The 72,089-nt window shown below is 33.0% G+C and overlaps 2 protein-coding genes across 3 annotated transcripts; both read right to left on the bottom strand.

Annotated features, from left to right (window-relative positions):
* Positions 1–9,375: 9,375 nt before the first annotated feature.
* Positions 9,376–18,680, bottom strand: LOC148311310 (USP6 N-terminal-like protein). Of its 2 annotated transcripts, none has more exons than XM_088256868.1 (6): positions 18,153–18,680; positions 11,985–12,822; positions 11,576–11,811; positions 11,179–11,234; positions 10,471–10,660; positions 9,376–9,919 (listed from the first exon to the last, which is right to left on the bottom strand). In XM_088256868.1, the coding sequence occupies exons 1-6, from the start codon at positions 18,287–18,289 to the stop codon at positions 9,736–9,738; spliced, it is 1,641 nt and encodes a 546-aa protein (XP_088112994.1). In that variant the 5' UTR covers positions 18,290–18,680; the 3' UTR covers positions 9,376–9,735. The 2 variants fall into 2 exon arrangements, with proteins under 2 accessions (XP_088112994.1, XP_088112995.1); XM_088256869.1 differs by having other exon boundaries at positions 10,480–10,660; positions 18,153–18,667.
* A 15,280-nt stretch (positions 18,681–33,960) lies between these two features.
* LOC148311309 (uncharacterized) lies at positions 33,961–55,590 on the bottom strand. Its single transcript, XM_088256830.1, has 3 exons — positions 55,339–55,590; positions 40,489–40,854; positions 33,961–38,406 (listed from the first exon to the last, which is right to left on the bottom strand). The coding sequence occupies exons 2-3, from the start codon at positions 40,850–40,852 to the stop codon at positions 38,156–38,158; spliced, it is 615 nt and encodes a 204-aa protein (XP_088112956.1). The 5' UTR covers positions 40,853–40,854; positions 55,339–55,590; the 3' UTR covers positions 33,961–38,155.
* Positions 55,591–72,089: the final 16,499 nt, after the last annotated feature.

Below are 72,089 nucleotides of genomic sequence, written 5' to 3'. Positions count from 1 at the left end.
GACTCACATGCTCCTGTGCGGCCGAAACACTCTGGAACTGGCTGAAATTCAGACAGCGCGTAGTTATACATTGTCTTTGAGAAAAATGCATTTTTTGCGCTCTAATCGGCGGTTGTTGACAGGCGCTTTATCAGTTCACCTCATACGTACGTTAATAATTAAATCAAATGTATGTAGGTACTATAAATAACAAACCTTATCGCTCTGCTTTACCAATATCATAATGTAAAAGTTACTTTCTTAGTTTATTATTATTAAATATCACATAAAACAATATTTGTTTACGTCAATGGATTTTTTTTTCTCGTGGTAACAATAACAAGAAACGTGGATAACAATAAACAGTGAAACTCGGTTATAACGTCATCGAAGGGATCAATAAAATTATAAAGTTACATCAGTGACTTAAAAGAGACCCTTTGAAAATGCTCATCTTATGGGAAATTATAGCATAGCAGAGAGACCATAAATCTATATGATTTTACTATCTTTTATACATTTTTGTCCGCCTCCGTGGTGTAATGGTTAGCGTGTTTAGCTACCGTGCTGGAGGTCACGGGTTCGATTCCTAGGGGGGGTGAAAATAAATATTAGTGATTTTACACTGTAATATTTATTTAATATTACTCTGGACTGGTTCCTGAAGCGCAAGAGTGATCACCTTGCCTTCATGTAAGTAGTGATCAATATAACACTGTGTCAATTTGATACAGTGCCCTATGCACCATTGGGTGCGGATAGGGGTTATAAGTAAGTAATAAGTAATACAATTTTAATATAGAGAAGGTATAGAATAAGGACCTAGGATGTACCTTGTGGTACACCAATAGAGACTAAATTATTACGTGAAATTAAATGTTGAAATATGGCAAAATTTTTACATTCTCAAAGTTATGAGCAAAACCAGGAATATGTTGTAAGTCTTCCTCAAGCATTCCTGCAGAAAATTGTGGTCAATCGCGTCGAAAGCAGCACCCATATCTAAAAAGGAAATCACAACAAGGTCACCAGAATCCAGATCAGTTATTAGACAGTACTCTCTCTACGCCTGTCTCTGAAGAGTGGTATCGTCTGTATGCTAATAGCCTCTCTAAAAATAATTTGTCTGTCGACATACATCAGGCAAAAATTTTAAGCAATACAGGTAGAATGAAGATGGGGTGGTAGCTAGAAAGGTCCTCGGAGTCCAGCTAGGAGTTCTTCGTAAGAGGTGTAATGTTAGTATTTTAACCTGTTAACCAGGAAAATCCTTTTTTTACTATACAACATGCAATGGGAGCGCACTTTTTCATAAAGACGTGTTATTACGTCACACAGACGTGACATATATTATCATCATGAATGTTTAATGATAATAAAAATGTTATAAAAATAATCACAAATGAATAAACAAAAGTAGTCTTCTTTTTCTACCAGCCGGTATATTGACTTTGCGCTGATGTCAATTCAATAGCTTCATTTATTTGGATAGATACTAAATAAAACATATTTTAAAATAAAAACCTTATAAATGTAAAAAGTATAAACAATAAAATAAATATATGTTATGAAAGTAAGTCACAATAGACCTAATATGGTCGCAGCGACATAAGTGATGCCAGATCTCTTGACCTCTTATAAAAAATAAATGAAAGTAGGAAGCATAAGTATGTACATGTTACCACCAACCAAGTATATACACGTGTACCCCACACAATAGCGAAAGGCAACTAATAAGCTCCGTGTCTTAAATTCATGTCAATACACGAACCGATGATTAACACAAGAAAACAAATCCCACCTGTTTAAGGATACGTCTTACCTATACTCAATATTGTTTACATTGGACGTATATATAAGTCATGCTCAGTTAACAGGTAATGGGTTTCGGACAATGCTTTTCCCAGAGACATGTTGATCGCTTAAAAAAGGAGCAATTTTGTTAACGCATTTTTTCAAAAGCCATGTTAGTGATAGGGAATTATGCAAAAAAAGGGTGAATAAATAATTTTTTATCTCACTTATTTTTGTAAATTGGAACACTTCCAGATACTGCAAGGCATTATCAGAGATTGTGATTTTTTACTGGTGAAGTTGCGTTCCGAATCTTCTTGTTCTTATTTTTGAAAAAATGAGTATATTCAGAAGTGGTAGCCTGTGTTGTTAATTTTAGCAAGCAATCTCTGTGGACAGATTGCACACTTTTCCATAGCAGTTTTGGAGATAATCCTTTATTTTTGAATACCAATATATTGATTGCTTTAATTAAATAAAAAATTTATAGGCCGTATACTGTTGATCATGGCGCCTGCAGTCCTAAACGCACTCCTAGTTCTTTTAGAAGGCTGCTATTTTCTGTTACATGAATAAAAAAAGAAACGTACACAATGCTGTTATATCTTTAGATAAAATATTGGAAAATATTTCATACAATAGAAAAAAACTCGTTTTTGACACATTAGGGCAGCCATACTCAACCTGCGGCCCGCCAAGCTTTTTTGTGCGGCCCCCAACACATTTATTATCAGGAAGATGATTTACAAAATCTGGCATTCTATAAATATAGAATCGTATATCTTGAGATTTATTTCGACTTTGACATACAGACATGGAAACCCGAAGAGGATGGTCGTTGGCGTGTCAACATCAGATCTGGTTTAAGTGTTGCTACTGCACACGCTAGATTTATTCCCAAAAAAAAACATTTGACAGACAAAGATTTATTATTATTCTGTTTTGGTCATATTTTTATAAATCTCAAATGGTTTTCCAAAAAAACCGAGGTGATGGGTTTCATATTTTTTGTCATACCAGTATAGTGTTGCGGCCCGCGTAGCTTTACAAATTTATGTATGCGGCCCGAAGAAAAAAAGGTTGAGTATCATTGCATTAGAGCCTTAAATCACTAGCAAGGAAAGAGAACAAATTACAATAAAAACTCATATTTGTAACATAACTACTTTATTTTAACAAATAACTTAAAGTTCTAGTTTTACAAAAAAATACAAAATGATAAAATTAATTACCCAGTTAGACATAACAATGTCTGAATTAAGTATTGAAACATTTTTACAAAAAATCCTTTATTCAACATAATATCGAATAAAAGCCGAGATTAAATTTGCTTGTAATGTTAGATTATTAAAATGCAATTTGAGAAGAAAAAAAATAGCATTTTTTTATTACAATGTCTATAAGTTAAATAAATAAATAAATTTTAAAAATTACTGACTATGTATGCTATAAAATTGAATGTTTTGAGATTCGTTATTGCATCCTCGATGCGAGGATTTTCATCTGAGGTGCAATTACATTGTCACAAGAAATAAGCACTCATATTTGTTTATACATTACATTTTTTACAAGTATATGACGTACTAGTCATCTTGTTATCTCCTGTATACAAATACTTGACAGCTATCTCTTTTTTTGTACAATGTTTTATGTTGTTCACCTCTCTAGTGCATGAATTGAGAAAAAAAGACTGATGATCCCTCTTGCGCACCCTTACTGTGCACGAAAATTGATAAAAATCAGTTGATCCAAAAGAATGTTTGATAGTTATCATTTAGCTTTATTATATACAGATGTTCGACTCCTCCAAAAACACGGGGCCGGATGTCAGTCTTTTTTACTCAATTTACCCGCTAGAGGGTTGAACAACATTAAACGTACGAAAAAAATAGACAGATACCCGTCAGGTGCTTGTATAAAGAAGATAGAACTATGGTATACCTGAAAAAATAATGTAAATGCTGGCACTTCTTTTTGCGACAATATCATTGCACTCCTGGTCATATTCAAATATAACACGTACTCATGTTTGGAAGTTACTACAGAATGCCACAATGCACACTACAAATGGTATAAACAAAAGAAAAACAAGAGGCACCTGAGTGGTGAAATTCCTGATAAACCGGACAAGATGTCCAGAAAACAGCCAATAAGCTAAAATTATTATTGGAATGATACGTTACATCATCAGCCTTTTGATATGAGTTACCCTATACAAACTTACTTCACAGAGTACTTAGCACTTCATTACTTTAGCGGAACAAGATAATGTAAATGCGACAATACCGCCCGACAGTTGTTAAACCAATTTAAGCTAAAATATAGAACAATATTTTGGGTCTGTCCAAATTTTTATTCACAAGTTCTGGATTTTCTCCACTTATTTACGGAGTTATTAACATTAAGATTTCTCATTGATGTCTCAACAAAGATGAGGAAAAAGGATGAAGGTTTCAACTTATAAAACTTATATTTTAACTATCGATGTTGCTGACGAAGTAACATGCAGTTGACCTTTTCAATTGAAGCACAAATACAAGTTACGAAATTGGAGAAGTGTGGTTATCAATCATGGCTAAAATGGTGAATGATACAGTGTAACCAGCCAATGCCAGATCGTAAGCCTAGTAAAGCCCAAACTTTTGTATTCTTCTTCATCTACGTTGAGATATTAATAAAAAAAGTCTTGATAAAATAAATAAAGTGTCCAAATAAAGTTCAAGAAACTTTGTTTTTATTAATTATTTTTAATTTAGCTTTCGAATTTACTTTATTATTAAATTAGCATTTGAGTAGAAAAAAAAAACATTATTTGGATAGCAATCTAGTTAAAAGTGACAATATTTATAATGGAGATTTTACTTATCGTTTTTAAAGACAGTTAAAGGATATTTTTCTGAGTTTGCCATTTCTTGACATTTAATAAATATTTTAAACTTTCGTCTACAGAAACCTTTGAAATTTTACTGCCACGTGGAACTAGATTAACACATTTCCTTGAGCAATATTAATATTAGTGATAATGAAAACCTTATGCTACAATGTTCAGTTTAGTGAAATTGCCTGTTGATGGTTACCCAACAATGGTAAATTTATCTCTCTATACTGGCAAGTTTTATTGCGATTTTGCCTTACAAATAAATTCATACTTAATTGTTTATTGACTAAATGATCACATAGAGTTAATTTGCAATCGATAACGGCTATCAGCAATGTAAACAATGAACATATCCTGAAATAGCTTTATCGGGAGAATAGTTGCTAAAAATAGACACTTTTAATATTCTCATAAACGAAGGGTTCATTTTATACATGGATTAAGTAAATACATTTATATTCTAAACCGGCTTATAGAAAAAATTGCTCAATTTTTCATTATTAAAGTTGGTACGTTTGACATATTCAGGCATTCCAATAAAATTGCCCAGTGTTTTCATTATCTTGGTACATTTTACATATTTAGGCATTGTTATTACACTCATACATAACTATTTAATAAATACTTATTTCAAGAATGTAAATATTATTGCCAAGTGGTTATTAAATATTTAATTTACTTAAACAGAAAACAATGTAATATGAATATAATCTCTATATGTGTAGTTACATTATGTATCTAAACCATTATATATTTATATCCTTGCTTAGAGATATATAAAATTTAGGGAGAAATATTAATAAATGAGGATTCAATTAGACAGATCTCGGTGCAAACAATGAGTATTTTTTGTAGTTAAACTACATACATAATACTTATTGAAAAAAAATATAATTTTGCCTAAACATTTCATTCAACGTTGATTGACTTAAGAGTATATCTCTTAATAGCTTTACACCCATATCGAGGGCTTCTCTTTCCCACTGTAATCCTGGGAAGACATGCCACATCCGGGAAAATGTAAAGGTCGTTTCATACACTAATAACTTAGAATGAGTAAAATGTCCGCAACGTTGGATGAAATTTAAGAATTTGTTACAACCTAATATTTACTAATAAAATAATGAAAAAATTATACAAAAATAAGAGATAATTTGTGTGGTAAGAAAATCATTGTATAATATTTTACATTACTGGCAATTAATAGATTCATATTATTAGAAAAAAATAAAGATGCTTTTGACACCAAATATGTATTAATGAATACAAATAGAGATAAAGCTTCAGTAAATGGTTGTTTTAAATTTACAATAAACATCTACGTTCGTACTTTTTTATTGCTATAAAAATGATATTAGAATCGAGAGCGATGCAAGTTCTTTTCGCACATTTCCGTATATACTAATAAGATCTGGAAAACAAGGTTAAGTACAAAATCTTACGGAAGTTTAGAAATCCTCAAAGCAAACTAACCGATGTTAGTAAGCAAATTGACAATTCTAAATGGCTTTCTCCAGAACCTTGACTGCGTTCTGTTCCCAGTCTGATCATAATAACAATTATTATGATGTCCCCATAAAAATAAAAAGGTATATCGTAATTTAAGTCGAAAAGTCTAAAAGACTTGCTAAACTATAATCAGTCAAAAAAAATGTTTTAAAAAATAACACAAATTATCAATAAACGAGTTTTGCACTTCAATAAAAACTATTAGGTGCTGTTCAATACAAACGAATTAGACTTCAAATCACTGCAAAGTTTCGTGTAAAGATACTCAGCTACTTATATGAATAGGACGATACTTGAATTAACATTATTTGTAGATTAATATAATTTTCAGTCAAATAAAGTCAGATCAATGGCAATACAGTTAATTTATATGAATAATATGGACATGTTTCCCCGAGTGAGTTTGTAAGGTAGTACATAAATTGCATAAGTGTTCTGTTGCAGGTGAGGTTTAACTTTACTTCAATCACCAATCATTTGAAAACCTGTTGTCGGCACGTCTTGTCAGGAAGTTAACGTTACCGATAAAGAAAATGAAATTATTGATGATTTCATACATCTTATCTTATTATTTTATCGGCATTGATGTAGCATTCATTAGAATAGTATGTAATTCTAGTCCTTGAATGAATACAAGGCAACAAAAACATTTAGTTCAAAGAAGGTATTATTTTAATTAAGCGATATTAAGACGTGGGAACAAAACAATACGGATATTGTAATATTAAATAAATTCTATACGAGATCTGAAATTATAATCAAGGGGAAAAACTGACTAAAAAAATAATAAAAATCTGCACATAGAATTCAATCACTGCCAAAAAGCATTTTGACAATTCATTCTATTTGCAAATTAAAAGGAGTACTATTTGGAAAAAAAAAAATTCAATGAATAAAACACCTTAAAATAAAGCAAGCCAAGCCCTTCTTGGCTGCGCGAACGCAACCAGAACGGATAGTTATAATGGAATACACGAGCAATAAAAAATTGTAAGTAATTTTTGAAGACTGGCCGAAGAAAATAAATAGACAGATGAAAAGTAAAAAAAAAAGAAAAATAGCCCTCTTGCCAACAACTGATCTTCCCGCACTAGTATCCCAAAACTAATCAACGTGGAAGTTCTTGCCTGCCAACACAACAAGCAGACTTCAATCAGGAAATAACGAAAAATTATAAGGTTCACGTCGCAAAAGTGATGAGTTTAATCCAAGCAACAAGGCCACAGAAATAATTGAGCTTGGTGGTTTAAAATTTGCCAGAAAAACGTGGTCATCAGTTAGCACCTTGAAATGACTAAAAGCAATCGATCCATGTTTGATCATATAGGTAATCTCGAGAAAAATGTTGGAAAATCATCAGCCGGGAAACAGAGCACGGTAACCGATTTCTTTAACAAAACTTGATTTTGTGGATGTTAAAAATAAAATTTAGCATTTGTAAAATTTACAGAACCTTGGTACAATTTGTATGACATATGTATGTGTATCTCTTTATGAACCTCTTCACATAAAATATCCATATGTCATGTACTTTTCATGTTTTTGTATCTTCTATGCATATTTACATAGGAGATATATAACAGGAATAGGTAGCCCCGTTACGTATGTTTATAGACGTCAGTAAAAGAAAGAAATAAAATAAAAGACACCTCTTTATAATAGAAAAATGTCCTGGTCCCGGTTGTCCTATATCCAGATTCGACTGCATATCAAATATCCAGGTGCTGTGGCATAGTTGGGAAGACGCTTGACTACGAAACTAATGATGTTGTGGGATCGATTCCCACTGATTGCAAAACGAAAACAAGAAATATTTATCTTCAAGTGCTCTGGGTGTTTGTCATTTATTTCATATCTACCTTCCATATCCTTACTATCTTACCTGCAGACAAGTCTCTAAAAGTAGAGGCTTTATGGGTTATTCTTTTAAAAAAATACTATCATAATATTGAATCCGATGAGATATCATCTTATCACAGCAACATATAAACCGAATGATGCTGGAGTAAATTTGGTATAATGTCTGATATCTACATACACTATGAATCTAGTATAATCCAATTAGCTTTTTCTCAGTCTATTGTTATGACTTTTGAAGGAAAACGATTTCCTTAAAATGTATTTCTACATTATAACTCTTATACAGCAAGTCATTTCCCTAACAATTAAGTGTTTCCACTTTGTTTTACCAAAACTGAATGCAGATCGATTAAAATTATTTTACTTTCAGTATCCACAAAATTCCGTATTCCATATCACATCACCAACTTGCTTGATATTGCCTTAACCCAATAGAAATTCTACGCACGTATAACTGAAATATCCCTTTTGTCAAAAGTGGTCAGTACAGGAGTCTAAATAATGAGCAGGTATGTATGAGGAAAAGAATGTTTGCAAAGACAGAGTAGTGTGGTGTTTTATTCCGTCTGCCTACCCCTGCGGAAGCAGCGCTATGGTTAGCGAGTTCTTTTTACAGTATTTTTGAAATGCAGTGTTGCTAGCATTATAAACTTTTCATGCCACCAAATGACGACGTAATATTAGATTTTTTTTTCACTAAAAAAATTTGGAAAAAAATTCTCGTGTCTGAAGAGCTTCAGGATGAATACACCAACATTGGTTTGTTCCCATGTAAAGTTATCAAATGCCATTAAAGCAATTTAAATAATAAAATATAACAATCTCATTAACTCCCATAATTTTTCAATGATAAAGATTATTTACCCTACACTATTTGGACATTAGAAAGCATGAGTATATTTAATTCTCAAGTCGAGCTTTCAATTACATAATTTCAAATATTAAATAAACTCTGTTTTATCACAAATATTCCTGTTGTTGTCCTTTTGTTGAACAATATTAAAAATGAGTTATTTATGCCGTATTAATGTTAAAGACCGTGACTAAACGTTAAGTTCACCTATGAAACGGCAGAAGCAATTTCACACAGCAAAAAAATACAATGAAAGCTCGTCAATTTGGACAGCCATGATAAGATCCTGCCTTAATTAAAAATATATATTTAAATGTTGTGGTTCTCCAGTGAGTTTTTATACAAAAGTTAAAATGATAATTTAAAAAAATATATTAATTTCAATAAATATTTCACCTGGAATTAAACAAAAATTACTTTGTAAGCATTGGCGCACAGTAGTTTATCTTTGAAAAATGGGCAAATTTTTATTTCAAACATGCCACTTTGATGTATTTTTCGATTTTTGATGACTTCAATATCAAATTTAAGCTAAAACTAAAGGAAACATTTGCGGCAATAGTTTGGTTTCTTTCAAATTTAATGTAGGATTTTATTTCAAATTTTGATTGGTGTAAGAATGTCAGCCCCAGAAGAATTTCTCATTCATTCAGCCACTCGAGGGTCCGAATTTAACCCGGTTCTCAGATTCTAAATTATTAAAAAAGTATATACAGTAGTATTTACACAAAGATTTCTTCGGTGGACTCTCCAATAATTGTCGAGATAAACAGATACCTTAAAAAATAAATCAGGAAGGGAGAAAGGGATTAATGGATTCCTCCCGGGTTTGCCTCATGCTCGGGTCACGGTTCGGACACGGTTAAGTCAGGTCGAGAAAGTGCTGAATGCGGCCGTGGTGCACGAGTGGCGTGGGCAGGTCTTCAGGGCCCACCTGGATGCGGATGGTATTGGGCGCTAGCGGCAGCGACATAGGCGGGCGCGCCGGCTCTCCGTATGGCACATGAATTCGCACCACATCTGCACGGGCCACCACTACGCCCGACCTGCAATCGACCAACAGTCAACGTGAGCTCTCATTGTCCACTTGCTGGATCCATTACCGATAACTTAATCTTATCACATACATCCATCATTGATAAACAGAAAACTTGCATTTGATGCACCATCAACCTTTTCATCCACAAATAGTGATGAGCGACACCTAATATTTCAAGTTGAATATTCTCTCAAAAAATTGTAATGGTAGAATCAACCTATCTGGGAATATCACCGTACATGGTCGCCCAAACAAAACTTTTATTCAACATGTATTATTATTTATTTGTTTTATATTTTAGGGAAATAAACAGTGTCAGCCTCTGTAGTATAGTGGCTGGCACGTTTGTCAACCATGCCGGAGGTCCTCCATGGTTTATCAGCCATGCCGGAGGTCATCCATAGTTTGTCAGCTATGCCGGAGGTTCTCCATGGTTTGTCAACTCTGCTGGAGGTCCTCCCTATGCAACATTTGGTGCTGATAGGGGGATGGTGCTGATAAGTGGCGGTTGTTAAGACGGGGCACCCGAACTCTGCCTAAATTAGCTCTATCTCTAACCTGACTGACCCAGAATCGTCGTCGTCATCGTCCTGGGAAACGTTGCTGTGGGTGTCGAGCGAGTTGTCGGGAGCGTGCGAACGGGTGCTGGAGAAGGCGGAGAGGTCAGCGGTGGAGGTCACCGACGTGTCGGCTAGCGAGCGCCGGGATCCCAGGACCGAACCAGATTCTTCTTCTCGACTTCTTGTACCTTCAAAATATGATATTCAGATTAGTTTACGAAATTCTCCATGGAAGTTGTTTATAATTTAGATTAAAATGCTAACCATTTAACACTGATATTTAACAAATGAAGAGAGAAAACTTACTTTGACAGTAGAAATTCATCATATCCTCTGATACAACAAATTCATACATTTAATTATAAATAAAACACTTATTTCTTACCACTTGAGTATTATATTTTAATGACTAGTTTTGAAAGCTACATATGCTTCCATCTACGGGTTTTAACATAAACTTTATATTCAAACCTGTAGGTGGAAGCATCTGTAGCTTCTGAAACTAGTTGTTAAAATATTATGCTCAAGTGGTAAAAAACAAGTATTTTATCTATAATTTAATCATGTCTTACCACAAAGTGAATGCCGAAACAATAAATAACATAATTCATGTTTTGTTGTGGAGTTTTCCTCTTTGTTTATAAATATACAAAGATTCTTCACTATGTTTTGAAATTGGACAGTTTTAAATGTTTAATTTGAATACCTGATTCATTTTGTGAGGGAAGTAGTTCGTCCATTTCTGTTGCATTTTTTTCCCTCCTGTGGAGATATAAAATTTAACATCATTATACATTATAACTACAATATATAAATAAAAATGTAAAAGTCCATTTATTCAAAATATTTAGTCTCCTTAATTTATTCACCGATCGCTTTGAAATTTTAACACAATGTTGCATTTGAATAAGTACATATTTTTATACTGCAAGTTTAAAAGAATTTTGATATGAATGTTTGAATCAAATACTGATTTGGAGTCTATGTATGTATTAAATTTTGTTGACAATCATTACACCTTGTTAGGGAAATTTTCAAAAGTGCCTTGAAATACAACATTGAGTATATTTATGTAGCAAATGAAAGATCAGATAGATGCTAACCTGAGAAGTACACTAGCCCGAACTTTCTTTTCAGCTTCGGAGAAATGTTCGGCACGAGTGCCGATTTTTCTCCTCACATCTGGTTCTACAAAAGTGCCAAACACCCTTTGGGGTAATTCTTCTTGGGGTGGTGGTCCAGGGTGATCTAATTTAGCTTTTTTCAGTTCTTTCATATTATTTTCCAAATTATTCATAACAACATCATCATCATAACCAAAATCCTTAAATAATTTCACCTGGAAAAAGATAAATTCTATAAGTTGACAACAGACATTTATGAAAAAGTATTCATTTTGTAAAAAACATATAAGTTAAATATAGCGGAAATCATTCCGTACGTTTAGTGTGAAATGCGAAATAGAAATGGTTTCCACTATATCTACAACAAGCGATAATACATTTTTCTAACCTGTATATACTGAACTATAGAGTCCATGTCGTTTAATTTTAATATTGCTTTTTTATGCATTCTAAGGACTGTGAAAGCCATTGCAGTTATAACACGCTCTCCGTACACCAGGTACAAATCCCAGACTCGAAGACATAAACTAAAGGGTACTCGTTCGACAAAGCAGACGAAAAACCATTTGAGCGAATACAGAATCGCATCGAGACCAAATCTGTCAAAGTGCAGTTTCAGTTTAGGCATGAACTTTGTAATGACTTTGTCGTGGTGTTCTAGATATCGGGTCAGTTTGGGGAATCCTTCGATGTAGAGTCCGTGCATGGCAAACTTGGGGTCTTTGAAGAGCACGCATAGAGCCCAGAAGGCCTCTTCTTCGTCCATGTACATGAGCAGCACTCCGGCCAGCCCCGACATGCCCTGGCAGTAGCCGACTTCGCTGTTGTATATGGCGTAGGCGCAAAGCACGTTGAAGAGAGATTGCTGCTTCAGCGAGTATCGCTCTCGGTAGTTGACGTGGTCGCGGAACTGCCTGTTCACATCGGAGTCGATCTGCCTCGCGTCTGTAGACCACGCGCGAGCTAGTTTCAGCATTTCTTCATATTTCCGTTTGTTTTCTGATTTAATTCTATTCAAATCGAGTAGCTTGCACCAAACTTGAGGTCGAAGGGAATTAGGAACCCCTTTAAATATGCGTCGTTCTAATTTTTCTTTTGTGGCAGTATTGTTCCACGCCTTTAACATCTTCAGCCACTTTTTAATTCTTTGCATTTCGTGTTCATTATTCCTAAGTTCCTTGGGATCATTCTTCTTTGACACATTTTGGCCTTGCATGAAACCATATCTGTAAATAATGAACAAACATACTTATAAACTAGATAAAATAGACATAAAATGGAAAATACAATGGTAACGCGTTGCAATGACAATAATCGAGCATAAAAAACAATCTCAGTACGCATATGGAATTATCCAATGGAGAAAACATTGTTGAAAAAGGGACTGCAAAAAGTTGGACCAAGTCGACGGTCAATGTAAACAAGTCCGGCAAAATGGCCTCGCCAACGCTTCAATAAAAACATATTAGGATGACAATAAATTACACAGAATACCTTTTATCAGACATTTTGGGTAAAATCAAGTTTACTAAGTAGGTCGACATAAAATTCTATTAAGCATAGCTAAGCATGATTGCATTAACATTGATCCATTTATCAATTACAATACAAAACATTTCCGTCACAATTATTGGAACAAATAAACATTTTTTTATTTATTGATTCGGCATTAACTTTGTGGAATAACATGATTATTTTAATTAAATTAAACACTTGAATAATCCACTGAATTGAGTTTTATTTTTATTTACGACTAGTTTCAAAAACGACAATTGTTTTCATCTTCTGGTACAAATTAAAACATTAATTTAATTTGTACCAGAAGATGAAAACAATTGTCGTTTTTGAAACTAGTCGTAAATAAAAATAAAACTCAATTCAATGGATTATTCAAGTGTTTAATTTAATTAAAATAAACATTTTTTGCCTCTTGTAAAATAGAGTTTTGTTAGATAAAAAATATTCGCACATTACAGTTAATATACGATTGTTCTAAATGAAAAGAGTTGTCTTTGGGGTAAATATCTTTGAACAGGAATTCTTTCAGGTTTTGGTGATATTACTTGTAAGTGATTTTGAAAAACAACTATGACCAGTCATCACCGACATTACTTTGTAAAAATGACGCAATATGCAATGTGATTGCATATACAAAGTCTTCTTCAAACCCTTATCGCACCCGATGGTGCATAGGACACTGCATCATATAAACACAGTGTTATCTTGATCATTACACATGAAGGAAAGCTGATCAGCCTTGCACTTCCGGTACCAGTCTAGGGTAATATTGAATAAATATTAGTGAAAAAATCACTTATATTTATTTGACCCCCCATGGGAATTAAACCCAGAACCACAAGTACGGTAGCCGAGTGTGCTGACCTACAGAGGCACATACACAAAGTACTAAAAAGAAATCTACGATCCTTACTCTCGTGGACTCCACTCCCATTTTTAGACCTTATACATTGTGCATTCTTATCACACAATGTATGATAAGAACGCTTTATGTAAAATGAAATGGATGTGATATTGAAACGATTAATTTGAACTGCTTTAGGAGCCCTTATTGCAGTAAATGTCATTGTACATTACATACATGTCGTATAATGAAAAACCCAAAGGCAATTTAGCCATGAAAGAAAACTACAGGCCAATAGTAATTTCCGCCGTGGCTGCAACAACCTCAAAGAATATAATGATAGAGAAAGCCATCAGTTATGTAAAAACGACAACCAATTGGGGTTGTAAAGCGTATTGTAAATGAACATTTTCAACTTTCGTTTGCAATTTTAGCTGTAAAGCGTAATAAAATATATGTGCGCCCTGATATACCTGTATATACATATGTTTTTTTTAGATCTCGGAAAAGCATATCATACGGTGGAATACTACAAGTCAATAGAATGCCCTACGACAAAATGTATGCTTCAACCGAAGACTTCAACAAAGTGAAGTAACATCTTCCAAACTATTTAACCTGTATGTGGATGCCCTGTATGAAAGATCAAACCAGGTTAATGGGAGATACTCCATAGGAGGGGGATGGCAAATGCCGCTTATGGCGCCATGGATAGCTGGCCTATGCAAACTAAGTGCCATTTGTGAATTCTTTGCTGTAGAAAACAGATTAGAAAACAATGCTAAAAAATGTGAGCTGGTTGTGTGTTTAACCCTTACTGGTCCAATGGCGAATCTCATTCGAAATTGATTTTTTGCTCTTAGGTCCCATGTCGGATATTATTCGACATTTTTTTATCATTAGTATTATTTATTTGAATTCCAAGCTTACATTTTTGTCACATGTATCTATTACAACAGTATGTGGAGCAGAGGACAAAATATTTTTTTCCAACTGGAATGTAACTGTTTACCTAGATTTTTTTTTTGGGGCACCGGAAAGGGTTAAGCCCAAAAATTGCATATTAAAAGTATTCATAAATGGACAAGAAGTCAAACAGGTAGGTGGCTTTAAGTATTTGGGACATATACTACAGGAGCATTGTTCTGATGTTGAGGATATCAATTGCCAGTATCGAGCTCCTTGCATTTGGTCTAATATGCTGGCACTCTGCTTTTCTGCTTTGCAAGAATAAAATACAGCATAATATTTCAATTCCTATGTACGCAGCAGTATGCAAGTGAATTGTGGTGTAAATTTACACAGCAAAGCACAACTGATATTATAAGTATTATTTTTTGACATCTCATCAAAGATGAAGAAGAATATGGAAGTCTGGGCATTTACGGGGCTGACGACCGTCATCGGCTGATTTAAGTGATCACTTTACACACGTGTAACATTCACCAATTCTACCCATTATTGACAACCACACTACTCAAATTCTTGGAAGTTCTTTATATATGAACCAATTTAGAAACCTTGTTCTTGTTGTTTGTTTGTGTGTAAAGTGATCACATAAACCAGCTGATGACGGTCGTCAGCCCCGTAAATGCCCAGACTTCCATATTCTTCTTCATCTTTGATGAGATGTCAAAAATAATATGAAAATAACTCCTGTAATTGGAGATAATCCAGATTTTGTGAACAAGTATTTGGACACACTCAAAATGTTGTAGATATATAAGTACGCTATAATAATGGATACAGGGCCCTCACAAAGTTACCCCGACACTGTGTGCGAGTGGTATGTGTGCTTTAACACACACACTACACTGGAATGTGTGCTTTAGCACACACACCACACTGGAATGTGCTTATAAGGCAAACAGTGGCAGGTTTCTGTGAGAGACTGACGAAGAGCTCCAACCTCACCATAAAACTCCTTGTGAAGCACAAATGGCAGTTGGCTTGTAGCAGCATTGGAGCTTAGTATTGAGATTGCTAGCATCAGCAAGCTGATCTTCTAACATTATCTCTCCAATTTAATTTATTCATTATTATTCACACTATGTTTTAGAGTATTGCTATTTTTTTAATATTTTTTTATATGTTAAGTGAAGCTGGAATAAACTTTAATAATAGGTCATATAAAAAGTCTCCGCAGTTTTTTGCCACTAAAATGTCCACTGTCAAAATTAATATAAATTGGGTATATAATTTTATAATTTTTTAAATATTTGTGTTGCTATTTAAAATACAAATGTACAGATATGACTAATGGGTAACAGCTAATTTTTCAGTCAGCCAATTAGGATAGCATTTGTTACTTTTTCTCGGTTTATATTTCTTTCCAGCTTAATTTTTTAAATCAATTATCAAATATATCAGGAGATAGAAATACGCAATACGCTATCAAAGTTTGTGCAGAGATTAGGATGAATAGCTTTAAAGGATAAAATCCAAAATCCGAATTTAGACGCTCATTTTCTTGGTTTATATTTCTTTCCAGCTTAATTTTTTTATATCAATTGTCAAATATATCAGGAGCTAGAAATACGCAATACGCTATCAAAATTTGTGCAGAGATTAGGATGAATAGCTTTAAAGGATAAAATCCAAAATCCGAATTAACCTTTGCTCATTTTCTCGGTTTATATTTCTTTCCAGCTTAATTTTTTTTATATCAATTGTCAAATATATCAGGAGCTAGAAATACGCAATACGATATCAAAATTTGTGCAGAGATAAGGGTGAATAGCTTTAAATGATAAAATCCAGAATCCGAATTAACCTTGCAAGGGTAGCGCCCTGCCCAAGCATTTTTGTAAAATATTTGCGCGACTTGCTACCTACGCGTAGCTGTTATAAAAATAACTATATCTCTAAAATTAGTTGTCCTATTTAGGTAAAATAAAAAGCATTATCAAAATAAAAGATTGTTTATAATTTATCGTAATTTGCAGGGCAGTAAGAAAGCAATTTGTTTTATTACGGTTGGCCTAAGAAAACACAACGCATCTCCCAGTCCACCTTATAATGTAGGTGTATAAACACTAATATTACTCATCATGATTTAAATATTTATCGAAACCAAAAATAAAATTATGGATCAGTATCTCAGACATTATTAACGTAAGCTAATATTCATATTTTTAATACTATTATCATAAATCAGTGTAATCCTATAGCAAAATGTATCACAATAACTGGTCTTTTATGGGACCGGTGGGCATTGAACGATGCAAATCCGCAGTCCCGTAAAGGACCACTGGGCGGCTAAAGGTTAAGTAATAACTTCTTTGAAGAAGGCGTTATCTAAATTGTCTTCATTTTTTAATTATTATTATAAGATCGCCACATCTACTGTAAATACCCTTAATTTCATATTCCCAGAAAAAAAAAAAATTTTTTTCAATTTTTAAATTAGGTTATTTTCAATCATTTGACTAATTTTTTCTAAAAAATTACATACACAATTTTTGTCCCATCCAAAAGTGGTAGAACCCTAAATTAGTGTCAAGATATTATTTATATCTCAATATAGATGAAGTTTTTTTTATTGTAATAAAATACGAAGGTTGTAAAAAGGTTGTCAATCATGGGTGAATTTTACACGGTGCATAAAGTGATCACATAAATCAGCCAATGAAAGATAATAAATGTAAAGCCCTGTAAACGCTTTAATTTCCATATTCCCATCACAAAAAAAAAACTTCTTCATCTGTGTTAAGAGTACAATAAAATCATATAAATAGCTCTTAAGAGGAGAAATTTCAGCATTTGGGAATAATGATTTAGACACACAATTTTTTTAAAATTATTATTATTATTTTAGTTTAGAATACACCTATTTTTTCCACATTGACATTTCATCACACCCGCGAAATGTCAATTTGGATGAAAAAGGAAAACACCCTAGAGTTAGAAAAAGGAAGCTTTTTGCATTGCACAAAAGCAGATTGTTTTGATTGAAGTTCGGTAAAAAGTTTTATTTTTATTTTTAAAACATGTATATTTTTCCTGACACAAAAATGTTTTAGTTGTCAATCATCCCCCAAGTGGCAGTCGCTGCTTATTTATAAATAAAATAGCGAGGTCGCTCCTGAGTGGTTTCCTTCAGGAAACTGATGAACAGTCCGAGGGCGTGATACAATGATGACACATTGGGAATGGGATGTCGCGGACGTAAAGTATAAAATGGCTGAGCGGTACCTGTCGCATTGGTAAACCTCGTTCCCGGGGTCCTCCCAGGGATCTATGTCGGCGGGATTGCCTCTGCCGCGGGCGTATCTGTTGAAGAGGTTGTCCCTTTCTTCCGCGGCGCGGCATAACAAGGCTTCCTCATTCATAACACTTAATTAAGAAACCGATTATAAACAAGGCACTGCGAATAATTAAACACCCGTAACGTTAGCATCTACGTTTTAAAATATTAAACCTTATTTCCGAGTCAAATTTGTGCGATTTTTAAGTCACTAAACTACAAACACCCGATTTGTTTCGGCCTCAATAATTAAAATAGTACCGATGTTTCAGCGTAACATCGCGTCATAGCCGAGTCCGCGTGCATATACAATAATGCTTCGAACTAAGAAATAACTATTAAATGTAATGTCGATTTGGGCGAGTGCTTACATTACTCGATTACTAATAAATTCGATAAACTAGTTCTTACAACTTTGACACCAGATTGACACCATTGACACTACACTAAAAAGTACGAGAGCAAAAACGAGAAGTGTTGCAATATAAATGTCATAAATTCTCAAAAATAAAATTAATTTTCCCTATAATCTTACTGGCAGTAAACATTTCATTTTTGCGAATGTTTTTGCGAATTTTGCAAATGATTTGATTAAAAATAATTATTACAAAATTGTTCTTATAGTTTCAAAACCAAATTAAAATTATTGACAATATTGCTTCAAAGCAAAAAAGAAAAAAAAAATCGTGTTCAGTGTTGCAATATAAATGTCATAAATTTCCAACTATTTTTTCTCTTTTGGCGGTAAACGTCAATCCGGGCGAATGCTTTTATTACTTGACAAATAAATTCAATAAACCATATAGTTTTATGATTTTTATACCAGGTTAACAGCATTGACATTTAACCTAGTAACTAAAACCGAAATGTGGAATCGACCTGGATTCTTACCGCGCGAGACTGGGTTTTTATTACAAAAGGGGACTTGACAGAAAAAGCAATCTGGGGGTAAAAATGGGTGGTAAGAGCATACGCTTTTACGAGACGGGCAAATACCTTGGGGTTGTGCTTGACAGCACCGTCCTTAGCACAAATACCTAACTTTTTGTTTATGAGGGTAATGCGACCTGAGGACTTGCAAGCAGTCGTCTGGCATATCTATAGGGGGGTTTACGTGACCCAACTCAAGTACGTTGAGCTCAAGGAGTCTGGCACCATCGTGCCGGCTCCGGGAATGTCCATAGGATACTCCAGATTGGGCGGATACTGTCCCTACTGTACAGGACCGTCTCGCCCCACCCGTAACCGCAGAGGAATTTCCCACCGATTTACAGATTTTGGAGTTGGTTGTGGTCAAAATAAAACTAAAAAGGGTTCGATTATAGAACATTTAAGATTTATCTCACAGTGATCTTTATTTATCTTTATCAAACATAATACCATTGAGAAATGGCAACGTCGTTGGGATGCAGTCTTGACTGGACAATATACTCTATTTTTCTTCCCTGACATTAGTTTCACTTCTTAATAATAATTTATATTGTATGACAATAAACAAAAATTATACCACAAAATAACTTCAAATTTCAATAGAGAAAATCCTATATTAGAGTCACATGTTGGCTGTCATGTGAAGCTCTTAGGTAAATCTCTGTAAATGGATAATATCAATCAACTGTATTTATTCATCATCCTAGTAGACAATGATGGGATTCAGCCGGTTCGCAAAATTTTTTAAGTTTGCCGAACTGGTCCTTAACCCTTTGTTATCACACAATTTCCCGATTGAGATCATGTATCAGTGCACGCTCGGTTTACTTGGTCCGCCACATTGTAAAAATATTTGAACCTCACAAGAGAAAAAAATATTGGAAAGATGAAAAAAAATAGTGTAAAAATTCAATTATAGCACTTAGTAAAAAGAATATCGTAAAATATATACGCTTCAGCATTTGGAGCATTCTCAGTTATGTGAATCTTCTGTTAATGTGCAGAATAAAAAACAAAAAAAAATTATAAAAATAAACATTAATTTTTAAAGGGGGGAGGGGTAGGGGTAGTACCTAAAGCGTACCTAACCGGTTCTTGAAAATTTTTAATTCCATCATTGCTAGTAGATATCTAATTATGTTTCATATTTTAGATTATTCAAATTTATTTAAGTAAAAGTTATTTTAGAAGTTTTGCATTTGGGGAAGTCGATTACGGTAATGAAAAAAAAAATGTAAAAAACTTGTTTCAATTCCTTGCTATAAAAAATTCGAATAGTAGTTGCATTCCCATAAACATTTATCTCTCTCTTCCTCATGTTCATTACGAGTTTCGCCCTAAGACCCTGGGGCGGCTTCCGTTGGTTCACTGCCCCTAGCTAAATAAAAACTACACAGTACAAGTTTCTTGTTCTTGGCTGAAATATAGGGTAGAGTATGTACTTGTATGTAGGGTAGAGGGTAGAGTATGTACGTGAATGTACATCAAGAGATAGGTCCATTAAATCAGGGACTAAACTGTGATTTAGTATCCTTATTTTGCAAGCTGCGCAAATTTAATTACCCTTACTACAAATCATAGCACGTAGGTATTTGGGGCTTGTGTTTGGCAACATTTAGCTAATTAATATGCAATTTCAGCATAGTACACGTTTCTGTTGTGTTGTTGTTGGAGACGCGTTAAATCTAGTTAAAGATATTACGATATAAGAGTTTCTGCTCAATAAAAAAGCTTCTTCATCTCACCAATAGATGTCTCTTGTAAAAATTCTAGTGATTCTTGTACAATGTTTCGAAATTGGATCATATAGAACTTTCAAGAATTTGAGTAGTGTGGTTCTCAATAAGGGGTAGAATTGGTGAATGTTACACAAATGTAAAGTGATCACTTAAAGCAGCCTATGACGGTCGTAAGTCCCGTAAATGCCCAGACATCCATATTCTTCTTCATCTATGTTGAGATGACAAAAAATAAAGATATTATTTTTAATTTCTTTTTACGGATTGAGGGTCTTGCATAAAAGTTGTGTAAACAGGCGAGCTTGTTGCTATAAATCAGTATCTTCCAACCGACTAAAATTATATAGAATACATTAATTCACACAAGTTTGTTAAGTTTGTTAATCGAAATGCGATCTCTCTGACAAATGTGCAGTAAAACGATGTATGATAGATGCTCAAATGGTGATATGAGGAAAGAATGCGAGGCTATCTTGCATTATCTTTAAAATGAAGAAAGGTGTGTTACGATGGTTTGGGCATGCGAATGGAATGAGTGAAGAAATAATCGTAAAACGAATTTATGAAGAGAATGTGGTTGGTAATAGAAGGAGAGGAAGACCGAAGAAAACTTGTCTTGATCAAGTATATCTTGGGTGTGGTCTGGTTAAGGAGTCGGAATAATAGACGGGTATGTATGAGGAGATGTTTAGTAAAATTGAAATGAAAGGACCTACAACCTGAGGATGAGGAGAGCTGACGCTAACATTCTACAAAGACGATAAGTTGGGATGAAGCCAGGAAGAAGAAACTAACAGTCATAGTTACATTAAAATCGTTATTAATTATTATTCCACTTTTGTACATTTCTCATAAGATTTTAAAAATAACATGGTACAGAAAAAAATTAACATTCATATAACAATGTTAATAGAAAATTGAAATTTCCTACATCCCTTGGATGTACTTACCACTCAGTATTACAGGCAAAGGGGCTGGGTGAATAATTTTTGGATAGTAAAAATTATAAACAATAATCATGAATTGTTTTATATGTATATACCAACATATTTTTGTTTTTATTTCAGTATACTTTTTTTACACGGTTTCGCATAGAAAGTTCCTACCACGTTAATAAGGATTTTTCAGTGCACTTTAAATGCTTGATTAAATGGTAATATGAGAATCGAATAAAACTAATTGCTGCATATGTGGATTCGAATGCAAGCTAAGAGCTTCTTTTCCGGGTCCGAGAAAATTTAGGTTGCGTAGATAGTACCTACCTTGTAAATGAATATTTCAATGCACTTTATTATTGCTTGATTGATTGGTAATATAATAAACGAATAAAACTAATTACATACCGCATGTGTGGAAGCCAAGCATTCGGATGAAAGCCAAGAGCAGAAGCCATCTACTTTATTCCATGTCCGAGAATTTTGCGCGAGCTTTCAGAGTCATATCGCTTCAGGTATGAAATTGAAATACTATCAAAATGGTTATCAAAATCTTTCATTATTGCTTATTTCAAATTATCATTTCTATTATTTTTATTTTTTATGCCTTTTCTTGGTAACATAAAGAATTACTAATTTACTTACTTCAGCCTTCTTCTTGTGTCCAGTATTGAACAAAGGCAATGGCATGGGTCGATGTCATTGTCCCCATCGCGGGTAATAAATGGGTCGAAAAACCCCAAAATCGAGAAGTTTGGAAGTCGTTAGAAGAGGCCAGCAGTGGAGAGACGGCTGATAAAGAAGAAGAATAATAATTAAAAAAAAATATAATTGAATATATAAATATATATATATATATATATATATATATATATATATATATATATATATATATATATATATATATATATATAAAAAACTAACTAACTAACCATCACGCCGCTTCCCCGCAGGGGTAGGCAGAGAGAATAGAGCGCCACACCACTCTGTCCTTGCAAACATTCTTCGCCTCTTCCACGTTCATGCATTTCCTCATACATACCCGCCGATTGTTACGACTCCTAACCTGACCACTTTCAAGTATTTGGCATACCTGATCGTGCCATGTTTTTCTCGGTCTTCCTCTGCTTCTTTTCCCGCTAACATTCGCCTCATAAATTTGTTTTACCGTTCTTTCCTCACTCATTCGTTCTACATGTCCAAACCATCTCAACACACCTTTCTTAATTTTATCTATATATATATATATCTATATATATATATATATATATATATATATATATATATATATATATATATATATATATATATATATATATATATATATATATATATATATATATATATATATATATATATATATATATATATATATATATATATATATATATATATATATATATATATATATATATATATATATATATATATATATATATATATATATATATATATATATATATATATATATATATATATATATATATATATATATATATATATATATATATATATATATATATATATATATATATATATATATATATATATATATATATATATATATATATATATATATATATATATATATTGTTTGAATTAACCAAAATCATCTAATATTTTTTCGCGAATGACTATTATGTTGAAGAAATTTTATTTAGGATATGCCAACTCAGCAGTTCACTGCATTAATAATTACGAAAAAAAAATTTTTTTTTCAGGATTTTTTTCAAAATTCACCATTGTTTTAGCAAACGATTAAATTTGAATTTGCATCCAACCATTGGGCATCCTTGGTCCATGAGTAAAATATCTGTGAATAATAACTAAATTTTAATAGTTACTGCCATCTAGCGATTTCGACGCATACAACATTTTCAAAACGTCCAAACAAACTTGAATAAGCAGTTGAATATGATAACTTAGTTGTTAATTACGCCGCTAGATGTTTATTCGTTTGATATCAACCATTGTTAAATATACATATAGACAGACATCTATTGGTGAATTTTATAACTAGGTATCTTTGTTTTTATTCTAACCCTTATCCTCACTCAATTGTATATAGGGCGCTGCATTGTAAAAAGCTCTTTTATCCTGATAATTGAATAGATGAAGGAAAGGTGATCAGATCTGCGCTTCAGGTAGAAGTCTAGGGAATATTTTATTTTCGTTTATTTATTCAGGTACAAAGATATATTTTCTTTTACATTTTATTAGTTATATGTATAACGGCTATTTAGGCATAGCCTGTGTTGAGCCGAAATACGAGCATGATAATATATATAAGTATAAGTATATATATATTTTTTTTTGAATAACTAGATTTTATACATTACAAGATACAATAACTATTTACAATAGAAAGGTTGTACAAGAAAAGAATCACAAATATTAAGCCTGGACTCTAATTAAATCTGTTTCCAGCTTGTCCCTACCAACGAGAAGCAACCATCGACGGACACTGTTCTTAAAAGCATGATCACGTTTGGTATTCTTAATGATTATATTAAATGAATATCAGAATGAACAATCGCTTGTATTTATTTAGACCCCCTGGGAATCGAACACAGTACCACCAGTGAGGTTGCCAAACGATCTGACGTGTTCAGCAATAGAAATATAAAACAAGTGTCATAAATTTTATCTTTTTATGTGACGTTTTATTCTGAGTCCATTCGCCAGGAACTACGCTTGGATGGCTTGACTCTGGGCAATATCTGTACCCGACGGATTCTCCAGTTCCAGACCTTAAGCCTGGTTGACAAACGTGTCAACCACTACGCCTGAAGGCGATTTCATTTTCCAATGTGGTAACTAGTGATTCATGACTTAATAATTATTTGTATGCATTAGTTTATAAGTCTAGACGGTGATTTAATGTAGGTAACTTTTATTTAAGTCTAAGTTTATTTAGGTTCTAAGTTTAAAATGTGCCCAAATTAATAGGTTAATCAATATTACTTTTCATGAGCAAATCTCCGCCCAGGACATCGCTAACCAACGACTACCCATTTTCCAGCTGGCTGTCATCCAACATAACAATATAACAATAATGTGAGTCCTCAGAGAGAACCAAGCGAGCTTTCTATCAGGCAGGGCGTGCGCTGACCATATACATAACTTACGATGCCTGTTACAGCAAAGTAACGATTGGAACTGCGCCCTTGCCTGCTGTTTTGTAGACTACGAAAAAGCTTTCGACAGCCCGCATAGGTCTTCTCTTTGGAATATCATAGAAGCATATGGAGTTCCTGTCAAAATTGTGGCCATTACTTCACACTTGCAATAGAATAGATGATGTGCGCAGTGAACCATTTGAGATCTCTACTGGGGTGAAGCAAGGCTGTGTACTAGCCCCGTTTCTCTTCATCATCATGTTTGACTTCATCCTACGAATGTCAATCCCACCGGATCGAGGAATTGCAGTGAGTCCTGCTCAGAAATTATGCGATTTAGAATATGCGGACGATGCAGTTCTAATAGAAACATTGATTGGAGCCCTGCAAGATATAATTGACTCCCTCCAAATAAACTCCGCTAGGTTAGGCCTAAGAGTGAATGCCTAAAAGACCAATGTTATGTGCAACTCAGCCTGTCTGGACCGAGATCAACATCTTACCTATGAGGGACGAGCGCTCGTTCGAGTCGACACCTTCAGATACCTTGGAACACTCATGGTGGAGTATGGTAGTGTCCAGAAGGAACTGAATGTACGGCTCGGAATGGCAGGAGCTATATTCAATAAAATGCGCAATATCTGGGACTCACTGCTTTACTCGACAAAAACTAAGTGTCGTCTCTTTAACGCCTGCATCCTTACAGTGTTGCTGTACGGATGTGAGTCGTGGCACCTCACCAAAGCTCAAAGCAAGTTTTGAAAATAGGTGCCTGAGGCGAATACTGGGTATAAAGTGGTATGACTTCGTCAGGAATGACGATGTGAGGAGAAGAACTCAACAGCCCCTCATACTGGAAGTCCTGAAGAGGAGAAGGTGGACATGGTTGGGACATGTTCTTAGAATGCCACCTGAGAGCATCAACCCCTCATGTCTCTTCTTCCAACCCCGAGGATTCCGGCGCCCCGGAAGGCCGCTGACGACCATTCACCGACTATACTCAGTGGAACTTCGAGACGCCGGACTGACCTGGGAGGAAGCCAAGGAGATGGCGCGTGGAAGAGTGACTTGGAGACGTCTTGTGTTGGCCATATGTTCCACCTAGGGAGCGAACATGGGAAAAGAAGAAGAAGGAGAAGAAGTCATCCAACATAACCTCTCCGTGCGTACCGCCCCAACCGTGGGGCCATAAAATACCAGGTCAGGTAGCGTATAGCCCCACATTTGGGGTGAATATAAATTTCAAATTCTTCTTCTTCTTCTTTTTGTAGATCCTAGAGATCTGTTTGTGCCTCCGCATGTCGCTCTTGGGATGTTGACTCGCAGCTGTCTTTCCATCTTTTCTGAGGTCTGCCTGGGGGTCTGCGTTCTTCAGGGTTGCCTTGAAGGGCGATACATGGAAGTCTGTCTTCTGAAATTCTGTTTGTATGTTCATTACAGTATCGCCTTCGTTGTCGTCCCCACCTTATGATATCCTCCGTCTTACACATGCTCCGGATGTCGGTATTTCTTACTTGGTCTCGCAATGTGTTTCCGATTATGGATCAAAGAGTCTTCATCTCGGAGGTTCGAAGTCGAGATTTTGTTCTGGAAGTATCTGCTCTTGCCTCAATCCCGTAAGTGGCTATTGGTCGAACACATGTTTTGTATATTTTCTCAAAATAATTTAAAATTGACAATTTTTATTTACAACAGTGGAACCTTGGTATACGTCCTTAGTCCATTCCAGATCATAAGACTTATACCAAATAGTACGTATACCAAACATATTTTTCCCATAAGAAATAAAAGGAAAATGATTAATCCCTTTCCACAAAAAAACCTTTTTTTTTGGCATATCATACATTGACGTGGTTGTTTAAAATAATTAAAACACTGCTTAGTACTAAAATAGATAAATTCGATTAAAACAATGATAAATTTAAACAAAAAGTTTAACTAAATTTATAATACATATAACGAAATAAAGATAAAATAAAGTCTTTATCTTTTCATGTTCGTGCTACATAAATAAAATAGAACTTGGTGTGAAACAAGGTGAAATAAATTAACATTTAACCTCACTTTACCTTGGTGAGAAGAATCAAGTGCTTATGATGCTGAGAAGATGTTATTATTTGGAAAGAGATTCAGCTTCCAGTAAAACATCAGGAATGACTTTGGTTGAGGCTCATCAAGTTTTTCTTTTACTAAAAAATCTGTCTAAAGAACTTTGCTTTTGACTTCTCAGGATGTTTAAAAAATGTGACATTGTCTGGTCTTCCCAGACAATGCTATTGACTAATAAGTTCTTGCACGCACGCAACTCGTATTCCAAACCAAGGCCGTATACCAAGCAAATGTTTGGCGTCCAAACATAACGTATACCAAGTTGGACTTATTCCAAAGCAGACATATACCGAGGTTCCACATGACATAATGTCTAAAATTTTGTGTAAATGGTAGGGACTGACCGGAGTCATTGTGTCGTAACGTAACACTGTACTAATTATACGATGCGAGCATTCGTATAGTTAGTACAGCGAGCCGAGCGCTCCATCCATAGTTTCGGATGCTCGCCCCGAGCGATGTTACGATGAAATGCTCCGGTCAGTCTCTACCATATTTCAGCTTTAGAATAATAGATAAATCATTTAAAAACTCACTCTGCAGAGTACAACCTTTTCATTAATATCTTACTACTCGAGAGGTTAAACTGTAACTTTGACTGTACCCGCAGACTTGCCTCAGCTTTCTGTACCGTCATAAACAGTAGCGGTTCTAAACGGCCCCATGCGATCAGACCATCTGGGCACTGACTAGGGCTTTCCGATTGGTCTGCATGTCGGTACAGTGAGGGGGTAGGTAGAGCGGGAGCCAGAAAGGGGTTGAGTAAAAGAAACAAGTCATGTATTCTATTCTAATTAGTTTATTACTGCTCTATTGTTATTAGTTTATTAGTGCTCACAAAGGAATCCGAGTAGGGGGTGAACGCAGAGTGCTTTCACTAGCGTGAAAGCACTCCGCATGTACATATATGGGGGGCTCAGGGTGTTATACATCTCTAACTGACATTTCATTACAACTTGTAAACATACTACGAAGGCTGTTCACTGAGTGTGGCATACAAATTCTTTAATAATAATAATTTTGGACGATTTATAGGGCCATTTTCGTAAAATACTACCTCAAGGGCGCTTGCTTATACAGAATGGATTACGATATGGAAATGATGATAAAAAAATATATATTAAAGAAAAACGTCCTCAATCCGCTGAGCCTGAAGGGGGGAAAGTGGAGCTGCCGTATTATTGCGCCTTCTTCTCGGTCTTCTTGGGCTGGAGCATGGCCAAGATGTTGGGCAGAACACCTGTCTGAGCGATGGTAGCGCCGGAGAGCAGCTTGTTGAGCTCATTTCATTGTGGATATTCAACTGCAGATGGCGGGGGGTGATGCTGGTCTTCTTGTTGTCACTGGTGGAATTGCTGGGTATCTCCAATACCTTGGCAGCCAGGTACTCCATGACGGCGGCGAGGTATACGGGCGCATAAGCCCTTTCTGAGCAGTAGATGCGAGCTGGCGTGTTTTGGGTGTTTAAAATTGCCCCTGCATTCCATAGTTTATAATTTTGTGTTTTTTACTGTGGGATATTTTTTCGCTAAGCTTTAATAATAAATAGCGCAAATAGAAGTTGGAGTAAGCGCATGTTTTTGGATCGCTATTGTTTATTGTATACACAATACTGACAAGGTCGTAGGAATGCATGTTGAACAAACACGTGTTGTTTGTTCCGAGAAATGGACCGCATCACGGACCAAGCTAACTTCAGTCACTCATGATGTCTCCATTGCACTTTTATTTTGGATGATTACTATCGAATACATTCTTGGTCTTCGTGAACTGGAGCATGGCCAAGATGTCCAGCAGGAAGCCTCCCCGAGCGGTGGTCACGCCGGAGAGCAGCTCGTGAAGAGCCTCGTAATTGTATATGACCGATTGCAGATGGCGGGGGTGATCCTTGTAGTCTTGTCTTCTCTGGCGACGTTGGCGGCCACCTCCGACGATTCGGTAACCATGTGCTCCATAATGGCGGCCTTTGGAAACGGCCGACCGGGTATTGCAGACCGGCACGATCCAAGCAGTACTTTTAAGCGTACATCTGAAGAGTGATTAGTAACTTTACGCAATCCGAGCATGGATAATATCTCAATTCCAGTCAGCAAGTGCAATATAAGTCTTGCCTTGAATGAAAGACTCGCGAGAACAGAAAACCCGTCTCGAGCTTACACCCCTCCAAACCAGGCTAAGTTGGCGTCCAAAGATTTTATGATGGCGTCGCACAGTGGGGTATATTAGCGATCTGGGCGGCCAAAAGTCACTTTTAAAAACATTGTCGCAGGTGTATGAAAAATATATCAACATGAAATAGAGTATTTTGTTGATGACATGCAATAATTGTATCCCCCCCACGCACTTCTCACGTGTCTAATGGTCAGACGCAAAGTTGTTGTTATTGTGAGTGCACGTGTTTCTCTTTCGCTGTTCGTTTAGTACGCAAACATTTCAGTGATTATTATTATTTTTTTGTATTACACGTATACAATTTAATAATGGATTGTGATCAAGCAGGTAAGATAGTGTATTGTACATAGATTTAAGTTGCAATAGCTAACATATTTACTAAAGAAAAACTAATTTAAATAAGTGCCTTTAAATGGATTTTTCCTTCATTTTTTTTTTAAATAAAGGATATTTAGTTGTGCTTCCGAGTGTTATCCGGCTATAATTTTGATTGTATCAAATAGCTTAGCCCTCTTTCTTCATATAAATTGAATTTTTTTTTGCAGAATTTTGCTCTTTTGCGAGAAATCGCTCTTTTAAGATGAGTCAGCACAATAATGAAAACTGAACTATGTACAGTTTTTTATCTTTAAATTGTTACATTTTTATTTTAGGACCAGTAGATGTTAGAATAATGACTAGAAAACAGTTATTTATTATCATGCAGCAACAAAATGCTAAAAAAATTAATGAAAAATTAGAATGCTTGCAAAAGTACCTTTTACAATTAGATAATTTTTCTGACGAGTGTGCAATGAAAATTAAAAACGATTTTTCGCATTTCAAGTCTGAAATGAAACGAAGATAGACTAATGCACTCAGAAAGGAGGAAACTTTCTTGATAAAAAATGAAAATTGGCTTGACGGAACTTTTACAATTCCTTGGGTAATGAATCGATCAGGACGACCATCAAAGTCGTTTGGTGAATCAAGTCAGAGAAGCAAAAGAAGGAAAACTGAAGATTTGCGCAAACATATTGAATTAGATGTGCTCACCCATGCTACTCGGTCAAAGTTAGGAGAAAGCGGGATGAGAGATGCTTCTTTGGTGTTGAAAGAAATTATCTGTACACCTAAGCGTGCTACCAAATATAAGAAAGCGTATTCTCGTTGCCAGCAAAAAAATACCCGGATAACGCAATTGACTCCATCACAGGCTTTATCTATTTTTGTTGAAGCCGATCTTTCGAGAAGGCAATATGAAATAGTAAGGAGTTCTCATAAAAAACTATACCCGTGTTACAGTATCTTACAAAAAGCAAAACTCGAGTGTTACCCTGCTAAGAAAGCTTACAGAGTAACTGAAACTTGTGCCGAAGTAAACCTACAGAGTTTAATGGATCACACTACCACGCGACTATTGACACATTTAGAAGAATGTTTACAAAATTTAAATAAAAAAGAAAGAGAAACATTAGTTTAAATCTGCAAGTGGGGTTGTGATGGAGCACAACAAGCTCAATATAAACAAACGTTTTTAAATGATGCAGACTCCGATGCAAACATATTTCAGAGTTCGTTTGTGCCCCTACAACTTATTTATTCCTTGAATAATAAGGTTATTTGGCAAAACCCAATTCCTTCTTCACCACGTTATTGTCGTCCAATAAGAATACGATTTATAAAGGAAACAAAAAAAATAACAAATGAAGAAATCGCTTATATTAAAAGCGGAAGAAGAACTGTGTCCGGACGAGGAACCATGGCCATCTTTCTCGGACTAATATTTTTTAAATTATTTACTACGATTTGCATTTATTAAAAAAAAAAAAAAAATTTTTTTTTTTTTACTGATAAGTAAAAAATATCTCCATATAATACAATGAATTAGTCAAAAGGCATATTTGGAATCGATTTAGAACGAAAAATAATATTGGCCGCCCAGATCGCCAATATACCCCACTGTGCGTCGCAAGCTTGAACAGATCAATAACTGCGCATGGATACTATGTGTATCGCGGTGCGCATGCGCGAATATTTTAGGAATGGGAACAACACAATATTCCATCGATATTCATTTTGTATCCAACCTCGTCTTGTCTTTCGACAGTCAGCTGTTAATTATCATTTTTCATACAAGTTGTTTGACTCTTATCGCTATATTTATAGAAGAAAATGACACTATAACCTTAATTATTATATTGCTTTTTCTTTATTAGATAAATATGGGATTAAATATATTTACTTGTTTTAATTTCGATTCCTGTTCAATATTCGATGAATAAATATCGTTTTACTGGGGAGGATTATATTTCAACATGGAATATTGAGTATAGCGAGGCGTAATAGAGACACATTTATTTATTATTTTAAATTTTTAAACTAATTTTGACCATGTAAAAACCTATATGCAATTCCGACGAAACACGTTTTCAAATAAGTCGAAAAGTAAAAGCCGTTTTACATAACGGAAACTGAAAAATTGTGCATATTCTTATGTAAGCTGTCCGAGAGTGAGTTCAATTTATATTTATATATATATATATATATATATATATATATATATATATATATATATATATATATATATATATATATATATATATATATATATATATATATATATATATATATATATATATATATATATATATATATATATATATATATATATATATATATATATATATATATATATATATATATATATATATATATATATATATATATATATATATATATATATATATATATATATATATATATATATATATATATATATATATATATATATATATATATATATATATATATATATATATATATATATATATATATATATATATATATATATATATATATATATATATATTTGTTTTTTTATCATAGTCAATGCTTGTAATGCATGGACTAAGCATGCTCAAAAATCATCCTTGGATTTTCGGGCATGCGGACCTGCGGGTGGGATTGGCATGCTCAGAGCGCGTTTGAATAGGTTTGCTTATGAGCATGCTAGTATCGATGTATGTAAACGAGCAAGCTTATTTCAAGTAAATGTATACAGCTAGAGAACATGCTTAATTAGTAGCACGTATGAGTATATCCTTAACTTAATAATTAATACCTATCTATTACTAGAATCAGTAAATAAAAGTGATTTTTTCACTATAATATTTATTCTGAAGCGGAGGGCTGATGACCTTTACTTCATGTGTTAACGATCGAGATGACACTGAGTTTTTGTGATGCAGTGCCCTATGCACCATTGGGTGTGGATAAGGGTTAGAAGAAGAATTACTTGAATCCAACAATAAATAACTACTCTTAATAATTTTTATTTTGGTCATGAATTACATAATTTTACATCGAAATCGATATAAGTGGCGGCGGCGGCTGGTACATCTCTAAGAGGGTTTGTTGACAGTTGCCATGCGCATGTGGTATGGAATGATTACTCGTGTTCTCTACTGAAGATAATGGCGCTGGCTGCAGATAATGCGACTGCGCAGTTGGTTTCCCGCCTTCTATTTTACAATTCAAATAATACGATTTCTTGTTTTTTGTAAATTTTATACTAAATCACATCAGTAATTGAAAAGGTTTAATTTTTAATAGTGCTCCAATATTAATGAGTTGCTGTAGCTGGTGACAAGTGTGTAAGGAAAGTGGTTTACTGATGAATGTTGGTCAGTGATGGGATTCAAAATTTCCCAGAACCTGTTCGCCCTTTAGGTACTACCCCTACCCCCCCCTATAAAAAAATAGTTTTTACATTTATTCATTTATCTGCTTTTTAATCTGCACATAAACAGAACATTCACATAACAACTGAGAATGCTCCAATTATATTAAGTGAGATAAGCACTATCGATAAAATTTATAAAGGTGTGTTGAGATGGTTTACATGTGGAATGGTAAAACAAATTTATGAGGTGAATGTAGTTGGAAAAAGGAGCAGAGGAAGACCGAGAAAAACTTGTAAACTCAGGTATGTCAAATACTTGAATGCAGTCAGGTAAGGAGTCGAAATAATCGGCGGATATGTATGAGAAGATGCATGAACGTGGAACAGATAAAGAATGTTTGCAAATACAGAGTGGTGTAGCATTCTTTTCTCCTCTGCATGATGGTCAGTTAGTTAGTTTCTTTAAATTACATCTTTCGTTGAATACATTAATCTAGAAGAAAAATTACAACCTATTTTTGAACTGCATATGCGTATTTCTTAGGTATCCCTGCCGGCATACTGCACCACGTATTGCGCTCAGCGCGGCCTGTGGGGGACCCAGACGTCCAACACTGCGGGTTGAGGACGCAACCAGCTGGCCGAGGCCCCTCGGCCAGCCAGCTGCCCGCACAGGGGAGTGGTTGTGGAAGTCTACAAGTTTGCCTGCCACCACTCCTGCACCTCGGGGATCAAATCGCCGCCCCCTGGAGGTGCTCTTCACTCTGGAAACCGACCAGTATGTAAACTCCATCTTATCTCATTCCAAAGGGAACATTCACTGTTGCTTTCCTCAATAAGATGAGTACGGGCATCCGTCAGTTGCCGGCCTAGAATCTTATTGATTTTTTTTATTTTCAGGCCTCACCCCCCACCGCCTCGCCTCTTCCATCACCTACACCGCATCGCCTCTGTCATCACCTCCACCGCCTAACCTCTGCCATCATCTCCACTGCCTCCGTCTTCACCGCCTAAATATGATAATGCGTTCCAGACCGAAAGAAAACTACATTTTTTATATGATTTTTTAAACGTTTATTCATATAGAATTACTTATAAATTGTTAAGGAGTGTAAAAACTTGGAATATAATTTAGATTTGAAAAAAAAACATTAATAAATACATGAATTTATGACAAATAATTAATCCCTTTTTGACATTTGTTTTTGCCGACATCCTTAAATTTGGCGAAAATGTGTCACAGCATTATTATTGAATAAATTTGTAGCACGAATAGCCACCTCCTTAATAGGGTGACGCTTCTTAATGCAAGATGCAACAGTTTCATGCTACAATGTATTCTGGTATAGCTGACCAAAAACATAAATTAACAATTATGTTGAAAATTCATTATAGCTATGAAAAAAGAGTTCACCAGCATATACCATTGCAAAGTTGAAAAATTCAGAAGGTTTTAACTTAATACAACTAAAGTATAATAGCTGTTGCGGCGACTGATATCTGACTTTAAAATATCACCTTAAACCTATGACACATTTTGTTTCCAAATTATACAATATAATATATAAAAATACGTTTTTTTTAATGTTTTTGGTCACAATTTGGATTATTATGTATTTCATATATAATAACTTCTCCTGTTTTCACTGTTTTAACAGATAATAAGAATAATTTAATTTTGACTACATCCAATTATACTTTATTTGCTGCGAGTGTATTTATATTAGGGCTGATAGTAAAAAATCTTAATTCTTAATTTTTAATTACATTCAAATATCTCACTTCAAATCCTAAGGAATATGTTTCAGACTTGGAAAATAGCATTTAAAAAATGTTAGAACAAAAAAATATATATACTAATTTATTTCTATCCACTGTCACATTATAACTAAACAGATTATTGTTATGTTTTTAAAAATAGTAAAAAAATCTATAGTTTACTGGAAATGTTTTTTACAATATATTTAGTACTATAATTACTCAAAGTACTATAAGTCTCTACATATGTACTTAGTTTAACTTTGGACTTAAAGGTAAAAAAATTACTGAAATATTCAATAAAAGGAATAGAGCTTACATATCGAAATTTACTTGTCTAAAGGCACATTCAAAGGATGATTATATATTATACCAGTGTTGGTAAAAGGCTTTAATTCTGAAACTCTATTATTATTCGAATACACTTGTCAAAGAATTTTATTGGTTTGGCATAAAACATGCTAATTACAATATTTTTAATATTTTTTTTGGATTGTGTGTTTAGATCCGCTGGTTTGAGTTGAGTTGACCAGTTTTCCATATGGCTATGTCAATCACTTCACCATTTAGACATATTAAAAACATTATAATTAGCATGTGCATTAGTTATCATATACTTGTATAATTTAAAAGCTTATATAAACTAAAATATGTCGACTGTCAAACTACAATTATATTCTGAATTTTCTTTCTTTGTTCTTTAGAAATCTCACATGGATAATGTGTCAGCAATGTGAATATAAATAATAATAAAAATACAAATGTTGAATCACATTATCAAATTAATGTTTTTGCCGCCATTTTCCAGATATAGTATGGGCAAGTTCTTTGCTATTCAGTGTATAAAAAAAATATTTGACAATAACTATTTATACACGTTTTACTTAATTCCTTGGACATGTCGTAATAAATTACAAGTATTTATTTTTATGGCAATTTTTCTCATGAATCATTATAAGTTATTTTTTCCAAAGCAAGGACGAAAATTGGAATGGTTGATCCAAAAAAAAACAAACCAAAAATAAAATCATCTAAATGGAAATTTTCGTCTTAAGATAAAATGCTACAACTAAATGTTTTTTAAACACAGGAACAACAATATAATTTGGAAATATTTTTAAAAAATATTTATAATTTAAATGTATTGCAAACTAACCGAGAGAAGAAATTACTAGATATTTGAGTAAATTAAAGAACTATAGTAGAGTATAGCCTTGTTTAGTTAGTTATTTATTTAATTCTCTTAAAAAAAATTTTTTTTCATTTTTATTTTAAATGAAAAAATGCATAATTAATAAAAGCTTTTAAAACTAATAATTATATTTGATAATTTATTCTATTAGACACTGTATTATTCACCCTACGGATGATATATCAATATAATCCCTTCCATCGTCTCAACTTGAGACGGTGGAAGGCATTCCACGGCTTATGACCCGGTATTTGACTGGCTCAAGTAATCACTTTATACACTTCAACTTACATACAAAAGTAATCCAAAACAGTGCTTTTAAATCAATGATATATGGATGTTCAATAATGGGCAGAATGGTAAACATTACTACAACTGCCCTTATCCACACCCAATGGTGTATAGGGAACTGCATCAAATTGATTTTATGTAAATTTGATTATTTATTATATGAATGCAAGGTGATCAGTCGTGTACTTCATTTACCAGTTCAGGGTAACATAAAATAAATATTCAAATGAAATAACACTCAAATTTATTTTAACCCCCCTGGGAATCGAGCCCGGGACCCCCAGCATGATAGATAAATGTGCTTGCCAGTATACAATGGAGGCGGACAGATGAAGGTTATACGAGAGTATAAAGTGAACACTTAGGCCAGCCAAATTCCAGGTCGTGAGCCCTGGGATGCTCAGACTTTCTTCTCTTTCATATAAATTGATGGATGCTTCATATTAACAAAATTTTGAGTGTGTCCAAATACTTGTTCACAAAATATGGATTATCTCCAATTACAAGAGTTGTTTTCATTTTATTTTTTGACATCTCATCAATAATGAGGAAGAATATGGAAGTATGGGCATTTACCGTAAATGCCCAGACTTCCATATTCTTCTTCATTTTTGATGAGATGTCAAAAGATAATAAGCTTCATATTAAGTTTGGAAACCTATAATATAAAACATATTCAAATATGTTATATTGATAGGTTAATCGATGTCATGTGAATATCAAATAAATAAATTTAAAAAAACATAATATCAGTCAATTCATTTGCTATACATAAAATGATAGTAAAAGATATTGAGAAATGATTTGTAAGCAATTTGCAATTTATATTTCCATTGGGTAACCTTTAATGTTATTTTACTTCCTTTAGTGGATACTAACAGTTGGACTAACAGTAACCATGGGCAAGAATCGATTTTGAATTCTAATCCCAAACGAATCCACAATAATGTTTATTTTTATTCTACTATTATATAGTACTATTTTACTCTGGATTGGTCCAAGTGTGATTGACGACCAAGAAAATGGTCTATTACTCTGATATAGCGCCTCATGCACCATTGGGTGCGATACGGGACAAAGAAAGAATGAAACGTTCCTCTTTTAGAATAGATGAAAAGGGGAAACTTATTTACTTGAGAAAGTTCTCAATAGATAGCAGGTCCTAACTATTGGAAAGCGGTTGCTTGCTTACACCATATCGACGGCCCCTACGTAAAGTACTCTATCTGCAAATCTGTTACTTTACAGGAGAGAGCTTAGAAGAGTTTTTCAACGAATTCTTTTTTATTAATTAACGGTTTTATCTGAAATTCTAAACTAGTATTATTCATTCAAAAACAAGATAAAATAATGTATTAAATCGTTTTAAAACTTTATGCTTTGTCAAAATTAAGAAGTTAGCGTTTTAGGAGTTCAGTTCATTTCGAAAATTCAATGTAGAAAGCGTCTTATACGCCTGAAAACTAGGCGTAATTTATTTAATATATCTTTTTGTTTGTTTATATTTGTAGATAACGGTCAGTTACTTTACATAGGGTACGTCGATATGGTCATAGGTCCTGTAAATGTACAGAATTTCATATTACCTTTGTATAACAAAATAAACTTCTATCTACAATATATTTTACATATGGCCCTTGAGAGTTAAATCTGGTGTTTGAATGCAATTCGAAGTAGTGGATAGAACACTGTATCGAATCGACGTGATGTTACTTGATTGTTATTTATACGGACTTAATGTGACTAGTACTACGATTCTTGCAAGTAAGTGTGGTATATATTTAATGGGATACAGATGACGTAAATGAATAGAATAGGAATGGTATATGTAAACAGTTGTAAACATAGCAGTTACGGCTAGGACACTCGGGGTTACATGCCCATATTTATACAAGCTTGTGTAACTTAGACATTTCTAATGTGTACAAGTCCTTTAAAGGGAAAATTTTGTTTGTATTCTACATAGAAAAAAGCCTTTATATGCTGCATTTTCTTAAATTGTCCTTATAAGTAATTTAGCTGTTGGCCATCGTCTAGTTGTTTCAGATGTAGCTGGAAGCAGATCCTTTGGAGAAATCCAATGGGGCGTCTTGGGGCTCCGGCGTCATGTACAGCGTCCTCTTACAAAACGAGGAGTCTTTGTGCTTGGACAGGTAAGACCTCAGCGCGAAGCACTTTCCGCACTGGGCACATACAAACGGTTTCACAGACGAGTGGGTTTGCTCATGAGCTCTGACATTGGATTTGTCTGCGAATGCTTTGTCGCACACTTTACATTTATAAGGTTTTTCTCCTGAAACAAGAAAAATATACCATTAGCATACCTTACGGACAGTTTGCACTCTTAATAGTAACATTATTTTTTGAAATCTCAACATATCATGTCTGGCCATTTACAGGGCTTAAGACCATCATAGGTCATAAGCCCTGTAAATTCTCAGACTCCCATATTCTTTTTCATTGTGGGGTTGTGGTCCCGTGGTTAGTGTTGCGGACTCAGTTAAGTCAGAGTTTCTCGGTTCGAACCCACCCACCACAATTTGATACCTATTTCTAATAATTATTAAGCGGCTCATTATAATGATCCGCTTAGGCTCACAGAAATAGTATGAAATTGAAGTATTTTATCAAATAATAAAAACACAAATATATCTCTTTAGAATTAAAAGAATTTTATCTATGTTGAGATGTCAAGTAATGTAAAAAATAACTCCTAATTGGAAATAAATCAGATTTGTGAACAAGTATTTGGTCACACTGAAAATGCTCCCAATAGTTGTTTATCCGATGTGGTGCAAAGATCACTGCAACAAAAGCAGAGTCCTACGCTCCAGGTCAAAGGCAATCGGAGCTGAACAGGAGGAGCTGAGGGTGAAGGACCCTACTGCCATATGGGAAAGGAAGATTACAATATAGTAGGAATAGAATTTATACTTCTAAAGAGAAAGTTTTTAGGCGCGGTAAGCCAAATTTGCCTGAATCAGAAGAAAAAGTGAAACGCTTTCCTTCTTCGAATTCTACCGGTAGTTGAAAGGAAAGAGTAGGCGAACCTACTCCCACCTTTTTTACTCCCTCCGTCGTATACATATAAAAACTAACTAACTAACTAACCATCACGCCGCTTCTCCGCAGGGGTAGGCAAATTGAATCGAACGCCACACCACTCTGTCTTTGCAAACATTCTTCGCCTCTTCTACATTCATGCATCATAACCATTTTCTAATCCTGAAATAACAAAATAGTCAACAAATGCAAAGAGAGCAATGCATAAAATCCGACTGTCTCTAGAATCTAAAAAGTTTCACTTCTAACGCGTGAGAGTCTCGCTTTTTTTCGTTAGGCTCTGAAAAACTGACAAAAAATTATCAGAAAAATTATCCTTCCAATATATTTTTTTTAATCTTAGAAAAGCTAAAAATGTACAGTTTCTCTCTCTCTGGTCTCAATCCTGGGGATTGGTCTGCAGCAACAGATGACATCTCCTTCTATTTTCCAAAACCCTCTTCAGCTCTTCATACGTCGAGCAGCCAATGTCCTCGTATAAGTCGCTTAGATATTCACGGCGTAAGCGTCCTCTGGCATTTATTCCCCCGATCGTCCCCTCTATTGTTATGTGCAGGAAACCTTCTTGTCTTAACACGTGACCGGTCCATTCGGCGCGCCTCTTGGAAAGAGTCGCGAGTAGGTGCTTTCTTTCTTCGATCAATCGTAGTACTGATTAATCGAAATAATCTTTATTTAAATAAATGTGTCAAACTGACTGAACCGACAGCTTGTTTTTCTTCTTCTTATTCTTATCAGCACAGAAAAGTGCATGGTATCGGATCGACTCCGTGTCCACGATGATAGACACGAAGACGATGCGATAAGTCAGACGAGAACACTGCCAACAGACCTGTCTTGTATAAATTTGTAAAGGTGTATGATAACTCACTAAAATAACTCACTAAACGAACTAACATTACTAATAAAACTAACCCCACTACCAGGAATACTAACACTTGAAAGTCAAATGTAAAAAATGAAAAAAAAAACTCAACACTGGCTATAACACCCAAGACGGGTGAAAAGCCATTAAAAAGAAGAAGAAGAAGACTATCTTGTATGGGGCCTACCCACGCTTCTGCATCCTGTTCTAGGCCTCCAGTCAAGCACCTTTTTCGTCCATCTATCTTCTACATTTGTGCCAGATGACCTGCCTAGTTCCACTTAAATTCTGTGATATTTTGAACCACATCTGTTACCTTAGTCTTTTCCTCTATCCAAGCATCTGGGGAAAACACCCAAGATGGGTGAGAAGCCATTAAAAAGAAGAAGAAGAACATACGTGTCGGTAAGAAGGAAGAGAGAAGAGGTTCAGTAGTCGGCCACTCACCGGTGTGGGTCCTGACGTGGCCTTGCAGCAGCCAGGGGCGCGAGAAGCTCTTGCTGCAGATGGCGCACACGAAGCAGCGCGTGTGCGTGCGCAGGTGCATGGCGAGCGCGGGCTGCGACAGGTAGGACTTGCCGCAGTGCACGCAGGGCCGCTGCAGGTCGGCGGCGCGGTGCACCTGGCGGTGGCGCGCCAGGTTGGAGGCCGTGCTGTAGAGGCGGCCACAGTCGCGGCACGCGCGCGCCGCGCCGCTCGCGCTCGCCGCCGCCAGCGCGCGCCGCTGCTCGCGCTCGCACTCCAGGGCCGCCACCTCCGCTAGTTGAGTCAAGTTAAACAAGTTCTCGGGGCACGCCATTCTGCTTTGCATTTCTATAGGAACAAAATAACCATTCTTAATATTTATTTCATAAATCAATAAAACCATATTCAGATTTAATTTCAGATTTTTCAATACATACAATTCTTTTACAATAAATTAGTTTCCGTAAATACATAATTACAAGAAAAAAATCTAAATGCGATTTCTTTCAAATACTTAAGTATTAAAGTTAACAAATATTATAGTAGGTACCCATTAATAAAAGATTATTCGCGTAATATAACCAAATAATATGTAATAAACGCTGGAATGTGAAAATACCTTAAGAACCATTTCGCTATAGAGCTACATTTTGTATATACTTATTTGTAATGTAATGTAATGTACTAAACATGTATATATAATTCAACATCGTCTAAAAATTACTCTTTTGTGAGTTCCAGACTTTTCCAATGTTATAATATTTCCACATAGATATTATATTTAACTCTTTTTATTATATAATAATTTATAATCGCTTTGGAAATACAATTTTAGTAAGAAATCGCATCCTTAAGTTCTAGAACATATAACTTCAATGTTTCAGAGAGTCGTTTTAATGACAACGAACTTTTAAAGAACGCACTTTTCCTTAAGGACCAACCAATAAACCAGCAATCAAAAGCCCGCAACTGAATTTATTTTAATCCCAGGTAACATTTAAAGTAATTGAATTTTTCTTATAACTCCGTTATTGTGTTGAAAAAATATTTTTTTCTATGTATATATATTCTAAAAACAAAAGCAAAAAGTATTCAATTATTTATTGATTCGGCATTTACTTTGTGGAATGACATGTTGATTTAAAAAAAAATACTTGTAATAAACCACTTAACGAGTTTTATTTTTACTATACACGACTAGTTAAGAAAACTTACAGATGTTTTCACATGTAGTCGTGTATAATAAAAATAAAGCTCTTTAAGAGGTTTATTACAAATGTTTAATTAAAAAAATTAATATTTAATATTCTTACATTCTTAAAAAAAAAAAATCGAGCGTGAACAGACATGTGACCTCTCCGGTGGTCTCCGGTGGAATGAATTATGTGTTATCGAATATCCCCTTAATCACATCTCTATTAATTTTTAATCAATGTTTTACTTAGTAAATACCACTATTTCTTAAAATCTACTGTGACATGTCGCTCACTCCATTCAAGAACGTCATAAATCAAAAAACTTGATTTTTCAGCAGAACGTTTTTAAAGTTTAAAAATATATATCAAGCCACTTATTGAACTTTTTACTGTGCAACAAATCTTTTAAGGCAAAACCTGAAGATTTTTTCTGCATTTAAAAAATATTTAGTATATTTAAAAAAATAATTAAACAATACCCTTTTCTCCAAATGCAAAAACAATACTTTCTGCCCTGAAGAGGGTAAATTTTAAGTTAAAAATATGCCACTTTTGCTGGGATATAGTACATTTTCTGTGCATTCCGAAAACATGCACAACTGAAAATTGACGATTTTTGATTTATGACGTTCTTGAAAGGAGTGAGCGATGTGTTTTGATGCATACCGAATCATTTTCACACACCGTTTATGAAGCTAATTCGAAATTTTAGAGTTGGGTCCTTGGGACGTTGAAGGTTTAAGAGGGGGTAGGAGCTGATTCTTATTTTTATTTATTTATTTGATTTCAATTATATATTTTTTTTATTTCAAATAATAATTTATTTTAAATTATTATTATTATTATTTTTTAAATAATAATTTATTTTAATCAAAAATGAAAAGCTTTTTACTGAGCTGAAACTTTTGTATCAGTATGTGAGGTCCGAATACTGAATTATAATCACATACATAAGAAACGCCAGAAAATATCATTTTCATATTTATTATCTAAGACCCAGTAAATACCCATATTCTTCTTCATCTTTGATGAGATGTCAAAAAATAATACAAAAATGTTACTTGAAACCATTCAACTTATGGTAAAGATATTTGACTTACGACGAATTCGTTTTACTCAGATCTTTTCTATTATATAACAGGAAAAAATATTTTTCATCTAACATTTAAAAAGTTAGTAATTAATAGACAGCCTCCCTACAGAAATTAAAAATATAAAAGACACAAACACTCAAAAAAAGAAACTTAACAAACGCTATACACATATACAGGCTATAAAATAAAAAAACTAAACAGGATAATTCCCTCGCACCGCATAAAAATATATGTTCCCAATCAATATATATTTTTCAATGTACAACATGTCACTATAAAATTTGTCCCTCCCCAAGCACAGGAGATCAGTCTCTTATTTTGGAGAGGCTCAGCGCAACTTAAATTATAAGGTTGTATTAAGTAGAAATGTATAGAAATTGTATTAAATTGTAAATTAAATTGTAAACTCTATAAAATAGACATAAAAAAGTATCCTACCAACCGTTGTCGATTGTTAAAGAGCCTGGGCTACCCTTTTTGTTAACGATTTATAAAAGATCAACATTTATTTTTTTTTAAATATTTTTGTTGATACGATAATCGTAAAAACAACAGCCAGAAAGAAGAATGACGCCATTACATATATTTTCTTTTAAATTATATAATTTACTAATTTTTTGACTATTTGCCACCAAACTGTCAGCGAATGACGTCATTATACCCCTGACGTCACAAGTATTAATAAAATAACCTCAATTCTTTTGGTCACCCAGTATACTAGTCTCACAAACTGATCGCATACGTAAAGCAGGAAGTTTTATTTATTTATTTGTGTAAACATATTACACACATGTATAATATTCCCGAAGAGTAATTTATTTTACTCATTTTGGGACATGGGACAACAACACTTAAAACGGATAAGAAAGTAACAAACAAGAAATCACAGAGCAAAATGTAAAATATAAAGCAATAAAAGGTACTATTTATTAATTCGGCATTAACTTTGTGGAATGAAATGATTATTTTATTAAAATTAAACACTTGAATATACCACTTTAATGAGTTTTATTTATATTTACGACTAGTTTCGAAAACGACAGATGTTTTCATCCGTCGTTTTCATATTTTCATTTGTCATTTGTCGTTTTTTCATGTTCTTTAACCCCCCTCCCTATTTTTATTAACCTATATATACACCTAAATATATTTTTGTTCGTTAGTTTTAATTTGTACCAGAAGATGAAAACATCTGTCGTTTTCGAAACTAGTCGTAAATATAAATAGAACTCATTAAAGTGGTATATTCAAGTGTTTAATTTTAATAAAATAAAAGGTACAGTAAATAGGCATATTAAAAACATGAGGTAAGAAGCAAAACAACAAAGTAGGTACTGATTTTGTTGGTTTTTGATAATTGTTAGTGTTATGTACCAATGTAATTTTATTTGGATTAAATATGTGTTTTTTTTTAAACATAATAGCATTTTAAATTTTTGTGCGAAAAAAATTAAAATCTACGAATAAACTATGAAATAAAGAAGAAAAAAAATGCACAATAAATTTGCACTTTCTTTGGTATATCATCTTTAATCAGCGTTGCATAATAATAATTGGACTGAAACGTTACAAAGAAATCACAACAAAAAAAATATTACGTATAAAAACTGATAATTTCTGACTGGAAAAATTTGACTGCTCGCTACTGTCAATATATATAATAATAATAAACCTTATCCGCACCCCAATGGTGCATAGGGCACTGCGTCATATAAACCCAGTGTTATCTTGATCGTTTACACATGAAGGAAAGGTGATCAGCCCTCCGCTTCAGGTACCAGTCCAGGGTAATATTGAATAAATATGACAGTGAAAAAATCACTTATGTTTGTTTTACCCCCCTTGGGAATTGAACCCGGGACCTCCAGAACGGTAGCCGAGCGTGCTGACCATTACACTACGGAGGCGGTCAATATATATATATATATATATATATATATATATATATATATATATATATATATATATATATATATATTTTTTTTTTTTTCAGTCAGCTAGTTAATTTGGGTATAGGTAGAGCATAGACCATATCAGGGTATTACTAACGCCATCCGAGTTGACTTGAATATCGTAATAACACATATACATCGCTTGTGGAATATTCCAACTTCCGAAATAGATCTATACAAGTATAAATATGTAATGCAAACACCTGAGTACGTAATGGTTCTTTTAAGGAACGAACAACACTAAATTTAGAATTTACAGTAAAATCGAAAATAATACAATCGATGATTGTATGAACTTCAGAATCTAGGTCAGTGGTCACCTATTCACTGGATGGATTTTTTTAAACCGTAAAATAATTGTATCTGCTAATTTTATAGTATGTAAATTACTAGTGAATGATATTTATGTACTAAAAAATGGATCCGGTAAATGAGCGGGTTATTTAGATCCGATCGTTCGCGAACGAATCACATCTAGTCTGTACAGCTCTTGCATGCCTCTCCCAAATATCTAATACATGCTATTACTGCACTTATGCCGCAGAATAAACATACGTTACTGATGATATCCTCGTTCGATGTAGGTGGGTTAACACAATGGATAATTCTCATGATGTGTTATTATTGGCAAATAAATTAATATGAAATATCAATAGTCTATCGGTAACATTCTTAATGAAATCTATAGAGAAATAAGGGAGATTTAATGGTTTTAATCTTTAGATATATTAATAAAACGAAAATTAAATCCCTATGTATCCCTTTATTTATCTACTTTATAGAGCTGTAATAGTAGTAGTGTGGATTCGTTTCTGTGTCGTCATTCGTTACCAACTTACGAAAACAACGTTTTTATGAAGGCGATTTTTGCAAAAAAAAGATTAATGATAATAATGATGACATCGGCTGTTATAAACACAAAACCAGTCTTACACGATCCTTTATAGGTTGAGTATGTTAAATTAGATATTCCTCCCGCGATTAGATATTAACACCATTTGTGTTAAAGTAGACATGTCGCTCACTCCTTTCAAGAACGTCATAAATCAAAATTCGTCAATTTTCAGTTGGGCATGTTTTCGGAATGTCCAGAAAATTTATTATATCCCAGCAAAAGCGGCATATTTTTAACTTAATATTTACCTGACACAGGGCAGAAATTGTTGTTTTTGCATTTTGAAGAAAAGGTATTGTTTAATTATTTTTTAAAATAAACTAAATATTTTTCAAATGGAGAAAAACCTTCAGGTTTTACTTTAAAAGATCTGTTGCACAGTAAAAAGTTTAATAAGTGGCTTGATATTTATTTTTAATACATTGTATTATATTTTTAAACTTTAAAAACGTTCTCCTGAAAAATCGAGTTTTTTGATTTATGACGTTCTTGAAAGGAGTGAGCGATGTGCGTTTACAAATAAATAAATAACGACCACCGCAAGATTCAAGACGTTGTAAGACTGTCCTTAAGTAAATATAGATCTATCCCCCAATACGTAATGTAGCATATTCTCAGTGGGGGAAGATTTTATGGCTACGATAATGCTTAAAATATTGCGGGGTGTGGGGGTCAACCTATGCGCTACACGTTGGTCCATACAAAAAGCACACACACGAGCCACTTGTCTTGCTCGGAGCCGCCTTATCGACATGTGTGACGCCAACTTATACTAATACATTTATACATTTCTATGCCAATTCTCAAAACCGTCTAAACGAGTAATTTTTAACGAGTCTTTTTAAAAAACAACATTTTGACTGTGTCCAAATACTTGTGAGTTATATTTCATATTATTTTTTGACATTTCAACATAGATGAAGAAGAATATATAAGTCTGGGCATTCACGGGGGTTACCACCGTCATAGGCTGGTTTAAGTGATCACTTTACACACGTGTAACATTCACCAATTCTACCCATGATTGACAACCACACTACTCAAATTCTCGGAAGTATATGATCCAATCTCGAAGCATTGTTCTTAAATCACTAGAATTTAATTAAGACATCTATTGGTGAGATGAAAAAAATATTTAAATTGAGCAGAAACTCTTTTATTTGTATGTTACACGTGTGTTAAGTGATCACCTAAACCAGCCTTTGACGGTTGCAAGCCCAGACTTTCATAAATGTCTAATTTCTAATTTCTATGCCAATCCTCAAAACCGTCTTAACGAGTAATTTTTATATTTTATTTTATATTTTAATAAACATTTTTTTGTCATTTTATTCAAAGTTAAAGGAATAAAATGTGCAAGTAAACATATTAACAATTTTAAATGTACAACAGTGTGTCGTCACTGAGTTTTCCCGTACCTAAGACACAGTTTATAATACTTAAACATACGTTACACACATGTTTATCAAGAATTCAGCAATCACGGATGACATTCCCGAATGACAGGATCTTTTTTGCATCTACCCACTTACGCAATCTAATTATGAGTAAATCCTTTATAAATAATGTGTAATTTAATAATTGTATGGAAAATAGAAGCTTGTAAAAAGCTTTATTGCGAAATACTCAAAAGTTAGGTTGGGACATTTAAAACCGTAAAAATATATTTTAACCCGTGGTGTAGTGGTAAGTGGGTTTGGCTAACATGCTGGACCCCAGGGTTCTATTCCCAGAGACATCCAAAGAAATATTAGTAATTTCTCACTCCAATATTTAGTTATTATTAGCCTGGACTGGTTGGAATCTGAAGCGCCGGATTGATCACTTTGCATTCATATAACGATCAAGATAACACTTTACCGATACGGTTTATTTGCACCATTAGGTGCCGATGAGGGCTAGAAGTAGTAGAAGAGTTGTTTCGATAATAGTGTGATCGTATATTTACTTCCATCTACCGTTTTTCGGTTTCTGATATTCTCTCAATATATCGAACATTGACTGGCATCACGCTAAGTGACAGACATCAGCTGACAATAGATTCGTGGGCCATGGATGAATTATGATGGTGCTTAAGGCAATCGTTCAAGAATATTAGCTAGTGCCTATTAAATCGGGAACCAGGATTAAGTACAAAATATTGCAACAGAGACGTAAAATTTGTAAAATTGAGATACCATTTTTAAAAATGTGGGGTTAAATTATACTAATTTAAATTATATATTTTTTTAAACTCTTTATTCCAGCTTGACTAAGTGGTGGGTAATACTTAGTCAGCCAAATAAATATATATCAAATAAATATTAAGTGATTTTTTCACTCCAATATTTATTCAATATTACCCTGGACTAGTACCTGAAGCGGAGGGCTGATCACCTTTCCTTCATGTGTTTACGATCAAGATAACACTACGTTTATATGATGCAGTGCCCTATGCACCACTGGGGTGCGATAAGGGTTTGATGACATATACATTTATAAATATATATATATATATATATATATATATATATATATATATATATATATATATATATATATATATATATATATATATATATATATATATATATATATATATATATATATATATATATATATATATATATATATATATATATATATATATATATATATATATATATATATATATATATATATATATATATATATATATATATATATATATATATATATATAGATATGCAAATTAATAATTTCCTACATATATTACATACCTTCATAAGTAGGCTTACCATAATTATGAAGCTTCAAACCGGGACAGGTAGGGAAAATAAACAAATACAGTGGAACCTCTTATAACGAGCATAATTCGTTCCAGCATCTTACTCGTTAAGCGAAACATTTTTTCCCATGGAAATCAATGTAAAATACGATAATGCATTCCATGCCGAAAAAATACTAATTTTTAAATAACGTTTATTCATATAAAATCACTTATAAATTGTAAAGGAGTGTAACAACTTTGAATACAATACAAGTTTAAAAAAATATTTTTATCTTTTTTAGACAAATAATAAATTCCTTTTAACTAGAAAACTGTCTAAAGATATTTGTTTTTGCTGACGCTTCAAGATTAGGCGTAAATGTGTCACACCATAATCATTGAGTAAAATTGTAGCGCGAATAGCCACCCCCTTATTAGGGTGATGCTTCTAAATGTATGATGCGACAGTTTCCCATGCTTTCAGCATTTCTCTTATTGTGAATATTATAGCATTTAATCCTTAGAGTCCTGCATACTTCACATCATCGTTTTAAATAAGGATAAATAAATAAAATCCTATTCCAAATATATAAGATGTTATTGTATCAAGCACAAATGTCTCATTTCAATAATTTAAGTGATCTGTGCACAAGAACATATGTAATAAATTACCTAGGTACCTACCTATACATTTTATTAAGTACTTACAAATAGTACCTACATAAAACAGTTCTACCACCAGATGTCGCATGCGTCGCACAGAATAAAACTAAAGATATCCGATAGAAAAAATATAATATTCTGAACTGTCAGAATCAGATAGATAGATATAAAAATTATTATAAAGACAAATTAAGAATAAACTTTAATTACAAAGCAACACATTGTTTATTTTATTATTATACACCCACTTTACATATTATTTACACCCAAATTACAAAGAAAAATATTACCACGTTATACATATATATTGAAAACAAAAAAAAACAGTCTTAAGGCCCGGTATTCTTTAAATCGCAACTTAATTTTCTCTAAATCCAGAAAAGATTTTTTCTTAATACACCGTTTTTGCATTGAAAAAATAATTCAAAATAATGATATGGTTTTAAAGAGAAAATAGTTACTGAAAGGTAAGGAGTTTAAAAATTATATACATAAATATTTTTCTATATATTCTTAAAAACGAAAAAATAACCAATATACATTCTTTAAAAGATATTATGTGACGTCTCCGGCAGTCTCCAATGGAATGAATTATGTGTTTGCGAATATTCCCTCAAGACTCCATAAATGTTGTCATACGCGCAATCGCTTAGTACTTAATACTTTATACAAAAAATATCTATTATTTCATCATATAAATTCTATAAAACCCATCCAACCAAAAAACAACATTATCTCGCAAAATGTATAAAAAATAAAATAATAAAACGTAGCTTGAAAATTTGTTCATTTCAAGCAATAACAAGAATACGCGAAAAAGAAAATTAAAATATTGATGATGAATAAAATATTTCTAAAACATGTGAAGGAATCAAAATAATGATTTTGTGTTACTCAAGTGCACTAAAAGCCTTTTTTTTACTTACTTAAATATCTATATAAATAGTATATATTCGTTTATTATTTTTTTAAATCTTTTTATTAAATTTAAATTTTCTACAGCAATTTTTGTCCGCCTCTGTAGTGAAATGGTTAGCGTGTTTAGCTACCGTATTGGAAGTCTGGGGTCGATTCCCAGGGGGGGGTGAAAATAAATATAAGTGATTTAACACTCTAATATTTATTCAATATTACCCTGGACTGGTCCCTGATGCGCAGGAGTGATCACCTTGCCTTCATGTAAGTAATGATCAAGATAACACTGCGTAAATCGATTTAGTGCCCTATGCACCATTGGGTGCAGATAGGGGTTAGAAGAAAGCAATTCATGGGTTGATTTGAAATTTGACTCAAAATCTTAAATCTCCTAAAACATCCCCTCAGTGGCGTCCATAGAGAATTATTTCGGGTAGGCAGTCGAGGTACGTTGTAAGGTAAGCTAGACCATACTTACTAGGGTAGGCAGTAAAGGTAGGTAGTAAGGTAAGCTAGGTACTGCTTAGTAAGGTAGGGTAGGTACGGGTTGCGTTTTTATGTCACGTGGGTAAGTTAGGATAGGCACTTAAGTTAAGTAATAATTAATTAACTTAATTAATTATACATTAATTGTTAATTGATTCCTTAAGTTATTCACAGGTAAAAATCAGTTTTTTTTAATTTTATTTTATGACGTAAGAAATAAGTAAGAAAAACAAGAAGAAATGTGTTATTTTTGTTTTCCATTTCACCATAGTATGCCACACTAACGTATGGCTGGGTACAGCTAGATCACAGGTCGGCAAAGTGTGGCTCGGGAGCCGGCTACGGCTCTTTGACCTTTTAAGTGCGTTTCCGGCACAAATATCTGCGGGAAGTTCTTTCGACTCATATTCATGCAAACAATATTTTTCAAGCATGAATCTTGTAAAAGCAAACTGAGGAGTCGCTTTGTTGGCGAGAACCTGGAAACGCGCTAAAAAAAAAAAAAACGACATACAAACTTGAGATGATCAAACTTTCAAAGGAGATGCAAGGACATTATTCGTAATAAGTTATGGATATGGATACCTTACTTTCGACAATTTTTTTATCAGTAAATAAAATGGCCATTAAGTATTCGTTAATTGTCTTTAACTCAGGTAACATTTTACGTAATTGATTTGTTAATTAGTTTTTCTTCGTAATAAATATGTGGTTTTGAAAAGAAAAGAGTTTTTGAAAGGTAGGGAGTTAATTTAAAAAAATATATTTTTAAATATTCGAAAAAACAAAAAAAAATATCCAATATATTGTATATTCTTTAAAAAATCGGTAGTGGAAAGACGTTTTTACATCTTAGGCGGTTGGCCGGCGAATGAGTTCTGCCTGCGAATATCCCCTGTAATATCCAAAGTATGACATGAAGTTTTATCGAGTGTAGGTACTCGTGATTTAATAAAGGTCTAAAGTAAAAATAAAGGTTTTCTAGAATTTCAAACAGATTTAACTCAAGATTTTTTAAAAATTGTTGCAACGTGTATATTTGGCTGTTTGGCCAAAGTTTAGGACCACTGACGTAGATTATGTTAGAATTGAATAATATCCTATATAATAGCGAGATCGAAGATGTCGTTAGGTGGGGAAGGCAACGAAGAAGACAATGGTATGCGCATGTGAGGAGAATGGAACCATCCAGACTCCCCCACATCGCATTGTACGGCCAACCTCATGGTAGACGACTCCCGCGCAGATCACCAAAGAGATGGGCCGATAGCTGGGAATCGACGTCGCAGGAGGCTAATCCCTCTTAAAAACAGGCCGTAAGGCCTACAATAAGAAGAAGAAGAAGAAGAATAATAATATCCTACTAATTTGGTTTATTTATAAAGCGAATTTTTGAAAAAAATTGTCACTGATGCTCTTTACTATGGGGATGGATGCCGTTTGTAAATTAAAATTATAAAAACGATTAAAGAATCACTATTGTAAAAATCGAGCTGGATCCTAAAAAAAATGACATCTCAACATAGATGAAGAAGAATATGGAAGTTTGGGTATAACTCCTATAATTGGATATAATCTAGATTTTTTAACAAGTATTTGGACACATTCAAAATATTGTTGGATTCTAAAATGTCTAAAGGGGATATTCGCGAACACATAATTCATTCCACGGGAGACCACCGGAGAGGTCATATGTCTGATTATACCCGATTTTTTTTTAAATTATACATATACTGGCTATTTTTTGTTTTGTTTTTTAGAATAACATATCGCTGATCAAATGATAAAAGGCCAAAACGCAAAAAATTAATTAAACTATTTTTTCCAAAAATGGTATCTAAATCGTCAACGTATTCATATTCGAAAGACACCTATGAGTCTAGTGTTAGAAATGGACATTTCTAACCCTAGAATCATAGGTGTCTTTTTCGAATATGACGATTTAGATAAAATTTTTGGAATAGAGAGTCATTTTTGTTTGCGATAAAAAATATAATACGTATTAGAATCTGAAACATACTAACCATCGACAACCTAAAAAGAGTTTACTATGCTATCGTTCACTCACTACTACAGTATGGCATTATTGCATGGGGAGGCTCATACAACATACTGAACTCAGTGAAAATAGTACACAAAACCATAATTAAAGTCATCTTGAAAAAAAAAACATATTTCCAACAAAATTATTATTTAAAAAATTTCAAGTCCCAAATATAGAATCCATTTATAAAAAAACCGCAGTTTTTCAAATACTAAAGGGTGACAACTATTTAAATTTAACAAAGAATTTATCATCGAGATTCTCAAACGATTTTTCTATTCCAAAATGCAACACCAAGCAATTTCAGCAAAACTTCAAATATTTGGCAATCAAACATTTCAATAAACTCCCTAAAGAAATAAAAAAAATAGATGATATAAAAATCCTCAAGAAAAAAATTAAAGCTCTATACATTTAAATCTTTAAAAAAATATATTAAAAAAACTATTATATCTTTTATTATATAACGTTAAACCACGAGTTTAAGTCCCTTTCCAAGCACAAGAGCACAGACTCTTTTATGGAGAGGCACAGCGAATCGAAATATAAAAGTTCTACATATGTATAAATGATTCAAATGTTATTATGTTATAAATAAAAATGTAAATATATTAAATGAATAAAAAAAAAAATATATATATATATATATATATATATATAGTATATATATGTATATATATATATATAATATATATATATATATATATATGTATATATATATATATATATATATATATATATATATATATATATATATATGTATATAAATATATATATTATATATATATATATATATATATATATATATATATATATATATATATATATATATATATATATATATATATATATATATATATATATATATATATATAATATATATATATATATATATATATATATATATATATATATATATATATATATGTATATATATATATATATATATATATATATATATATATATTTATAAATATATATATATATATATATATATATATATATATATATATATATATATATATATATATATATATATATATATATATATATATATATATATATATATTATATATATATATATATATATATATATATATATATATATATATATATATATATATATATATATATATATATATATATATTTATATTTATTATTGTTATTTTTTTTTCTTATATTATAACTTCTTACTATTCAATAACTCTTTTTTTTTAAACCATGAAATTTTTTCGAATTATTTTTCAATTCAAAAGCGGTGTTTAAAAAACACAATTACGTAAAATGTTACCTAGATCTAGAGAGAATAAGTTGGAACTTTTAAAGAATATTGGGCATTAATATATTTACCGATGTTGTCGAACTGTTAGGTAGTTGGAGGGTCTTTTAAGAGAGATGTAATCTCTGTTTACCTACGTCATGACATATATAGCATTAATATTTCATGAGTTTAAAATAGTTAACCTTTTTGTGGCAAAATGATTCCATAATATTTAGAACTTCCTTTCGTCGGTACTTTTCATTCAAATGCTAATCGTGTTGTGTCATAGGAAAATCTTTAAATATATTTGTCAGAATAAAAGACTTTCGCAGGATCTCAAATTGCCTCAAGACAACTATATTCAACAACTATAATTAATTTATTTTTTTATTATCGAACAGAGATTATGGACTATATTTTATAATTCGTTACATCTTCAAAATATTATAACTTAACTAGTTTCACATTTTTTAAAGACATATTAACTCTAGTGTAATGGTCAGCACGCTCGGCTACCGTTCTGGAGGTCCCGGGTTCGATTCCCATGGGGGGTCAAATAAATACAAGTGATTTTTTCACTGTAATATTTATTCAATATTACCCTAGACTGGTACCGGAAGTGCAAGGCTGATCAGCTTTCCTTCATTGTAGGCTTTTAAGTTAACTAATAAAAATTAAAAGTTAAGTAAAAGTAACTGTGTATTAAAACATCATACATAATCATACAATGTACCTACGTGATACAGAAAAAATAAAATAAATATCTACTCGTATTATTCGCCGCCAGGAATGTTTTAGCAGAATACAATTTCATAAAAAAAGAAACAAAAAAATTACAAAGTACAATAAATCCGTTTAAAAAATGAAACTCATACGAAGCACTTAACTGGTAGGTACATAGGTATCTACGTTTAACGAAAATAAAATTAGTCAAATTAATAACTATCACTGACCGGTAGGGATGTTTTAGGAGAATAGGGTTATATCCAAAAATAATAAAACAATCATGCGTACAATTGGTGAATGTTACACTTTGTAAAGTGATCATTTAAACCAGCCTGCCCAATGCCTTCCAAATTCTTCTTCATTTATGCTGAGATGTCAAAAAATAATATGAAAAATAACTCCTATAATTGGAATTAATCCAGATTTGTGAACAAGTATATTGACACACTCAAAATGTTGTAAATAAACAGAATAAAGTTATGGAGCACAAATAGTCCGATCAAAACGGAAACTCAAGCAAAGTTCCTTCGAGTCAGAGAATAAATAAAAATAGGAAAATTAATAATATTTTTTGGAGAGTTACTGCGAATCTAAAACTAAAAGTTTGCCATATGTATAAATGTCTAGAAAATGTATTAAATTGTAATTAAAAATGTAACTATATTCAATAAATAAATAAATAATAATAATAATAATAATTATCACTCACCGATAGGGATGTTTCAAGAGAATACCATAATACACATAAACAGAATAAAGTTCTAAAGCACAAATGGTCGCATTAAAAAACGCAACATGGAATACAAAGATACGTAGGTAGGTACATATCATAGAAAAAATAAACTTATAAAAATGAATAATTATTACTCACCGGCAGGGTAGTTCTAGATTGTTGTAGGAATATAAAAATAATGGCACACAATATATCTTTAAAGCACAATAATAAGTCAGATTGAATATCAAGAGCTGCTGAGAATTATGTGGAAAAAAATACGTTACAGAAAAGTAGCTTCCAAAAAATATTTCAATCTCTCGTCACATATTTCACGCACAGAACTCGTCTCGTGACATGAGGGTACATCTCACACGAACGAGGTGCCTCGAAACACTGACTACCGACCGACGCCGACGTACGGTACAAGTAGCTAGGTGCCGGTTGCAGCAACGGAATGACGCCTAGCTATTTTTTAAGCTCTTTTCTGTGTAACCTCGGGTGAGCAATAAAGAAAACTGATGTTTGTGAATTTTGACCAATGCAACATTTTTGCACAATTTTCACCCTTATCTGCACCCAATGGTGCATAGGGCACTGCATCATATAAACGATATGTTATCTTGATCGTTATTTATACGAAGGCAAGGTGATCCCTCCTGCGCTTCAGATATATATATATATATATATATATATATATATATATATATATATATATATATATATATATATATATATATATATATATATATATATATATATATATATATATATATATATATATATATATATATATATATATATATATATATATATATATATATATATCTGAAGCGCAGGAGGGATCACCTTGCCTTCGTATAAATATATATATATATATATATATATATATATATATATATATATATATATATATATATATATATATATATATATATATATATATAAATATATACATGTCTTCTCTTACATTATACCTGAATAACTATTTTATTCAAGAGGGTGATTTTTCCTGTGATGTTGACGCTCAGCTATCCTTCTATCTCTTTGATGGTCTTCCGGGAGGCGGTGATCCGGTGGTATATCGATTATTATATTGATTCATCCATGCTGTTGTCGTAGTCCTTCCAAAATCTTCTTCTTTCTCTGTTCCCTTGAACGACATCCTTGGTCTCACAGATCTCCCTGATATGTTCTTGTCCAATTTGGACTTTCATTTCAGATGTTGTGAGTAGATTTTCGCTTCTCAATATTTATTACATAAGTTGATTTAAAGCTGTCAATATCTAACTAGTGCCATCACAGAGTTAAGACACATTTCCATATTAAGTTAGTACTTCCATATATACCTATATATTTTTTTCAAATGTCAAACAAACGAGCGCTTTTGATTTTGATAAAGCTCAAATGATTGATCTTTCGATTGATTTGATATACGCTATTTTGAATCCACATTTTCCTGAATTTCAACACTATTTGGAAAATTCACTAAAATCTATAATTTATTTTATGTTTTACGTATTTCATGAAGACACAGAGGCGTAGTGCTCAGGTATTTTTTATTTTTGTGTTATATCAAACATCGTACCATTATTAAATATAATTTAAATTTGAAGCACTAACTTTGTGATTTTCCATTTTATAATCAAAACGTAACTTGGTTTTAAAATCACTATTAATTGATTTTTCACTGCAATATAACTTTGTTTTAAAATCACTATAAAATCATCATAGTGATTTGAAAACAAAGTAACATTTTAATTATAATTATTTAATAGTTTTTAGCAAAAAAAAATATTTTTTCCCTAGATGTATCACCCCCGAAGTCCTTTCCTCTCAGGTGTCCGTCCTCTTACCCTTACGCTTCCAACAATGTACCTCTGATTTTTTTAATTTACACAAATTCGCTTAAGGATAAAATAAAAATGTCCAGGCTAAAAAAAATTGTAATTAAAAAAATAGCACTTATTTCATTTTTACAAGATTTATGGGTCTTGAAATATAACTATGTACATATATTAACTTTATAACATATGTTTACTGAGGATTCGGAAGAAAAAATAAGATTTATAATTTAATATTTCATTAAATGTTGTTTCGAAAAACATTTTAATATTTTTTTTCATAACCATAATGCTATAATTTCTAAATATAGATCCAGATGGTGATAAAGGAGAGTCTAATTCACGTCTTCATGATCAATATTTCAAATTGAAATTTAAAACGAAATATAAAGATAAAACACTAAATTATTAGATATGTTTCCTTTTGTAAAAAGCCCCTTCTCCTTTATTTACAACCCTACCCACCTCTATATATACCAAAAAAATTACTCGTTAGTTTTACTTTTCACCTGTAGATGACAACGCCTGTAGTTTTCGAAACTTGTCGAAATAAAGCTCGTTAGGTGGTATTATAAGCGTGTTATTATTTTTTTAATATTCAACATGTCATTCAAATATTAAATGTTAAAATCAAACACTGGTATTTTGAATCAAATGGTTACGAATGACATTTGTTTGGAAATGCCATAACAAGGCGAATCAATTGTCACAAAATTTATTTTAATGTTTTTTTTTATAACAATGTAATACAACTTAGTAGACTCAAAAAATCAGTGTTTGATTTTAACATTAAATATTTAATTTAAAATTAAGTTCTACAAATTAAACGCCAGATCTATTAAAGATTTATAATTTAACAATTTTATTTAACTTGACATTGGCAAAAGTATTAAATTCTATAATATAAATAAATCTATATTCCACAAAGTTAATAGCGAATCAATAAATAATATAATAGTTAGCTTACAGCAGTTGTATAATTATGTCCTGTGCTTTCGCGAATGTTTAAAGACTAAATACTTTCTTATTAGTAATTTTTGTCGGCGTTTTAATGTGTTTCTGTACGCTTATGACGCCGTACGTAAATAGACGCGCGCACGTGGCAAGCTCGATTCACACAAGGGGGTATTTTTTTACCGGACACACACACCACGATAAAAAATAATTGAAAAGTGTACGGATTCGAATACAGGCATCTACGTCATAATGGTTTATTAATTTACTTTAATTTACTTTCATAAGTATTTATAAAATCAAATGTTTCAATAAAGATTCACTACAAGAAATGTACAGTCAATAATTTAATAGAAACCTATAAGTTATATAAATAGGTATGTATATAATTAATATCAAGGTACCTACCCTTTTCTTCTTCTTCGTTTTCCTTTTCTTTCCTTTATCTGCACCCGATGGTGCATAGAGAACTTTTTAAAAAGGAATAACCAGCGAAGTCTCTACTTTTAGAGGCTTGTCTGTAAGTAGGATAGTAAGGATGGGAAGGTTAATGTGAAAAATACGTCACAAACATCAAGATCAATTGAAATAAAATCTTTCTTAAATTTATTTTGCAATTAGTGGAAATCGAACCCGCCGTGCCAGTTTCGTAGTCGGGCGTCTACCCAACTACGCCACGGTACTAATCATCGTATCGATGCAGTGTTACCTTGTTCGATAATTGCATGAAGGCAATGCAAGCAGTCCTGCTCTCCGTGTCACCAGTCCATGGTTAAATTGAATAAATATGAGAGTAGAATCAAGTTTTTTGAGCCCTCTGGGAATCGATCCCGGGAACTCCGACATGGTAGCCAAACCCGCGTACCTATATAATAAACAATGTAAATTAGACATACATATTTTCTTATAAGACTGTGAAACATGACGCTGTTACTAAGGGTCCAGAACAGCCAGGATGTAGGAGGTTTATGAGGAATGAAGAAACAAGGCTATGGACGCAGCAATCCGTTGTCACAACTGTCGTCAACTAAAAGCAAAGCAGTTGGCAAGGTCAGTGGTCGCAAACCGCAGTTCTTTGGCCGCTTGAGTATGACTCAGCCACAAATACACCCTGCGCTGATATCGGTGAAAAAGTAACGCAAACTGTGTTCACAAAACAAATGGTCTGCGTTGATAGACCTGCAGAAGGAACATATAATGATTTTTAATATCAGCAATGGTATTTCTGAATCACATGACCAACACCACTACCAGAACACCAAACCCTAGACGTTTTTTTCTGGCTCTACATACATACATGCATATTCATGCGAACAATATTTTTCTAGCGTGAATGAACCTTATCAGGAGTAAAATAAAAATTGTTTAATATATGAGAATCTGGAGTCGTGTTTAAAATAATAAAAAATGATTTATTTAATATTTTCAAGGAGATGGAAAGCAATAGTTCACATCAATAGTCATAACTTTCAACATTTTTCTGTTTGCAATACCACGATGTAATTTATTTAATAAATTATTATTTTATAGACTGCGGTAAAAATCCCGGTATTTCATTAGGGCCGACTATTAGGAGCCCGGATTCGAACTGAAGCTTTGGTTCATCGTAGTTTTGACGCCAACCTATATACTAAGTACTCTCTAAATCAAGGGTGGCCAACCTGCGGCCCGCGGGCCGCATGCGGTTTGCCGGGTATCTACTTGCGGCCCGTGGAGCAAATCACACATTTTTTCCTTTAGTTTAGACAAAACCACCAAAAGAACATTCCATCGTGCGTAGTTCGTATAATATCCCATACATGGGAGTATTTCACTATCCTGGCAATTTCTAGAACCATAAAGACGTCAAGTAGTTAAAACATTGGACTAAAGAAGAGAATAGTAACAGAAGAACTTAGAAGTTTTTAAGACAGCTGGACTATAAACTATGAATGCAATGATTCTCTTTCTATCTTGAAAAAGTATAACATTAAACGACATTACGAGGCTAAACATGCAAATATGTTAAATATTAATATATATATATATATATATATATATATATATATATATATATATATATATATATATATATATATATATATATATATATATATATATATATATATATATATATATATATATATATATATATATATATATATATATATATATATATATATATATATATATATATATTTATATATCTATATATATATATATATATATATATATATATATATATATATATATAAATTTATATATATAAATATATACATATATATATATATATATATATATATATATATATATATATATATATATATATATATATATATATATATATATATATATATATATATATATATATATATAATGTACTTATCTTGTTTGCTTTGAATAATAAAATAAATTTTGTTTTACGGCCCGGTAGGAAATCTCATTTCTTAAATCTGACCCGGCTACTGAAAATGTTGGCCACCCATGCTATAAATGGACCAATCTCAAATGATTTATTATTTTAAATTCCGGGCAATCAATGGTTTCATTCATTACAATAATTTATGAAAAACGAGTTAGTAATAACAGTTTTATTAGCTATTGTTGGATGAAATTTGATTTTTTCGTCTCTAGTTACAATTGTACAATTAGGTTTTTCATGAAATTAAACACGTGTGCTCGAATTTAAGAACGACGTTTAAAATAAGTTTTTTCTTAATTAGGTTTTTAGACAAACACAAATTCGGTTGCGTATTGCGCATTTCTAGCTAATAATAAATGGTATTTTACAATTTGAAATATTTTTTTTACAACTTGGAATGAAATGCGAACCAAGAGAAAGTGACGAATACAAAAAAGTAACCGTTAAGGGGATATTCGCAAACACATATTTTTTTTCCACCGGAGAGGTCACATGTCTGTTCATTTTTCGATTTTTTAAAAATATATTGTGAAATTGAATTTTTCTTTGTTTTTTAGATAAATCTTAAATTTTGTTTTTACTCCTTAATAAAACCCTTATCCGCATCCCAATGGTGCATAGGGCACTGCTTCATATAAACGCAGTGTTATCTTGATCGTTTACACATGAAGGAAAGGTGATCAGCCCTCCGCTTCAGGTACCAGTCCAGGGTAATATTGAATTAATATTACAGTGAAAAAATCACTTATATTTATTTGACCCCCCCCTGGGAATCGAACCCAGGACCTCCAGAACGGTACCCGAGCGTGCTGACCATTACACTACGGAGGCGGACAGACTACTTTTACTCCTTACCTTTCAAAAATTCTTTTCTTTTTAATACCATTAAATGATTTTGAAGAAAAACTTATTTTTCAATACAATAACGGTGTGTTAAGAAAAAAAAAGAAATACGTAAAATGTTATCTGTATTTAGCGAAAATTATATTGCAACTTAACAAGTATTGGTCCTTAACTAATAGTAACATCAGACGAGTCATAATCGGTAAACTCGCGTTTCAAAGCGAACGTTATGTAATAATAAACTACCAGTCTCTTAAGAAAATATGGAAAATCTGTATCCGTCTTAGAAAGAAAATACATAAAAACGTCATTTGACTTTTAACCCCCCTGCGCTTACTACGTGCGCTACATTGTAATAATTCATTTTCATGTTGGTTTAGAAACGATGAAATACTACATGCTACAATACAATATAACACAATACAATAACAAGCTAGGGAACAGTCTTCTTTTTTTCTTCAATATTAAGTATGCAGCGTTTTCATTTATTTATTTTATGTTAATTTGATATTTTAGATGCAGAATAAAAGTGAAATTTATTACTTTTTTGGAATCGCAACATAGACGACGAAGAATATTAAGTCAGGGTGTTTATATATCGTAGTCGTACAGGAGAAAGTGACCAACTAACACAACGTTAAATGTTCAGGAGGGCCACTTTTGTCACTTTTGCTTGGCAACAAAATAAACATCAATGCAGTTAGTCATTTTTAACAACTCAATGTATTATACTTCCAAGATAAAAATCCTTTAAGATTTTTTCCAAGGCAATATTAAGCTAGTAAGGTATCAAATAGTCGATGATCACGGTTTTGTAAAAAATGCACTTGGTCACTTTCTCCTGTATGACTACGATATGTATATTGTATATTGTATATATATATATATATATATATATATATATATATATATATATATATATATATATATATATATATATATATATATATATATATATATATATATATATATATATATATATATATAAATAAAGGCTGGTTAAGTGATCACCTTACGCACATGTAACATTCACCATTCTACCCACGATTGTCAACCACACTAATCAAATTACAATTCAGATATTATTTAACTCAAAATCAAAATTAATTAATTATATAAATTTGTCTATAGGTAGAAAGATCATACTGGCTATATCTCTAATTAAAACTCTGCCAGAAAATGTTAAATGTTTATAATTTTACAATTTTGACATCTCAACATGGGTGAAGAAAAATATGGAAGTCTGGATATTTACAGGGTTATTTACTTGGTTAAGTTATCAGTTTATACACGTGCAACAAGTTTTTACTAGTAAGTTTTGAAAATAGGTGCCTGAGGCGAATACTGGGTATAAAGTGGTATGACTTCGTCAGGAATGACGATTTGAGTAGAAGAACTCAACAGCCCCTCATACTGGAAGTCCTAAAGAGGAGAAAGTGGACATGGTTGGGTAATGTCCTTAGAATGCCACTTGAGTGCATCAACCCTTCGTGTCTCTTCTTCTAACCCCGAGGATTCCCGACCATTCACCGACTATACTCAGCGGAGCTTCGAGACGCCGGACTGACCTGGGAGGAAGCCAAGGAGATGGCGCATGACAGAGTGACTTGGAGACGTCTCGTGTTGGCCATATGCTCCACCTAGGGAGCGAACATGGAAAGAAGAAGAGGACACGTGCAACATTTACCATTCTACCCATGATTGTCAACCACACTACTCAAATTTTTGGAACTCATATGTATATCATAAATCTCATGTCACTTCCTGTTTAAGTTCGTGGCATCATCTTTGATTAAATTGAGAAAGCTTTTATTTAACAGATAACCTTTTAACAATATGCAAGATCCTAATCGAATTATTTTATATACTTGAGACGGCCGAACACATAACTTAAAATTCTTAAGCAGCTTATAAATTGACTAGTTTTTTTATTCACAACATTTTTACGAAAAATGTGAAAATAATACAAAAGTGGAAAAACCCCGATTTTTGAACAAGCATTTGAACAAGCAATTTGGCGTTTCTCATGTGTGTGATTATAATCCAGGATTCGGACCTCTCATACATATAAGAGTTTCTGCTTAGTAAAAAGCTTCTTTATATCTCACCAATAGATTGCTCTAGTGAAGTTCTAGTGATTCAAGAACAAGGTTTCTAAATTGGTTCATAAATATAAAACTTCCAAGAATTTGAGTAGTGTGGTTGTCAATAATGGGTAGAATTGGTGAATGTTACACGTGTGTAAACTGATCACGTAAACCAGCCTATGACGGTCGTCAGCCCCGCAAATTCCCAGACTTCTATATTCTTCTTCATCTTTGATGAGATGTCAAAAAATAACCATTTGAACACCCCCAAAATGTTATGTTTTTCAATTCAATCAAAAATGTTCACATAAATTTATTCCTCCCTTTATGTTCGCTCGCAAAGTGAGCATACGGCCACCACAAGTCTCCATGCCAACCCTGTTTGCTGAATTCCACTTCTACTAAAATTACCGAGTCGTCGGTCACGCACAATACCATATATCCGTACCGGAAAGTAGCTGTGATGTGCATGGCCTAGGGACAGAAGGCCCAGCATTCGTTGAGTCGCATTCATTCCACCGGAGACCACCGGAGAGGTCACTTGTCAGCTCACGAATGTATATTGGATATATTTTTGTTTTTTAGAATATAAAATATTTGTGTTAGGATATTTTTTAGTATAGATTTTTTTTTAACTCCTTTCCTTTCAATAACTCTTTTCTTTTAAAACCATATAATTATTTCGAAGCCAAAATTGTAATGCAAAAACGGTGTTTAAGAAAAAATACAAACGTAAAATGTTACCCGGATTTTGAGAAAATTAATTTTTTCCCTAAATCCGGGTAACATTTTACGTAATTGATTTTTTTCATGAAATACCGTTTTTGCATTGAAAATATAAGCTCTTAGAAATGGTTATATGGTTGTGAAAAGAAAAGAGTTATTGAAAGTTATGGCGTAAAAAAAAATCTTCATTTATTCTAAAAAACAAAACAAGAAATATCGAAAATCCATTCTTTAAATAAATCGGGCGTGAGCTGACAAGTGACCTCTCCGGTGGTCTCCGGTGGAATGAATGTGACTTAACGAATGCTGGGCCTTAAATCAATCCTATGATGCGGGGTGGTTTTAAACCATTAAGTACATCACGGATATATTTTTTATTCGTTAAGATCAACATTAATGTTTTACTTGGTAAATAACACTATATCTTAAAATCTACTGTGACACGTGTTTCGATGCATTCCGCATCATTTTTAAACACCGTATGTGAAGCTCATTCTAAATTTTAGAGTTAAGTCCTTGGGACGTTGAAGGCTGAAGAGGGGGTAGTAGCTGTTTCTTATTTTTATTTATAATTTTTATTTTTATTTCTTATACTTCAGTGGGAACATAGACAATAGGGGGAGGCTTCAGTCATTGTCATTTTGTTAATTATGGGCTTATTGTTATTTATATATTCATGAATTTCTATTGTTTGTAATAATAATTTTTCATGAGATAAAACAAACGCAAGGCTTAAATGCGTAAGAAATTGTAGTTGTAAGGCTTAAAATTCGGATTCAATGTCAAAATTCTTAAGAAATTCACAATCATAATACACGAGGACATAACAAAATACATGTGGAGCCGATAAACACTACTAAATTTGTAGCAAGGTCCTTAAAATATATTGCCAATATCCAAATTAATCAGCTGCGTGACATATCGCTCACTCCTTTCAAAAACGTCATAAATGTAAAATCGACAATTTTCAGTTGTGCATATTTTCGGAATGCCCAGAAAATTTACTTTATCCCAGCAAATGAGGCATATTTTCAACTTGATATTTACCCGCTACAGGGCAGAAAGTGTTGTTTTTGCATTTTGAAAGGTATTGTTTAATTATTATTTTAAATATTCTTAGTATTTTTCAAATGAAGAAAAAACCTTCAAGTTTTACCTAAAAAGATCTGTTGCACAGTAAAAAGTTCAATAAGTTGCTTGATATTTCTTTTTAATACATTGTATTATATTTTTAAACTTTAAAAACGATCTCCTGAAAAATCAAGTTTTTTGATTTATGACGTTCTTGAAAGGAGTGAGCGATATATAAAATAAAACCCATTCGGGGATCCAAAATAAATGATCTGAAAAAGTACTTTATGGAAAGATATATATGTAGAGATTAGTGATATTTTCTTTTTTTTTTACCTTATGTTTTTTATATTTTCTCATTTGTTTATTTTGAATATGCTTCTTACCTTATGCTATTGCTTTTAAATATGCTTCTTATGCCTATTTATTATACCTGTTTATTGTTTTTATATTTTACCATGTATTAGTATTAGTTTTGGTTATTTAAAAAAAAAAATTACTTTATTATTTGTGTTTCAGTCTTGTTAACCTTAATCCCATGCCCTAAAATGAGAAATAGAAATTACTCATCGGGAATATTATATGTTTATATGACTTATGTATGTATTATGTTTTGAAAAATAATAATAATAATAATAGGAAAATGAGCAAAACCAATCGTGATTTAATCTAAATTACAATTGATTAGGTAAACAAGTATATGTGGTTAGTTCGAGGGTTGCTCTTCGCTTCTGGAGTCTCAAACATCTCAAAATCCCCTTTGAAGTCCGGATAACGAAGCGATGCCGGCAAATATGGTAACCGAGATGAAAGCAGTAGACAAGGCGAGAGTGATCTTGCATGTCTCTGCTCATATATTGGAGAATAACAGGTATCTTGGTTGTCTGCCAGTGGTTGGTGGGATGGTGCCAAATAAGCGCTCTGTAGTTCACAACTGGCACGAGCAAAATGTCCATATAGACGCGATTTACAATACAACCTTGAGCTAAAAATATTTCATTTCAAAGTCTTCGGGCCATTAAAAAAATAGACCGTGAATTCGCTCATAAAAATCATCAATACGGTAATGATCTTTTTTTAATTTTTTATAAGCTGACAGCACAGAGAACGCCGTCATCCCTTAGACAAATGCTTGGAAAAATCGACAGAGTTTCGGACTAAATTTAAATTAAAAATGAAAATCACATCAAACAAAATCAAGTACATACATACTTATATTTTTTTTTATTGAGTTGGCATGATTTTGTGGAATTATATGATCAACATTTTGAGTGTGTCCAAATACTTGTTCACAAGTCTGGATTATCTCTAATTATAGAAGTATTTTTTATATTATTTTTTGACATCTCATCAAAGATGAAGAAGAGTATGTGTACAAAGACAAAGTACTTTGTATCCACTTCGCTCCCGTGGCGTCGGAATGTACAACTCTCTTTCTTTCTCTCTACATTATATATTTCTTATCTCTCATGTAATGAAATGCGCCTAATAAACGTGACGCGTTTTTGAAATTTCACTCCCAATTCTCGACCAATCGATTATCGATTACCGAAACGATGCCTAAGAAGTTTCAATTCAATCACTAGAGAGAGTGGTTTCACTGAAGACAATTAGTCGCTGGCGCTCTTTGGATTGCCACAAAGTAAAAATTACCTCCGTAGTGTAATGGTCAGCACGCTCGGCTAACGTTCCCAGGTTCGATTTCTAGGGAGGGTAAAATAAATACATTTAAGTCTATTATTTTATTCAATATTACCCTGGAGTAATACTTGAATCGGAGGGCTGATCACCTTTCCTTCATGTGTTAACGATCAAGATAACATTGCGTTAATATGCCACAGTGCCCTATGCACCATTGGGTGTGGATGACGGTTTGATGAGAAGAATAAAAATTAGCAACCTTTAATGCAGGGATTCAGACTAAGAAATATAAATCTCATGGTGAATGACAGCCCGATGTATTGATACAAGTTTCAAGTAACTTTTAAAAAAAATAAAGTTACATTTTTTGAACAATTTAATACAATTTCATTACATTTCTACATAATACAAACTTTTAATTTTAGTCGCTTTAAGACTCTCAGAACAAAAGGCTGAGATCTTGTAGAGGGAATTTTATTCTTTTTTCGTTGATGGTATCATGTTATACATTTTATTGATACGTATCTGGGGTACTAGTATATTTTAATGCGGTACGGGGTGTTTATATGAGCTTTACGGTAGCTTTAATGCAGTGCGGTATTTTAATGAGCTTTGCATGTAGCTTTTTTCTCGACAACACTTATGTAAGCTTAATGTAAGCTGATCTGTGGTGTCCACCCCATGAAGCGAGGGTGTTATCGGAGCGATTTTCCGCAAAGTGCAAGTTCATGAGTTGCGGTGATTAATAGGGTTCGAGGTACGGGCGTATTTATAGTGAGACTACGAGTTGGCTACCGGCCAGGGCTGAAACGTCAAGGAACCAACACTTGTCGGATTATATCCCAATTCACAAAACCCGTCCAAGCTTTCAGCTTGTACACAAACAAAAACAAAATCATGAGCGGATCATTATTTATTTATTTGGAAATTTAACAGTTACATAAATACGTTAACAATAATGAGTAACAAAAAAACAGGTAATTGTAACGTTCCATTTACACGTCCTTAAATATTATATAAATACCTGGAAGAGGGGCGGGAGGGAGGAAAAGGGGAAAAGGGAAAGATCAAAGCTCAAGTCCAAGACAAATTATGTTAAAATTGGGATACACCACGATATAAACATTAACTTACTTTGTACTATGTACGCGATTGCAGTGCTAACAATGTCGAGGAGAACATTTCCCATATTCATCGTTGACCAATTTTGATGAACGATAAATGTAGGAACCTTGTTTATAGTTTGATCTACTCGTTACCATTACCATTTAAAATAAAAAATGATGTTTAAAAAAATGATGTGTTAAAAAAGTGAAGGTTTGGGCATTTACGGGACTAATTACCTATCATAGGCTGATTGAGTGATCACTTTACAAACAACGCACTAGGTACTCAAATTTTCGGAACTCCTAGAAATATGATAAATCTCATGACACGATACATATGAGATCACAACAGCCATATTTGTTAGATTAAGAAAGCCTTTATTTAGCAGACACCCTTTTATAAATATGCCAGATCCTAACCGAATTGTCTTACATAGAAGACTCCCGATAACATGATTTTAAACTTTTTTATAAAGCTTATAATTTCACCAGTTATCACATTTTGAGTGTGTCCAAATACTGAATTTATTTTCTATACAATATTTCTATGAAATGTAACACTGCAAAAAATATGTAACAATATATTTTTTGTAAATTTATCTTGTTTATATAAGAAGCGTACAAATAATAAAGAAGAAAGAAATATTCTTCTTCATCTATTTTGAGATGTCACAAAAATATTTTGCAATATCACTAACTTGCAATATCTATGCGATAAAAAATACAAAGTGACGCAGAGTTGTGATTTTTACTATTTTTTTGAAATGTGTTAAAAATAATCGCGTTGCACATTTCATGAATTGACCCATATACCGGCATGACGCTTACGGGATCCATCTGTGTACCTTACACTCCTCTGGCGATCGCAATACGAACGTCTTCCTTTCCGACTTCCTCTCGGTAGGCAGAGTTATGTATAGGGTGTTTTTTTATAGGTTTGGTTTTTAAACTGGAACATTGTTTCTACAGACTGTTGATTTGTAGTCAATACGTTTTGCCATTTCACCATGAATATACTTAATGACCAATTATGGGCCGAAAACAAAATTCAGCTTAATCATCTTTTTCAACGTAAAATTTTGTTTACCGATGAAGCACATAAGCAGAATTACCGCATTGGGAGTGGAGAATACCCAAAAGCCTTTGTCGAGACGCCCTTACATCCATTAAAAGTCACTGTTTTGTGTGCTTTAGGGGCTGGTGGAATCATTGACCCATATTTTTCAAAGACGGTCAATGGAGAGCGCTACAGAACCATGATTACTGACTTCTACGTAGTTCAGTTGAATGGCACTGATGTGACAGAGTGATGTGGTTTCAACAAAATGGCACAACACACCTACGGCGGGTGCCACCATAAATTGATTGCAAGAAATTTGAATTTGTATACCTCTCAAAAAACACCCTCTATATGTGACTTTTCTGGCCGTATAGAGTTGACATTTTTCTTACATTTGGTAAGTTTTTCTTCAAATTACCATACTGTTTTCCGCGCGAAATTTTGGAACTCACTAAATTGTGCTCACTAAATCCCATACCCGTATATTTTAACTAAATATCTGTTTTAATTACAGGTCTCTCAACTTGAGACAAGTTGTAAAAGGAAAGAGGTTGAAAGTCTGAGCATCTCAGAGCTATGGTATTTGGCTGGCATAAGTGATCACTTAATACTTTTGAGTAACGCTCACCATTCTGCCCATCCAGTGTCTGAAAGAATTAATATAATGTATGTATGTATATAATGGTTAATAATCGGTACCAAAACTAATTATTGATTTATAATATATTAATCACTGTCTTCTGATTACCTTAATGTACCTTAATACGGAACTATCGTAAAATGTACAACGATAAGAAAAACTCACATTTTATCAAAGACGTTTAGTAAAAACATTGATTAGTTTTAAATTTTGTTCTGACAATTCTTGATGAAATTTCATTTTTATATAATAAAATAACAACTATGTAGTTTTTTCCAGATATATTTTATTTGACCAGTGACCGGGTTTCGTCGTTACCGACATCATGAGACCGGTGATGAGACACATTAAAAAAATGAGCGCATCATGTTTTTTTAGACCTTAATATAAAATACGAATATTAAATATCGACAAAAAATTATAATACATGCTATTTGTCACTACGGTTTTCGTAATCCCGTAATATAGGGTTGTTGAATGTCCTGTTAAATGTTGGAGCTAGAATGAATAATTTGACTGTCTGTTGTCTTTTATATGCTGACGATGCTGTTATTCTTGCCGATAGCAGAGAAGACCTGCAGGCGTTGGTGACAAAAGTGCATATTGATGAATGTTAGCAAATCCAAAATTATGGTTTTGGAAAGAGAAGAATGTAGATCTGAGTGTGAAATATTGGTGAACGGAGAGATTTTGCAACAGGTAGATGATTTCGTATATTTGGGTACTATGTTTTCTAGTGATGGAAAGATTGATAAAGACGTAGAAAGGAGAGTGAATGCTGGGAACAAAGTGAACGGTGCACTGAAATCAGTTATAGCAAATAAAAACCTATCAGCGGAAGCTAAACTGGCAGTCCACAACGGAGTCCTGGTTCCAACTCTAATGTATGGAAGTGAAACATGGAGTTGGTAAAAGAAGGATGAAAGTAGACTGAATGCAGTCAAATATGATCTCTCAGAAGAATGTGCGACAAAACGATATATGATAGATGTTCGAATAGTGAAATAAGAAAGGAATGCAAAGCTGAGACAACCATTATCGATAATATTGAGAAAGGGGTGTTGAGATGGTTTGGACATGTAGAACGAATGAGTGAGAAAAGAACGGTAAAACAAATTTATGAGGTGAATGTAATTGGAAAAGGGAGCAGAGGAAGACCGAGAAAAACATGGCACAATCAGGTATGCCAAAGACTTGAAAGTGTTGAAAAAAAATTTTAGGAGTCGTAAAATCGGCGGGTGTGTGTGAGGAGATGCATGAACGTGGAAGAGGCGAAGAATGTTTGCAAAGACAGAGTGGTGTGGCGTTCTATTCTCTCTGCCTACCCCTGCGGGGAAGCTGCGTGATGGTTAGTTAGTTAGTTTTGAATGTCCTGTAATCTAGGGTTAAATAACATAATAATTTACCGATATGTTTTCAGTAAAGAAAGACGAAATGAACGTTTGAAAAAAAATTCCCGCTGTCAAGCGGTATTTTATTATATGTATTACAAATGAAATCAACTGCAATAATCCAAAATGAATGCCTCTATATTATCTATGCTTTTTTACCGATGGTTAAAATGACGTCACCTTAAGGGGATATTCGCAAACACAGAATTCATTCCACCGGAGAGGCCACATGTCTGCTCACGCCAGATTTTTTTAAAGAATTTATATTATACCATATATATTTTTGTTTTTTAGAATATTCATGTTTAGAAAAACAAGTTTCATAACTCCTTACCGTTCAATAACTCTTCTTTTCTAAACCATACAATTATTACGAAAAAAACTTATTTTTTCTTTGCAAAAACGGTTTTTTTAAGAAAATTAAGTAGCGACTAAACAAATGCTGGGTTTGACAGTGTTTTTTTTAAATATATTTCTCTAATGTCCAGATCTGTTAAACCGATATTCTACTTTATCGTGTGTCTCACTTCATAAATGAGAGATTTCCTCACACATCCGGTGATTCGCAGATCCTTGATGCTTACGGAAACACTCGATCTGGCGCAATACGTTTACACTAAGATGCGTAAACCACCATGGCTGATTTATAAATATTCCATATATACGTATGGAGCTAAATATTCTACATAGAAAAGACGAGAGTCCGGGAATCCGGTATACAAATACTACATACATCCGACGTATGGTGGCTGCACAGACCCGCATTGGGATGAAACCTTTTTTTTATAATTCTTTTATAAGAGTTCAAGAAATATTGCACCCCTTACGCCACTGCGACCATATTAGGTCTACTGTGGCCTCCCTCTGTATCATAGCTCACTCTCACGACCTACGGGAGTCATATAATGGTACATAAAACGGTCTTGATTCGTTAAAAATCTTACATCTCCTGAAGTTATTCGCCGATTGCCTTCAAACTTTAACACTACGTTACAATCGATTACGCCCATGTTTTTAAATGTGACAGGTTAAAATATGTTATTCTTAATTAATAAAAATGCAGCTCACTTTTTGAACATAACAGAAGCACGCCCAATACTAAACATTTCTCATGGCGGATATCATGTTTCTCGACAGCTAGATAAA

The sequence above is a fragment of the Brachycentrus maculatus genome, unplaced genomic scaffold (genome assembly GCF_059751285.1).
Source record: "Brachycentrus maculatus isolate JH-2025_06_01 unplaced genomic scaffold, ASM5975128v1 h1tg000068l, whole genome shotgun sequence".
In the NCBI taxonomy this organism is placed as follows: Eukaryota; Metazoa; Arthropoda; class Insecta; order Trichoptera; family Brachycentridae; genus Brachycentrus; species Brachycentrus maculatus.
The sequence above is the reverse complement of the archived record's forward strand: the minus strand, read 5'-3'. Positions and strand labels throughout refer to the sequence as shown.

What these genes read in the sequence shown, in the direction of transcription:
- LOC148311310 (XM_088256868.1), bottom strand. Translation starts at nt 18,289, where the DNA reads ATGAATGAGGAAGCCTTGTTATGCCGCGCCGCGGAAGAAAGGGACAAC. An exon ending in CTATAGTTCAGTATATACAG is followed by an intron (nt 11,812 to 11,984) that starts GTTAGAAAAATG and finishes ATCTTTTTCCAG; the next exon opens with GTGAAATTATTTAAGGATTT. An exon ending in CGGGCTAGTGTACTTCTCAG is followed by an intron (nt 11,235 to 11,575) that starts GTTAGCATCTAT and finishes ATATCTCCACAG; the next exon opens with GAGGGAAAAAAATGCAACAG.
- LOC148311309 (XM_088256830.1), bottom strand. Translation starts at nt 40,852, where the DNA reads ATGCAAAGCAGAATGGCGTGCCCCGAGAACTTGTTTAACTTGACTCAA. An exon ending in CCACGTCAGGACCCACACCG is followed by an intron (nt 38,407 to 40,488) that starts GTGAGTGGCCGA and finishes TTCTTGTTTCAG; the next exon opens with GAGAAAAACCTTATAAATGT.